Genomic DNA, 55111 nt, shown 5'->3' on the forward strand with positions numbered 1-55111 from the left:
TTACCCTTTTGGGGCGAGTTTCTCTGAGCCTGCATCAGCTACCACCCTGTGTCCCCCACTGTGTACAGAGGGCCCTGAGCAGTACAAACTGTGGCAGCTAGGAGAGAAAAGACTAGCTGGGTGAGGGTCATGGGGCTTGGAACCTCGAAGTGATCATTCTCTCATCCCTCCTTTTCCTTTCTTTCTCCTTAGGACTCTTGGAGACCCAGTGAGCAGGCCAGGCAGGGCGGGCACGGAGCCTCCCAGGCCAGGGCAGTGGGCATGGGCGGGGGCTGTGGCTGAAGAAGTCCCCCGCCCACAGCAGACCCCAGGGGACTCAGCCTCCCACTCTGCAGCGGCCATGGCCACCAATAAGGAGCGACTCTTTGTGCCTGGTGCCCTGGGGCCTGGCTCTGGCTACCCAGGGGCTGGCTTCCCCTTCGCCTTCCCAGGGGCACTCAGAGGGTCTCCACCTTTCGAGATGCTGAGCCCTAGCTTCCGGGGCTTGGGCCAGCCTGACCTCCCCAAGGAGATGGCCTCTCTGTGTGAGTCTCAGGGATCATGGGGGATGAGGGCAAGTGGAAACAAGAGGGCATTGGTGGGTGGATGAGAGAGAGCTGGTGTCCCCGTTAGGAAGGCAGGCAGGCTTAGGGCTTTGATCTAAAGGAGTAGCCATGAGGGGGTTTGGATATGGAGCAAATGAACATCTTTGCGAATGAGAGTCCTTCTGTACACCTAGGATGGGAAAGTGGCATGCCTAAAATTTGGGACTCTGAAATTGCCTCCTGAGCGAGTCAACTAGCAGGGAGAACCTCTTTGTATGGGCAGCCAAGGGTGGGTCTGGGGAAATCTGAGGCTGCTGCCTGCCTGCAGTAGCGGGGTGTGGGGAGCCAGGCTGTGAAGTGGAGGAGCCTGGGAGGACAATCTGCTGACTCTTGGATCAAGAGGTGAAATTGTCCTGAATTAGTGGGAGGCTGCAAAAAAGAGGAACAGAATCTAGTGCCAGGTACCCAGGGATGTCTGGGGTCAGGCAACTTCCCTCTTGCTTCTGGTTAAGTGAAAGTCGCTCAGTGTCCGTGTCCAACTCTTTGTGACCCCATGGAATTCTCCAGGCCAGAATACTGGAGTGGGTAGCCATTCCCTTCTCCTGGGGATCTTCCCAACGCAGGGATTGAACCCGGGTCTCCCACATTGCAGGCGGATTTTCTTTACCAGCAGAGCCACCTGGGAAGCCCCTTGCTTCTGGGAAGGGTGGAAATAGCCACAAGGAAGGTAGCTCTTGTCTCATAAGTAATCCGGGGAAATGGAGGGGCGTCCCAGCAGCATCCTCTCCACCAGCCATGTGGGCTGTGGACTCCTCTCTCTCTCTCTCTCTCTCTCTCTGGTCTGGCCCGGTGCCCACATGCTGTGCAGATCCCTGCTTGTCCCTCAGGCCTGCCCTCTTTGGGTGAAGCTGACAGCAGCAAGCTGAGGCCTCTCTTCTTCCCTTTGGGTCCCCTATCCTTCCTCTTGGGAGTGGATCCTCCTCACCAGGGTCATTTCAGGCATGGATGCCCAGGAGCTGGAGGGCTAGGATGCTGGCCTCCGTTGGATAGAGGGTCAGCGTGGGAGCTGGTGCAGAGAAGGTCCTACCTGGAAAGGAGGAGAGGTGATAGACAGAGGGGCAGCTCCAGAGAGAGAAACAGAGAGGGAGAAGAAAAGACCAAAAGATAAAGATACATCCCTTATAGCTCCACAAGCTCAGAGAGAGAGAGTTGGAGAGAAGGGGCCTGTGTTCAGGAGCTGGCACTTGGAGGGGTGTGTGTGTGTGTGTGTGTGTGTGTGAAGGGGTGATTAGACAGGACTGGGGCTGGCAGCTCTGCTGGAAAGAGCAAGCTCACCTAGAGAAGGCATGTGTGTGTGTGTATGTGTGTGTGTGTAAGGCCATATGCAGTTGTATGCACAGTGTGGCCCTGAGATGCTGCTCACACACAGAATTCCAGGGTTGCAACAAAGAGTCAGTGTGAGGAATGAGGTGGTATTTCATGGGCTGCTGACGGTGTGTCTGGGGTTTGGTGAGGCCTGCTGGTGGCCTGTCTGTAGTCCAGCAGGGGTTATTTGGGTGGCATGCAGGTGAAGGAGGGAGCACAAAGCCCCCCTTTTTGTAAACCTCAGCTGGGCTTCCCCTACCTCATTTGCACCCCATGAATCTGTCCCAGGGTCTTGGAGGTGGGAGGGAACCACCCTCCCACATGAATGCCCTTCTTGCAAAGAGCAGTACAACTCAGTCCCTTGGGACTTGATTTTCCCAGGTTTCCCGAGGCAACTAAGAGAATAGGGGTAGAAGGCTGAGAAGAGAGAATGGTGTCATGGAGAGTGCGGAGAGCCAGGAGCCAGCCCCCAGGAAGTTCTCCATGTGTCCCTGTGCCCTGGACACGTGGAGAGCAAGGTCAGGGTTCAAAGTGAGGTCAAGGCAGGGGAAAGGGTCAGACTAAGCTCTATCCCCAAAAGCTGCCCTGAAGGAGGGGGGCTGAAAGAAGAAATCCAAGGGAGGAGCCAGAACCTGGGCTGGTAGCTCTGGAGGGTGCGGCTGGCAGCGGGGGACAGGCCTGGGCAGAGAGGTGGTGGTGGGGAGGGGAGGAGGGAAAGGCCTGGGTCCAGACAGCTACCTGGGAGTGGGGCTCGCAGCACCTAGTGGTGGAGGAAAGCGAGGCAGCTGGGAGAGTCTGAGAGACCTCCCACGGCGGGGCAGCAGTGGCTGAAGGGGGAAAGTGTAATCTCCCTTCCCTTCCCTTTGTGACTGGGCCATCTAATGGAAGGGGACTGGAGGCCTAAGTCAAAGCCATGCTCACTTGGTGGCTGGCTCTCTTTCCTCAGCCTCTGCTGCTGGTCTGCGGGAGGGAAGGTGGTCTGTGAAGGATTCTGGAACTTCGCCCCGGGGCTGGCTCCTGGATCCCACCACTGGGTCCCCAGCACCTTGGAGACACTAATGTTGAGAAGGGCAGTCTTGTTTCATCTCCTGGGGTGCCGCGGGGGCCTGAGTGGGTAAGGCGTCTCAGAACCGCCTGTTGGAGGAGGGCAGGAGAAGGGAACACGTGCTGCCAAGGCGAGCACAGGCCTGCAAGTGTGGAAAACTGGAAGGGGGTGTGTGTGTACACATGCGCGAAGGTTTGGGTGTGCTTGCTCACTCATACACATGAAACCCTGGTGTCTGTGTCCCTGTGCATCTCAGTGTTATGACCACTGGTGTGGTCTATGTTTGTTTTATCAAGACTGCAGGGAACAGAGTGTGATGGAAGGGAAGGGAAGGCCTGCCCTGCCCGCCTCCCCCTCTTTAGAAGATAGCTGGTGTCCTGACGACCTAGTGTCCTCTGAACTTGGTGACAGTGTCTCTGGGTCACGGAGCCCAGGCTGCACCATACCAAGTGACATGGAGAAACTGAAGACAGGCTGGCACAGGAAGAAAATGAGTTCTACTTAAAAGAAACTGAAAAAGAGAGACTCAGAGACGTAAACAAGATGAGAGGGAAATATACAGGCTGGAAGGCGCAGACACAGAGAGAACCCAGACTCCGGGAGAGGCCAGGGGCCTTGTTAAGCGGGCGGGCCTGGTGGTGAGCAGGCGGCAGCGAGGCCTCCTCCAGGAAAAAACCCCAGCCACTGCCTCCTTCCCCTCCCCTCCTGGTCTCTCCTGCTCAGGCTCGAGCTCCAGCTCCAGGCTGACACAAACGGGGCTTTGATTGCAACAGGAAACCTCTCTGGCGGGGGGAGCTGGGCGAGCCGCCGCTGGGGCCCAGGCTGCACCCCCCTCTCCTGGCCCCCTACCCGGTCCCAGCCCCCATCCTGCCCAGCGCTCCTCACCGCCCTGCTTTGGGCCCCGGTCCTATTCACACCTCCCTATCCCTCAGCTCCACTGCTGCCCCCACCTCCGGAGGAGACCCCTCCCATTCACTACCCTTCAGGTGGGAGTCCTAAGTTAGGACTTATCCTTAGGGTGGGGCCTTCTCTGCTTTGAAATGCCCCCTCTTCAGTTTTTTGGGGGAAGGTTTTGGAAGAAAAGGAGAATTTAGCATGAGGAATTCAGAGCCAGTTATCCTCAAGCCCCTTCCAGAAGGTGGCAGGAGGGGAGCAAAGGAGAGATGCAGAGAAGGAACTAGCTCTCCCTGCCCCCCCACAGCCCCTTGATGGCCAAATGCATCCTTTCCAGGGTGGTCGAGGCTCTGAGGGGTGACCATGCCAGGCTCAGTGTGAATGGCTTCATTAGTGGGGGATGGGGTACACTCTTCCTTGCCTCTGGGATCATGCTTTGTGGGGCTCCAGCTGGGAGGGGTGCGCTTTGGTGGCGGGGATCATAGGGAAGGGGGTGAGTCAGGCAGCAGCCCCCCCTTATACTCCCACCAGGCTGGTGGAGAACATCTGGTTCCCATGAAATGCTAGAAGGCTAATGGGTCTAATTGCTGCAATAAGGGCTGGGGGGACTTTGGGGAAAAGAGGGGGCACTAGATTCCCCCATCCTTTTACCTTCTCCTCAAGGCTGAGGCTGTCTAGAATGGGGGGTTGGGGTTGGGGGTTAGGGTGGGCCTGACACCGCATTGCCTAGTCCCTTCTAAGGACCCCTCTCCCTGCAATGCTTGGGAAATACACACAGATGGGGTGATGAGGAGTGGGGTGCATCTGGTGAATAGAAAGGGGGGCTATTGAGGACTCATGACTTCTCCGAGCCCTCCCCCCACACCTCCTGTGCCCCACTCCCAACCCCCCTCCCTGTGGCCTGGCCACTTCTGGTTCTAATTACCAACCAGGCAGGCCTGACTTAATTGGGACCTTTCAGATTTCTGAGGGGGAAGGGTGGGGTGGGGTGGGGGAGACTGGCAGCCTGGAGTTGACTAATCAGGGCTTTCCCCCCCTTATTTGGGGGGTACTCCTTATTTTGCACTTAATTGATGTTTTTGCCACTGGCCAGGTTCTGAATCAGAAATCTGTCACCCCTTTTTTCTCTTCTTGGGGAATGGCTGCATCCAGAGATGGCGTATTTGGGGTTGAGGGCAAGAACTGGGAGCTCAGGCAGGCTGAACTGGAAAAGACCAATACATTCCCTCTTCGTCCCTGCTTCCAGCCCCCCAGTCGGCCCTGCCATCCCAGACTCCCCCATCCACCAACCAGGCCCTCCTTCCCAGCCCAGCCCCCTTCAGTCCCCGGCAGCCACCCCGGCCCCTCCTCCGCGCCTGTCTTCCCTTCCCTCGCCTACTCTGGCACCCCTTGCTGCTCTTTATTCTTCCAAACTGGCGCCCCACTCCAGCGGCACCCCAGTGTGCCCCCCACCCGGTACAACAGATTCTTAGAAAAGCGCGCCCCGCCCTGGCCCAGCCACCGCCACCGGGCGGGGGAATGGGCCGGGCCGGGCGCCGCTCCTGTTCCCCCGGCGCTCCCCGTGTGAGCGGCGCTGACAGAGCCGGCTGGGCCGGCCCGCCGGGCGGCCGGGCGGCGGGCGGGGCGCGGAGGAGGGGGCGGTTTCCGGGAGTCGCCGCCGCTGGCGCTGTCCCGGGGCCAGGGTCCCCGAGTCGGCCCGGCCCGGCGAGGGCAAACTCTTGACGTGGCCAAACCCCCGCCCCCTCACCCTCTTCTCCGCCGGGCGAGGGCGCTCAGTGCCCGGAAGGGGCCCGCGAGGAAGGAGTGGGGCGGCCCTCGGAGATCCGAAGGGCACTACATGTGGCACCAAAGGGAAGAAGGGGCAGTTTGCCATTGGTGGGGGTATCGAATGGCTTTGAGAACAGCTACCGACCAGACCCACAGTTATTGCTGAGAGGGGCACTGGGCACTTGGGGGCATTGGCACTCTGGGGGAGGGGAGTTGGCACTCAGGAGGGCAGTGTGGTCTGAACGCAGTCGGCACGGTGGGAGCAGCCTTGCGCCCTACAAGTGATGTCAGTTTCGAGGAAGGGCCGCTGGGAGAGGCAGTGGAGGCGCTCCGGGAACGTCAGCCCCGGGACGGGCCTTGGGGGACTCGGAGGGAGGCGACCCGGGCCGCGGCGGAGGGAGGACCGCTCGGGCTAGGAGGGGTAGACTCCGGCTGCGCAGGAGGGCGGGGGGACTCCGCGGCGGCGCTGGCTGAGGCCTGGGCGGGGTGGGGCGGGGCCGGGTCAGGGGGAGGTGAGCGCGCCCGGCCACCCGCCCCGAGGGGGGTTCCCGGAGAGTTCACGGCGGGAGCGCGCTCCGGCCCTCGGACCGGGGCGGGGGGAGGACGGGAAGGAAGGAGCAGGCCGCGCGCGCCCAGCCGTAGGAATGTACCGTTCGGCCCTGCGGCGCGCGCGCGGAGGGAGAGGGAGGAGCCAGGCCTGGGAATGAGGGGGTGGAGGTAGTGCAGGTCCCTGGGCTCTGGAGAACTGCCGCGCTCAGGGGACCTCCTTGTTCCCCTCTGCCCAGCCCTCCGTGAAACCCCTGCCTGTACAGACTTGTGTAAAAAAAAGGACTGTTGGGGGGAGGGGGCAACTCGAAAGGAAATGCGTGTGCTTGGTTCCTCCACTCCTTCCCCCATCCCCGGTCGGGGCACGCGCCTGAGTGCAAAAGCTTGCAAAGCCTCCCGGCTGTAGAGAGAGAATCCTTGCAAGCATTCTCCCGAGCCAGGTGTGTCTGCAAAAACGTGTGTGTACACCTCTGATTTTATGCGCGTGCAGACATGCATGTGCACTATTGCATATTTGCAAATGCGTGGTACCTGCCAAGATAAATGCATGCACGGATGTGTGTCTTAAGCAAGCAAGCGCGCGGCGGTGCGAGTGTGTGTGTGTGTGTGTGTGTGTGTGTGTGTGTATGTGTGTGTGCGCTCCACTCCCAGCTCTGCTCATCTTGATGCCCGGCCCCCTTAGCTCTCTAAGCCCCACCCCCCACCCCTCTGGGCTTCGCTTTTACAAAAGGTCTCCCCAGTGCTAGCTGCCGAGGCGCCCAGAGTGAGCTAGACCGCGGCTGGAGCGGCAGCCCCGGCTCTGCGCCCCGCCCAGTCCCTTTCCCCTGCTGGGGATCCCCCTCTTCCCCGCCCACCCCTTACCCCCCATGCAGCCCGGCGCCCTACGCTAGCCCTCCCCCTCCCCCCCTCCAGGAGCGGGGCGCCGCCGGGGGAGGAGGGGGAATCGGCCGCGGGTTCTCGGTGTTCCCAGCACCCAGCTTCCCTCCAAGCCGGGTCGCGATGTACGACTGCATGGAAACATTTGCCCCGGGTCCGCGACGGCTGTACGGGGCAGGCGGACCCGGGGCTGGCTTGCTGCGCAGAGCCGCCGGCAGCTCCTGTTTCGCCGGACTCGAGTCTTTTGCCTGGCCGCAACCCGCCAGTCTGCAGTGTAGGTACCCGAGCCTGGGGGTGGGGTGTGGGGTGCAGGACAGGCAGCGGCTCTCGCTCTACATGTGTAAAAGGTGGACCTGGGGTGCAGGCGGGCATTCCGACCGTTTCCATGTGAGGGTCGGGTGTGTAGGAAAGAGAAGTACTGGCCCTTTAAAAGTGGGGGCCTCAGCGACTCCTTTGGGTGTGGGCAGTAGTGTTTGGAGTGTGTGTGTGGTTTCGATGGTGGGTATATAGCTAGGACCTGTGGTTGATGCCCCTCCAGGGTTCCCGGAGATAGGGAGAGGCCGAGGTGCGTTGGTAGTTTGGGTCGGCAGGTTCGTGGACCCGGAGGGCAATGGCACCCAGGACCGTGGGTGGCGTTTGTAAAGTCCATGTGGGAAGTCGCGAGTGTAAAAATATATATATTGTTTGCGAAGCGTGGGCATTCCTGGAGTGTGCAGCGCCTAGCTTAGGCAGTGCGAGTGTGGGTGCAGGGGTCTCTCCACGCAGCATCACCTTCCGCCTGCGTTGGCAGGTCCGAATGGCCCGGTGTGGAATTGTTTGTGGCGTGAGGCCGGGAGGGCGTGTGCCCTGCGTGGCTGCGGGGGCGGTTTTGGAAAGGGCTGTGTTGGAGCGTGCATCCTCTGGGTGTGCTGTGTGCGGGGTGGAAGGGGCCAGATTGGGTTCTGGCGCCCCCCTCCCCCACTGAGACAAGAAATCTTAGGAAATGTGTATAGGGTTGTGTGCTCTTTTTCCTATGGCTCCAGCCCACAACTTCAGTAGGAAGGGAAAAGTTTCAAGCAAAGTTTGTGTATGGTGAGGAGGGGCCTGGAGGTAGCAGCGGCCGGGGAAGCAGGACTCCTGGGTCCCCAAATACACATCTTTCCCTCTCTGTGAAATGGGAGATGCCAGGCCTGGGGCCCTGGAACCCCTTTCCAGAGCGGTAATAAAAAGCCGGGGACTGAGAGGCAGTAAAAATGAAGTCCAGATGAGAGGCGGCTTTGAAGCCCGGGCCGAAGTGCCTGGCGGGGGTGGGGGGGGGAGTGGGGAGGAGCTGGGAGGGGAGCCTGGAACACCCCCGAAGTTCCCCGGGGCTAGGACGGCGCTCCAGCCCGGGGATGCGGGACTGGGGGGCACTCTGGGAAGGGGCGGGCGGCGGGCGCTCGGGGAGTGTGCGCGCGGGGTCACTGAGCCCCCGCCAACGCGCCTCGCTCCTTGGCACACGGCAGCGCTGTTTACGAGATCGCTTTTTTTTTTTTTTTGGGTCTGTTGGTTGCAGGGCAGAGCTGCTCAGATTTAACAACTGGGAGACTGGAAGAGGGAGGTGGCAAATAGGAGACCGAACTGTGGGGTGGGGCAAGAAAGAAGAAAAGTGTAGCATTTAAAGGGCGGAGAAAACATGAACTAGTGCCTTGCACCAAACCAAACCCTTGTGAAGTCTTAGCTTTCTGCTCCTGGTCGGATAGGATGGGGATTTGGAGTATGTTGGGCAATATACTGAGATGGAAAGAATCTCCCAGGAAGGGTTTTTGCAGGGACCCGGCAAGGACCTGGTTTTTTTCAGGCCCAGAGAATCCCATGGGACTTGACTGGCAAGTCAGTTTGGACCAACAGTTGTGGCTTTCTAGGGCCTTGGGTGGGGGAGTCCGGGCCTACTCCACACACTTTCAGGGAAAGTAGTTTAGACCTGTGTGTCTAGACCAGGGAAGGAAAGAAGTCCTTTGGTGAGTCTGCGAGTGCTTGGCAGCTCTACTATTCTGGTGCTGCGTTGGCAGGCCACGGGTGTCTGTCTGGTGGCAGAGCTTCTTGCTTGCAGCTGGGAAGCGGATGCTGGGTGTTGTGCATCCCCCTCTGCAGTGTGGCTGGAGTGCATGTGCCTATGTGCCTACCTGGGTGTTCTGTGCCAAGGTCCCCTCTGGGCTATAGGAGCTGGTTGAGAATGTGCCTGCCTTTATGCCCTGTGTGGTGTTGATGTGTGAGAGTGTCTCCAAGGAGGTGTGTGTCGTCAGATTGTGAGTCTGGGCTTCTCAGCCCTGGGCCTCGCAGCTGGGAGTGTTTACAGCCGGTTATAAAGAGTTTGTTTGAAGCTCCGCTCAGCCTGGCCAGGAATTTCCTCAATTTCAGCAATTTGGGCTTTAAAAGGAGAAAAACCCAGAGCCCACCCCCCTCCTCCGCAGCAGGGGCCCCTGCTTAGCCCGGCCAGGCATCGTCATGGTGGGGTCTCTGCCCAGGGCTGAGAAAGGAATCCGAACAGAGCTGACCCACTTAGCCTTCCTGTGCCCTTCGCTCCAGATTGACCAGAGCCACTGGGCTGCACTTTAGGGTCCAAGGGTGAGGGTGTGTCAGAGGGGTACCGAGAAGGGACCACAGTATCCTGAGTACGAGAAAAGCTGCCCCTGGCCTGTCTCCCTGCCACCCCCACTCTCATGATTGGCTGGCACGGGCCCATGCCAGTCTGACCGCACCCAGGCCCTTTCGCAAGAGAGGAAATGAGGCAGCGCTCTGCGGGCAGGGAGGGCGTCAGTGCGGGTAAGCACCACCCCACGCACTGGCCTGTGGGCAGCACATGTGCCCTCAGACACCGGGGCCATCCTGAAAGAAAGGCATCCCAGCCCACCCCCCATCTCCCAGCACCAGCCTCCGCCTCCATCTCCCGCCTGGTCCTGAATAGGCTTCAGGCACCCTCCTTTCCTCTGCTCCTCGCTCTCCTTTTTCATTGGGGAATCTCACTCTAGCCGGATTCTTATGCTAATTGAGTGTCTGTGTGTGTTGGGGGGTGGGGAGGGCTTCCCTCCTGTGGGGAGGGTGGAGCTAATCCGGAACCCCAGCATCCTGGCATCCCAGTCCTTTCTGTCCTTCTGGCAGCCTGGATGGACTTCTGACCAGATGGGCTACAGCAGGTTAGAAGGAAGAAGGTGTTTATGAGGTGGGTGCAAGCAAGGGACACTCGTTAGGTTTTAGGGTTTTCTTGCATTAACTTAGGCCTTCCAGGTTTGGGCAACTGGTCCTACAGATTGAATAATTTATAGATTTTTTTTTTTTCCACCCTCTGAAGACCGACCACACTCAAAAGAGGTTTACTCAGCAGCCTCCTAAAAAGAGGGTGTCCTCCCCACAAACTCCTTGCGTGGCATGGGCTGAGATCTTTTTTGAGCAGTGTGTGGCTTTTGCAGGGGAGGTTTAGGAGTGAAGACATAGCTCAGAGAGGGACCAGAGGTACTCCCCTCCCCTATCAACCCTGGTTACAACCCACTGTCACCTGACTTCTGGTTTGCTACACCCCCAACAACTTCTAGACCTGAGAATCTGAGCAAATACCTGTCTCCCTTTCCTAACTTCTCTCACTCCTGGCCTGGCCAGTTAGATCTAGACCTGAGATCTTCCGCTCCCCGCTGCTGCTTACTCCCCGCACGCCCTCCCCACCCCCATAACTGGCAGTGTGGCACTGGGCCGGCCCCATCCCTCCATAGGCCTCCATTTCTTCAGGTGTAAAATATGGCTTTTGCATGTGCCCTAACCTACTTTCCCAGTCCCTGCGTCCCATTTGCTTCACTGTCTCAGTGGTTTCTAGGGAAAAGGACATTGGTGGTTATTTGGGGGATGGTTTGAGGGGGGACTGGAGAAGGAAATGAAAACCCCATTCAGTATTCTTGCCTGGAAAATTCCATGGACAGAGGAGCCTGGCGTGCTACAGTCCATGGGGGCGCAGAGACTGCACACGCACACGCACATTGAGGGTGGGGGGAAGATCCAGGAATGTCTACCCTGTACTGCTTGAGAGAGGATGAGGTTCTCTTCTACCTTCTGAGTCTCCTAGCAGGTGATTTAGCCAGATGATAGCCACAGGTGACCTGGAATTGCCTCTTCACCCCCAGATGTGTGGCCTCTTGAGCAGGAGAAGGGTAGGAGGGCGTCTACTGACAGGGACCCAATGTGAGAAGGAGTGACTAGAGAGTTCAGAACCACAGGCCAATACCCCTTTACACACCCACTTTGTAGCTGGGCAAACTGAGGCCCAGAGAATTTAACTTCCAGGATGGCTTGGACCCAGAATTCGGAGAATTGAGCAGTTGTATAGGACATTATTATAGGGGGAGATGGCCAGGTTGGGAGGTAATAGTAGTCATTTGAGGGTTTCTGAAAGTGTTTACTCTGGGGCAGTATATGGGTTGTTGGGACTTTAAATCAATGTGGTGGCAATGGTGTCATCGCTGAGCCAGAGGAAGAAGTGGGAATGTGGGGTGTGTATCTGATGAGGATGCCTAGAGATCTGAGGTGGGGCTTCTCCCCTGACCCTCATATCACTGCTTCTCCCCAGCGGTGGAGACGCAGAGCACTAGCTCAGAGGAGATGGTGCCAAGCTCGCCCTCACCCCCTCCACCTCCCCGGGTCTACAAGCCGTGCTTCGTGTGCAATGACAAGTCCTCTGGCTACCACTATGGGGTCAGCTCTTGTGAAGGCTGCAAGGTGTGTATGGGGTGGATGTGGGTGCGTTGGGCATCCAGAGTTGACTGGGTGAGATCAGAGACTGTGTGGGTGGGTATCCCTCTGGGGTGGGAGGGATGCTGCTTTGCACAGACGGGGGTTGAGCCTGGGACCTCCTGCAAGGCCTGAGAGAGGCTGATACTCCCAGCATCCTGCTTCACTGACCCTCCCCCCTAACCCCCAACCCCAGGGCTTCTTCCGTCGCAGCATCCAGAAGAACATGGTGTACACATGTCACCGTGACAAAAACTGTATCATCAACAAGGTGACCCGGAATCGTTGCCAGTACTGCCGGCTACAGAAATGCTTTGAAGTTGGCATGTCCAAGGAAGGTAGGCCCTTAGGCCTGCCTGGGCAGGAGCACTCCTATCCTAGCCTGTGGCTGCCACCCTCTTCCCACTGGCCGCCCCCACTTTCCTGACCTCTGCGATCAGCCTCCAGCCGCCCTGGAGTGCTGCCTCCTCCGGGCCAGTCCTATTTGATTAGTTCCATTCACCCAGGAGACCCCACCCCTTCCCACTCCCTCTTCTCAGAGCTTAACCCTTCCTCTGAATGAGGGAATGGGGGTTACCATTGCACATTCCTTATTTCATGGGCAAGTTGGGGGGCTTGCCAGTCCCCTCCCCTGCTCCCAGCACTGAGCCTGAGGTGGATCTGGGGTGCCCCCCCCTCCCCTGCACCATTGTGCTGCCAAGGCTATAAGTGGATATCCTGCCGCCTGCATATCCTGCCCCCCCTCCCCAGCTCCTGCAGGGTGACAGGAAGGGCAGGATGGAGCCGAATGGCCTGGGGAGGGAGTAGGGGCTGCAGGCCCTGGGTGGGGCTGGGGAGAGCCAGCCTGGGAATGGGAGCTAGTGTAGGAGACAGAACCCGAGGCCCTGCCCTAGGGTCCCAGGGAATGGATGATCTCCAGTGTATTGAGTTAGTGTGAGAGGGGATACGGGAGGGAGATTCTGAGGGTCCTGACCCTCTCCAATCTGCCTCTGCCCCCAAGCCGTTCGGAATGATCGCAACAAGAAGAAGAAAGAGGTAAAGGAAGAAGGGTCGCTTGACAGCTATGAGCTGAGCCCCCAGTTAGAAGAGCTCATCACCAAGGTCAGCAAGGCCCATCAGGAGACCTTCCCCTCGCTCTGCCAGCTGGGCAAGTACACCACGGTGAGGAGTGGGCAGGGCCATGGTGCGGGCAGGGACCGCTGACTTTGGTGACTGGGTGGGGGTGGTGTTGGAGGCCGTGGTCTGGTGCTGACAACGCAGGCATCTGGATGCAGAGGGAGAGCCAGGGGTCTTGGCAAAAGGAAGACAGCCCCCCGGACGAGCCTTCGTTTGCTTTCTAACCTGCTGTTGCTGCAGAACTCCAGTGCAGACCACCGGGTGCAGCTGGATCTGGGGCTGTGGGACAAGTTCAGTGAGCTGGCCACCAAGTGCATCATCAAGATCGTGGAGTTTGCCAAGCGGTTACCTGGCTTCACCGGTCTCAGCATTGCTGACCAGATCACTCTGCTCAAGGCCGCCTGCCTGGACATCCTGGTGAGTTAAACCCTGGGCCCTGTCTTCCATCAGAGCCTGACCCTCAGATGAGACCATGGAGTTGGTCCACACAAAGATTTCGTTAGCTCTGTTCCCCGCTCCAATCTGGGACTCCACCAGATATCCTCGAAACCTAAGCTCTTTCTTGTCTTAATCTCTGCCCCTGAGATCTGATCCTAGACTTCTGCATGCCCTACCTTCTGACTTCTCTTCTCTTCCCCCGATTTCGGACCCTCCGTCTGCCTTCCTTCTCCTGCCTGCTTTAGGTGGCCCTCCTCTAGTACCTAACTGCCTCGCTTTGTACCTGCACCTCATGCTCTTTTCCCTCCCACCTGTGCGCTCCTTCCCAGAGACAGCACTAACCCTCCCCCCACCTCCAGATGCTGCGGATCTGCACAAGGTACACCCCAGAGCAGGACACTATGACCTTCTCCGATGGGCTGACCCTGAACCGGACTCAGATGCACAACGCCGGCTTCGGGCCCCTCACAGACCTCGTCTTTGCCTTCGCTGGGCAGCTCCTGCCGCTGGAGATGGACGACACGGAGACAGGCCTGCTCAGCGCCATCTGCCTCATCTGCGGAGGTGCGGGGGCGCCCCCTGGCGCTGAGTCAGATTACTGTCCCACCGCACCCCACACCTGATCTCCAGCCTGGCTGGAGACCTTGGTCCCACGCCGGACTCCTCAGCTCCGGTTACAGACTGCCCAGCAGCCTGGAACAAGAAAAGAGAAGACAGGGAGAGCCGGGACAGGGGGCAGGGAGCTGAGGAGACCCCTGGTACTAGTGCTGACATAGAGGTCTGTGCTTAGTCACTCAGTCGTGTCCGACTCTTTGCGACCCGATGGACTGTAGCCCATCAGGCTCCTCTGTCCATAGGGATTCTCCAGGCAAGAATACTGGAGTGGGTTGCCATGCCCTCCTCCAAGGGATCTTCCCAAGTCTCCCGCCAGGTCTCCTGCATTGCGGGCAGATTCTTTTATCGACTGAGCCACCAGGGAAGCCCTGGGCAGGAGTGATTTACCAGAGAAAGCCTCTTGCCAGAGAGGGATGGTATAGGGATTGGAGCAGGGGAGATGGTCTGAATGGGGCTCATGGTCAGGTTTGGGGCCTGGAGGGCCATAGGACAGGACTCCTTGGGATCAGCCACTCATCACTGTCTTCCACATCTCTCTCACTCACCTGTGCGTATCCCCAAAGACCGCATGGACCTGGAGGAGCCTGAGAAAGTGGACAAGCTGCAGGAACCGCTGCTCGAAGCCCTGAGGCTCTATGCCCGGCGCCGGCGGCCCAGTCAGCCCTACATGTTCCCCAGGATGCTCATGAAGATCACTGACCTCCGGGGCATCAGCACCAAGGGTTAGTCGGGAGCAAGCCTCCCCTCTGTCTTCTCGGAGCTGCCAGTCTCCCAGGTCAGGCAGAGACAAGAGCAGAGTGGGTTAGAATCAGGCAGCCTGCACTGGAATCCTCGCTCCGCTACATGCTAGTGGGAACACTTGGTGCAAAATACCTTTCCTTTTTGAACCTTGTTTTTCTGTTTGTGAGGATGAAACAAGTTAACACACAACAGGCTTACAGCTGCGCTGAGTTATAAAGTTCAGTGCCTCCTGCCCTGGATGGAGGAGATGTTTCCATCATCATAGGAAGGTTGATTGTATGCCTGGCAGACAGTGTTTAATGAGGCTTAGTCCTAGTGATAAATGTTATTGAGAACAGCCCTAAGAGCAGCTGGCAAGCCATGGGCTTACGGAGGGGGTCCAGGGTGTGTGGCTGGAAGGTGGGCACTGTGTGATTTTGGAGGAGACAGCCTGAAAGGAAGGATGGGCAGTGGGCTTGGCAGAGAAGACAGGCAGAGTCTCCAGGCAGAGGAGTGGTCCCCAGAAGCTCTACAGCAGAAAGAGGGTGAGAAAGAGGCAGACAGAGGTAACAGGCCTGTGCTGGGAGCCCCCAGAGGGCAGTCAAGCAGAGTTAGGGAGGCCGCTGTAGGGGCTGTACCTCAGCCCCCCTGAACCTCCTTGTTCCTCCACTGCAGGAGCAGAAAGGGCCATTACCCTGAAGATGGAGATTCCAGGCCCGATGCCTCCCCTGATCCGAGAAATGCTGGAGAACCCCGAAATGTTTGAGGACGACTCCTCGCAGCCTGGCCCTCACCCCAAGGCCTCCAGCGAGGATGAGGTTCCCGGGGGCCAGGGCAGAGGGGGCCGCAGCCCCCATCCTGACCAGGGTCTCTGACTTCCCCTGCCTTGGGGGTTGGGGCTCCAGGCAGCAGACTGACCATCTCCCAGACACCGCCAGTGGCTGGGGGAGGACCTGCTCTGCCCTCTCCCCACCCCTTCCAATGAGCTCCTTGTTTTTGCCAAAGTTTCCAGGGGTGCCTCTGTGTTCATCCCCATCTTGCTCTAACCGGCTCCCTCTCCAGTCCTGGGGGCCTGCCCTGTTCCCTCCAGGAGAGAGGGCAGAGGGGTGAGCCTGGGTTTGGACTCTGAAATCTTAGCACTGCCCCTCAGACACCAGGGTCCAGGCTCCCCAGGGCAGGAGGAAGACCCTTCATTCCACAGCCCCTTCCTCTGCTGGGTGCTTAGGCCTCTGGGAGCAAACAGGAACACTAGAGACCAAAAGGGGGCCGTAGGGGGAGGGCTGAGCCCACCCTCTTGCCCCTGTCCTTGGTGCCTAATGCTGCGTGAGGCACCTGCCAGGTGCATCCTGCCCGCTGTGCCCCATCCTCATGCCAGGTCAGAGTGGGGCAGCCCGGGCCCTGCATTTCTGTTGGGGGGGCAGGGGGTGAAAGGGACAGATGTGGATCGCTCCGCACCTCTTCACTGGGGCCTCCGTTACAAGCCCCTCCCCCAGCCCTGTCACGTGCCTTGGGCCCCCCCTGCCCCTCATCTCAGCCTTGGGGCAGGGACCCTCCTACACTACAGAGGGGCCAGGGGATCCCTCTCCCCCTAGTGCCTTCCCCCTTGACCCCCCAGAGCAGCTTGGCCCAGGGAGAGGTGGGGTGGGCACTGCTTAGCTGATCCCGCCCTGACCCAGAGGAAGCCTCTATTTATTTATTAGCTTTTGTTTACACCCTGGAATTGACCCCTTCCTCCAGGGGACTTGGGAGGGGGAGCCCAGGGCCCCTGTGACCCCTCTCTTCCTCCAATCCCCAGTTTGTATTTAGCTGCCAAATAAGATTCCCACTGGCTCCCCTTTTTCTCTGGGGGGTCCGGGTGCTGTCCCCTCCCCTCTGTTTACATTTCTCCTCCACCCCCCACCCCCGCCCCGCTGTATCGCATATTGCTGAGTTTTCTATTTTTGCAAAATAAAGTGATGGAAACTCATGTAATGTGGCTCCCTGGGGTGAGGGGGAAGCAACTAGGTAACCTGGAGAGGGACTGGATGAGGAGGGTGGATTATGCAGGCTTCTTAGGGCAACTGGGAAATAGGATGAGATGCACTGGGTGGGTGTGGTGGGAGGGGGACCCAAAGGGAGTCCCCAAGGGCCCATTCTGAGTGTCTGGGCCTCCATGTTCGCCAGGCGAGGGCCCTTAGATTGGACTTTGTGAACCTCCAGGAAGGTGCTGGGCCTCAGAGGTCTTAAAGCTGTCCCCACCCCCAGTTCTGTAGACGTGCACATCTGCCCTTCTCTGCGGAGGGGGTCGTTGCCATTTCATTTGGTTCTCAGGAGGGTCCCTGGCCCCAGAAGAAAAGCACGGTGCACATCTCAGTTATAGTGTGTCTGTTTTACGCCAACCCCTCACCCCATGAGCCGCGCCACCCCCTCTACCCCCGTGATCCCAGGATCACCTTCTGAGTCAATCCGTCTATACTTTCTGAGCCCACCCTTCTCTCCATGACCCTGCTTGCCCTCCACGACCCCACTGTTACCTTCTGTCCTAATTCCTCTCCTTGCCCCTGCATGCCATAGCCCCTGCAGCACCCCAACCTCAGCCCCACTGCCTTTGACCTCTGCCACTGCGCCCGTGGACTCTCCCTGGACCCCTATGACTCCCCATCAACACCCACCCCTCCCTTCTTCCCTGGGATAGCGCCTTGCGTACCTGTGCTTGGCTGTCTCCTGAGGACCTGTGCACATAGGGGAGAGAGGTTGAGGATGTGGGAGTAGGGGACGAGGGGGGCGGGGGAAAGCAGAAGAAGAAAGTGAAAGAAGCTCTAGAGGAAACCACAGGGCCTGTAGGGAAGGAGGGGTCATTGCTGTGGCAACGCCGGTTGTGGGGGAAGGGCAAGAGGTCTGAGAGCCAGAGGGTGGCTGAAGCCCACCCAGAGGAGGACCCCCTTCTCCCCAGTTGCTCCTCTGGCAGCTACACCCCTCCCACCCACTTGATGCTCACTGAACACCCTGCCAGGAGATGGGCTCTGTGGTCCCTGCACAGTAGAGGAGACAGACCTGTGAATGGACATCACGTGCAGTTCCTTCTTAAAACTCCCTGTGGTCAGCTGCGGGCCTCGACCTCTTTTCCTGGCAGCCTCGTCCTTGCCCGACTCCAGCTGCCATGCGGGTGCTCATTTTCGCCCAGTTCACTTCTGCCACCCCCATCCCAGGCTCCACCGTTTGACTCCTTGGACTCCCAACCTCATCCTTTGAGCCTGGCCCTGTGCCAATGTCTCCCAACTTTCCAGCATCTGGATCTTGAATTTTACATTCTTCCATTGCTATTACTTCTCACCCATCAATTCTCACTCTTATCCAGCCCCTGGTAAGTGCCACATTCTCCACTAAACAATTGCTACAAATAATCTCATTTCATTCTCACAACAATCATATGAGTTTCACTTGACAGATGAAGCAGCCACGGGAAGGGTAAGTAAGTAACTGGGGGGCCCATTACTGGTAAATGACAGAGCCAGGGATTTGAACTTGGGCAGTTTGGCTCCAGAGTCAATGTAGTTAAGCACCCACTCTAAGACAGTGGGCGCCAGGTTTTCAGAAAGAACAATAGTCATTAACTTCCCCCTCCTACAGTACTTACTGCCTCCATATTTCTTCCTTTCCGTCATGTTCCGATATGAGGAAGTAGAGAGATCAGTTTGGGAGGCAGGCGGACCTGGATTTAAATCCAGACCAGCTAGTTTGCTAACTGTGATCTTGGGCAAAATTCTTTACCTTGTACTTCTAAGCCTCTACGTCTATAAAATTAGGGGACTGGGAGAAGTTTCACACCTATGTCATGAGGTTCTTGTGAGAATGAATTACAACGTTATGATGATATATCCAGCGCACAATAGGTATCCAGTAGATGAGCTTCCTTCTTCCAGATCCCTGTGTCACCAACTCCCTTGATCCGTTTTCACCCTTATCTGCTCTGTCGTCTCCTAGATCAGTCACCCCCACCACCCCCAAGTCTCCCCCACCCCGGGGTGTGTCACTTCCTCCTCTGCAGCCTCCCAGATCAGTACACAAAGGCTGCTGCTACTGCCGGAGGAAGGGCTGCTCCGCACGCAAGCACGCACCTGTGAGTACCAGGGCACCAGCCCTTCTGCCTCCTCTCGCTACCCGCCCAGGCCCCACCTGGTCGCACGCAGCCTCCTGGGAAGAGGGCCTTGGCCTGAAGACACCCAGGGTTCAGCTGAGTCTTGAGAAGGGCTCTGAAATACCTGCATTCCCAAGATCTCCTCTCCTTTCCCCTCACAAACCCTCCCTCCCCCCACCCATCTCTCGGGTTGGTTTCCCAAGAGTGGGACTGGAGACAGGAAAAGGAGGGCGGGGATATATGAGCCCATCATTTGCTTTACAGCTATGTGTCAAGGACTAATACAAGGTAAGGTTCTCCCTATATTACTCCCCAGCCGCTACGCCTGCTGCCTAATGCTTTGTGCTCCCCTCAGGCTTCCTCCCCTTGGGCAGTTCCCACACTCCTTGGAGACAGTGGCTCAGTAGCTCAGTTCTGTCTCCTCCTGGTGACGCTGAGTGGGCAGCAGAGTTTCCTCCTGACTTGGGAGTCCTGGATGGGTGGGGAGGATGCTCTCTTTCTCAGCTGCTGCAGGGGCAATAGGGTATTGGAGTCAGAATTAAGTCCGGGAAAATGGACAACCCAGAGGGAGCGAAGGGAAGATCAAAGAAGACCCCAAGGAAAGAGAAAGGGGATTAGGTAGAGCCCATGGGGACTGGTGCGGAGAAGGTGAAACTTTCCATGAAGATGGGGCCTGGGTTGGAGGGGGCAAAGCAGCATGCAAAGTGAGAGCCCTGGTCGGCTTCAGTCCCTGCCTCTCCTCAAGTTCGCTGGGGACCCTGGGCAAGTCACTCACCACTTCTGGGATTCAGGTTTCCATCTGTGGAAAAACGGGGTGGAAATATATTTCTCCATTCTATGTTTAGGATCAGAGGGGGAATGGAAGTAAAATGAAGAACTGTAAAGAAGTGGAGAAGAGAAAAGCAGACTAGAGGTGTAATCAGATTTCTGAATAGAAAGGGGAGAGAAAGGGAAACACAGATTAAGATACAATTGGTGGCAAGTCCTGCATCCCAAGGAGGGGGGAAGGGGGTTGGGCGGACATATCCAGGGCCCCATCTAGGGGAGATGAGCAACTCCTGGGGAACCAGTGTGGCCCAGAGCCCCACCTGTGAGAGATGAGTCAAAACGCTGTTCATGCAGTAGCATCCCCAGCCTGGGCAACCACAGGCGAGCCGAGCCAGCAAGCCTGAGGTTAAGTGGAGGATGAGCCCTGGGCTGGTCTCTCTCGCAGAGGGTGGAGGCTCTGTTAAATATATATATACTACGCCTGAGGTCACAGGTGGTGGGGAGCAGGACGGGGGCGGTCAGCGGCTTGACACCCCACCCCTTCCCCACACCCCATGTCGAGTGTCTGGTACTGAGTCTCAGCCCAGGCTGAGAAGGATGTTGATGCTTCCTGAAAGAGTGAGCTGACATTTCAAATGCACCGCTGATGGTTGTGGAAACTGTTGCAGCCCTTCAGGAGGTCTAGGGGTTAGGCCCGCACTGCTTACCAGCATTACAAATGATTCCTATTTATTAGCCCTACAAATCCTCTTCCAGGGTTTATCCTATTAATACAACATGCACACCTGTGAAATGATAAATCCAGGAATTTTCACTGCAGTATTGTTTATAATAGTGAACAATTAGAAACAACATAAATTCTCATCACAAAGACTGAATACAACATGACATATCCGTGCAATGGAAATCTATACAGAACAAGGGAATTCTTTATTTCTTGGGTAGTGGAAACTCCAAGAAAAGTAGTGAAACTGAGGAAGATGTAAAACTGGGTGCAAAGTATTCTAGCATTTGCGGAATTCCATCATTTGATTCTATCACTTGAAGACTATATATATGTTCATGTTAGTTTGTATATACACTAAAAATCCCTTGAAAGATGACAAGAAACAAAAAATGCTAATAAATGATGGTTATTTGCTTGGTGTAAGTGTGGAAACTGGGGTGGGTTGGGAATAGGAGAGGACATTTCTCATGATCTTAACTTTGATTTTTAACGTGGTGCTAAAATACACATCAAATCGATCATTTAAACCATTTTAAGTGTATAATTCAGTGGCATTAGGTACATTCACAATGCTGTGTAACCATCACTGTTATTTAGTTCCAGAACTTTCTCTTCACTCCACAAGGAAACTGCCCATTAAGCAGTCACTTCTCATCCTCCCCTCCTCCCCAACTGTCAGCAATCACTAAGGCACTTTCTGTCTCTATGGAATTGTCTAGTTGGGCTGCTTCTGCTGCTGCTAAGTCACTTCAGTCGTGTCTGACTTTGTGTGAGCCCATAGACAGCAGCCCACCAGGCTCCGCCGTCCTTGGGATTCTCCAGGCAAGAACACTGGAGTGGGTTGCCATTGCCTTCTCCAATGCATGAAAGTGAAAAGTGAAAGGGAAGTCGCTCAGTCGTGTCTGATTCTTAGCGACCCCATGGACTGCAGCCTACCAGGCTCCTCCGTCCATGGGATTCTCCAGGCAAGAGTGCTGGACTGGGGTGCCATTGCCTTCTCCCTAGTTGGGCTAATTCATATAAATGGAGGTGTGTAATGTGTGCCTGTCTGTGACTAGTTTTTTTCACTGAACATCGTGTCTTCAAGGTTCATCCATGTTGTAGCATGTATCAATACTTCATTCTTTTTTATGGCCAAATAATATTTCATTGTATGGATATGCCATATTTTACCCATTCATCAGGTAGGCATTTCTGGTGGGCATTCATCAGGTCGGTTGTTTCTGCCTTTCAGCTACTGTAAATGGTACTGCAATGAAGAGTCCTGCACAAGTCTGTGTTTGCTTAAACATCTGTTTTCAGTTCTTTTAGGGATATCCTTAGGGGTAGAATTGTCAAGTGCCAGGGTGATTCTGTGCTTTAACTTCATAAAGAATCACCAAACTGTTTTCCACAGTTGCCGTACCATTTCACATTCCCACCAGCAATATATGAAGGTTCCATCTTCTCTGGATTCTCATTTACACTTGTTTTCTTTTTTTTTTAAGTCTAGCCATCTTAGTGGGTGTGAAGTGGTATCTCACTGTGGTTTTCATTTGCATTTCCCTGAAGGCTAATCATGTTGAGCAATTTTTAATCTGTTGTTCGTCACTTATCAATCCTCTTTAAAGAAACATCTAAGTCCCTTGCTTATTTTAAAAGTAGGTTGTTTTTCTCTTTCTTGTTGAGGTGTAAGAGTTCTTTATATATTCTGGATACTTGACAGATACGTGATTTGCAAATACTTTTTCCCATCCTGTGGTCTGTCTCTTCACTTTCTTGATAATGTCCTTTAAAGCACAAAAGTGTAAAATTTTGAAGTTCAGTTTATCTAGCTCCTTTTGTTGCTTGTGCTTTTGATGTCATAGCTAAGAATCCATTGTCAAGTCCAAAATTATGAAGATCTACCCCTATATTTTTTTCTAGGAGTTTATAGTTTATCAACTTATACTTAGGTCTTTGGTCCATTTTCAGTTAATTTTTGTGTATGTTGTGAGGTAGAAGTCCAACTTTATTCTTTTAAATGTGGATATCCAGTCATTCTAGCACCTTTTGCTGAAGACTTCTTTCTGTATTGAATGGTTTGGCATCTTTGTTGAAAATCAATTGGCCATAAGGGGATGGACGTGTATATTTCTTTCTTTTCTTTATTTAATGCTTTTGGCTGTGCTGGGTCTTCCTTGCTTTGCAAGGGCTCTCTCTAGCTGCTTTGAGCAGAGGCTACTCTCTTGCAGTGCGTGGCCTTCTTATTGGGGTGGCTTCTCTTGTTGCAGGCACAGGCTTCAGGAGTTGCAGCACACTGGCTTGGTGGTTGCAGCTTGTGGGCTCTAGAGCTCAAGCACACGGGCTTAGTTGTCCCATGGCACGTGGAATCGTCCTAGATCAGGGATCGAACTTGTGTCCCCAGCCAGATTCTTAACCAGCGAATCAATAGGCAAGTCTAGATTTGTATATTTCTGAACTCTCAATTTGATTCCATTGATCTCATTGCCTGTCCTTATGCTGATACTGTGGGCTTCTCAGGTGGTTCAGTGGGTAAAGAATATGCCTGCAGTGCAGGAGATACAGGAGATGTGGGTTTGATCCTGTGTTGGAAGATCCCCTGGAGAAGGGCATGACAACATACTTAAGTATTCTTGCCTAGAGAATCCCATGGACAGAGGAGCCTGGTGGGCTATAGTCCATAGGGTCACAAAGAGTTGGACACGACTAAAGCTACTGAGCATGCATGCACGCATGCCAATACCACACTGTCTTGAATACAGCAGCTTTGTAGTAAGTTTTGAAAGTGAGACGTGTGAGTCTTCCAATTTTGTTCTTTTTCAAGATTGTTTTGGCTATTCGTGCAATGCTGTATGAATGTTAGGATCAGCTTTTGCATTTCCATAAAAATGGTCATTGGGATTAACTCTTTTGATTTTTGAAGTGTGATACTGAATTGCCTATTCAAATTTTAGTAAGTTTCTGTTTTGTTTCGCAGCAATGCTAGGTTTTCATTGCAATGCGCAGGCTCTTCTTTGTTGCGGCAAGTAGATGTTTCTCTACTTGCGATGCACAGGGGCCTCTCTAGTTGCAGCATGTGGGTCTAGTGACCTTGTGGCATGTGGGATCTTAGGGGTCTCTAGTTGCAGCGTGTGGGCTTAGTGGCCCTGTGGCGTGTGGGGTCTTAGTTCTCCAATCAGGGATCAAACTTGCATCCCCTGCATTGGAAGGCAGATTCTTAACCACTGGACTACCCCGGAAGTCCCAATTAATAAATTTTTAAAATTCTCAAATTTGCCTGGTCTTCCATACAGGTCATTCCAGGAATTACCCTGACTTCAAGCTCTTTCTCCAAAACTCTAGATCCCCTTTGTGCAATGTACAATAAAGAGAAAAATTTACCAACTCTGGCCTTCCTTTCCTCATTATCTCAGACTTTTAGACAGCTCTTCTTAAGGTCTAATTATGATTCCTCTTGCTGTCCTGTTGGTTAATTACAGCTGATTTCCCTGCCTTTTTCACATACTCCCTCATCTGCTCCAGCATTCTGTCCTCTCATTCCTAATCCCTGAATTCCCACCCTCCCTTATTTACAGCCCCTGGCCCTCTTCCTTTAGAATCCATGGTTATGAAAGCTACAAGGAATGTCAGATTATTTTTTTTTCAGCTCACTTACTTTAAGTTATGGAAACTAAGGCTCAGAGAGAAAGTTTGACTTGACACCAGCCAGTGAGTGACTGAGACTGGACCAGACCTGGTCCATTTCCTCTCTGTTTTGTTCTCTTTCCACTATAGCTTGGAACTGGTGAAGAGCCCTGTGTGCAGACCTTCCTGCACCCATGTCCCCTCTCCAGACTCTTGCTTAGACCATTTTTCCCACTCTGGCCTCATAAAGTCTGCACACAGGAGGGACAGGTCTTTTCCAAGGCTCCTACCCCAGCCTGGGACGTGCCCTTTCCTGCCATTTTGAAGAAACTGCTGAATCCACAGGGGGAAGTGAAACTATCGGGGGAGATAAAGAGTTGGGGTAGAGTTTTGAGAGGGACAACCACAGGCTAAGTTTAGAGGACCAAGAGTTTGGGGGCCCTTCCTGAGGACCCACGTGACCCCCTTTATATCCTATTACAGACCATGGTGGCTTTGTCAATGGTCCTTGTTTTCCTGCTGGCCCTGAGCAGAGGTGAAAGTGAGTTGGACGCCAAGAGCTCATCCCCACAGGAGGCCACAGAGTGGAGGGATCCCAATCTGTCCCGGCCAGGGTCCTGCCAGCCAGCTCCCTCCTGCCAAAAGTGCATCCTCTCACACCCGAGCTGTGCCTGGTGCAAGCAACTGGTAAAGATCGGCCTGTGACCTCTGAACTGTGTGTGCGTATGCAACCTGGATATACAAGTATGATTGTGTGGGTACACGTGTGGCTTTCTGGGTATGCTCTAGTCCTGTATATGACTGAGTTTGTGCACATATGACTTCTGTCTATGATCGTATATGTGTGGGCACACACATGCATGCAAGAGTCCTCTGCATACATGTCTGTCTGCATCCGTGTATCTGTGTATATATGGAGAAGACTTGTGACCTTAAACTTGGAGGAAGCATGTTCTCACCGAACTCTTGCTTGTGTATAGCGAGACGGATCTTTTGTGGGTATATCCATGAGAAAGTGTATTTGTCAGCTTGGGGCTGTCAAAATACCATAGACTGGGGGGGCTTAAGTGACAGGAATTTATTTCACAAACAAATTGATTGAGGATGTGAAATCCCAGATCAAGGTGGTAGCTGATTCAGTTCCTAGTGAGAGCTCTCTTCCTGGCTTGCCGATGGGCTGCAGACAAGCTCTTTGGTGTTTCTTCTTATAGGGATCTAATCAATAGATCATGAGGGCTCTACTCGCATGACCTCATCTAACCTTAATTTATTCTCTAAGGCCCTAACTCCACATACTATCATGTTGGGGGTCAGTCCACTGCAAAAAGTGTGTGATTGGGTTTCTGGATCTGCGTTGGGGGTGGAGGTGTGTTCCTGGGTATGAAGGAGCTGGAAGCCTATGGGGTTTGGGGCAAAGGCTTGAACTATGTAAGTGGCAAGAAGGATGTGGGGGGTGGGGGAGAGGGTGTCTCCCTGGCTGGTCAAACAAAGCTGTTCTTTGTTCATGCCTTAAAGAGACAGGGCTCTAGTGTAGCAGAGCACAAGGGGTGCCTGAGCTGGGGGGACGGGGCAGAACTGTCTCACAGGAAATGGGGAGTTAGATGAGATAAGAAATGCGGGCACACTCATGGGAAGACAGAGCTCCAGAGCTGAGTGGGTCCAGGAGAAAGGCACGTAGTGAATCTGGGAGGCCTGGAAGGGGAAGACAGAGTCAGCGGGAGGCAGAGAGGAGAGGTGCCAGGCCAGAGGAGCCAGGCAGGGACACTTGGGCCAGCTGGGTACGTGTCAGTCTCCTCCAGTCCCCAGACCAGACCCTGGCTGGCACCTGGGCCAGCTGAGAAGCTGCTCTAACCATTTCCTTCCCCTGTGGCTCCCCAGCCAGTCCCAGGGTACCAGACACACTGAGGGGAAGCGGGTATTCTCTTCTGTCGCTATCGTTTCCCTTCCCAGGGACTGTCTTAATCTGACCCCCTTCCCATTTTGGCCTGAGTTTGCCGGGGGATGGGGGGGACTCCGGTGGGGGGGGGGCGGTGGGGGGGTGGGGGGCGGTGGGGGAAGACAGGTTCTCCCTTTTTTAATGGTAGTGAGGTCCCTAAGATCTCTGTCCTGCTGGGGGAGGTGAGAGGTAGGTATCTGGCGGAAAGGGGGTCTCGAGATAAGGGTAGGAAAAGGGGGACGCTGTAGGAAGTGGGCTCTGGACAAGGAAGTAAGTACGAGGTTCGAGGGTAGCTGTGGAAGGAAGGGAGGGGAGGGAATTGGGGGTGGGTGCAGGGCTCAGGGAGTTGCCTGACAGGGGAGGGCTTGGAAGTGGCCAGGATGGCAGGGTGGTTCTGGGAGCCGGGCTGAGGGTTTCGGGGGATCAGGGTTCCACACGCGCCTCCCCTTACCGCGCAGAACTTCACGGCGTCCGGGGAGGCGGAGGCACGGCGCTGTGCTCGTCGAGAAGAGCTGCTGGCCCGGGGCTGCCTCCCGGGGGAGCTGGAGGAGCCCCGCGGCCGGCAGGAGATGCTGCAGGACGACCCGCTCAGCCAGGGCACCCGCGGCGAGGGGGCCACCCAGCTGGCGCCGCAGCGGGTCCGGGTCACGCTGCGGCCGGGTGAGTTAGGGGGCGGGGGGCGGTCAGGCCGGGGGCTGGGATTCCACCGCGCCCGGCTGACCTCCCCACCACCTCCACCCGCAGGAGAGCCCCAGCAGCTCCGGGTCCGCTTCCTTCGAGCGGAGGGATACCCCGTGGACCTGTACTACCTTATGGACCTGAGCTACTCCATGAAGGACGACCTGGAGCGCGTGCGACAGCTCGGGCACGCGCTGCTGGTGCGGTTGCAGGAGGTCACTGACTCCGTGCGCATCGGTAAGCCCCGCGGAGCCCTGCCCGCTCCCGCCTGCCCTCTGCCTCTAACCAGCCGCACCCCAACCTCTGCCAATGCCTAGGAAACACAAGGGCCTCACCTGCCCTCTCCTGCCCACCCCCTCACACTCCAAGAAAGTAATCGAGAAGAGTCCCTGGAGATGGGATAGGCTACCCACTCCAGTAGTCCTGGGTTTCCGTATGGCTCAGACAAAAAGAATCCACCTGCAATGAGGAAGACCTGGGTTCGATTCCTGGATTGGGAAGATTCCCTGGAGGAGGGCATGGCGACCCACTTGTTATTCTTGCCTGGAGAATCCCATGGACAGAGGAGCCTGGCAGGCTCCAGTCTATAGGGTCGCAAAGAGTCGGACACCACTGAGTGACTAAACATAGGACAAGAAAGTAAAGCGAGAAAAAAAAAAAAGAAAGAAAGAAAGTAAAGCGAGGGTTTATTTACGTGAAAGCGTGAAAGCGTGCTCTCAAGGGGAGAGAGAGCAGGCAGACTCAGGTGAGAGGCTGCCCTGAGTTGCTTTTTTCCTGCAAGCCGGTTCCCCGGGGCATAGAAATGAAGCCTCGGAACACTCGTGGCCTCTCCTGGTTGCTAACAGACCTGGCCAGGCCACAGGTTCCTGATATCTATCCCCAGAGACATCTTCTAGGTCAGAGCTAGGGGAGCTTTAAGAGTCGGTCCTGTAGGACTTCTCATTTTACTGGAAGGGTAACTGAAGCCCCAAATCTGGAGAGACTGTGTTCAGACAGCTCCCAGCATCAGATGTACCACCTGGACACTCCTGATGCCTCGTCTCCTGGCCAAGGTCTAAATGCACCATCCCTGCTACACCTACTGCTCGCATCCCTCTGTTCACCATCCCCTGGGTCGTCTTCTGCTGCTGCTGCCGTTACTACACTGCACACTCGAGCCTTCTTTAGCTTCCACCAAACCCCTGCCACCATCATGTCCTCCTCCTCATATCCATTCCCCGCTTCCCTGAGCCTGTGCACTCGCCCCTTTGCCCCTGCTGGGTCCTGGGTCCCTGGCCCTTTAGGAGCACCCTCTCCCATGAGCTCCTCTGTGACTGCCCCCTCCCCAGTTCTTGGGGACTCCCTTCCTGAGTCCTCAGCAGCGGCCCCCATCCAGTGATGTCTGCCACTGCCTTCATGACTCTCCCAGGCTTTGGCTCCTTCGTGGACAAAACGGTGCTGCCCTTCGTGAGCACAGTGCCCTCCAAGCTTCGCCACCCCTGCCCCTCCCGGCTGGAGAGCTGCCAGTCACCCTTCAGTTTTCACCATGTGCTGTCCCTCACTGGGGATGCAAAGGCCTTCGAGCGGGAGGTGGGACGCCAGAACGTGTCCGGCAACCTGGACTCGCCCGAAGGTGGCTTTGATGCCATTCTGCAGGCTGCCCTCTGCCAGGTGAGGGGGTGGGGAGGGTCTTTGAGTCGGATGAGCTGGTTGGAGCCAAGATGGGCACCTGTGGTTAGTCAGTGCACAGTTCTAGGGGGTGCCCTTTGTACTATAGTCCCTATAGTTTGCATATTTGACAAATTCCTGGTGGATTGGAGTGAAATGTCTAGAGGAAGAGGCATACTTTTCTAATTTACAAGGCCTCCACTAGCAGCAACCCTATTTGGGGAGAAGCAAGGAGCTGGAGACAGGAGGATGGACAAACTGAGTCAGAATGAGGCCGGCCAAATCCTTGGCTAGTAGAGCTGGTGGGTGTAGCTCAAGGGCCCTCCATGGCTCAGGTGCACAGCCTACCACCCACCCCACTCCAGAAGCAGATTGGCTGGAGAAATGTGTCCCGTCTGCTGGTGTTCACGTCAGATGACACATTCCACACAGCTGGGGATGGCAAGCTGGGCGGCATCTTCATGCCCAGCGACGGGCACTGCCACTTGGACAGCAATGGCCTCTACAGCCGCAGCCCAGAGTTTGTGAGTCACTACCCTTCCCCGCCCTCCCTGTGGGACCCACACCTCTGCTCCTCCCAGGACCTCTCCCTGTAGCCTCACTGTCCTTACGATGGCCACCCCACCATCCTCCCCAGCAGCTCCTCCTCTCCACGTCCCTCCACTCCCCAGCCCCTCCCCTCCTTCTAGCTGGTGGAACCCTGGAGTTTCAGGGCACCCCCTGCATTCTGTGAGGGGGCCTGGGGTACTCACCTTGTCCCTACTCCTTGCTCCAGGACTACCCCTCCGTGGGTCAAGTAGCCCAGGCCCTCTCTGCGGCAAACATTCAGCCCATCTTTGCTGTCACCAGCGCCACACTGCCTGTCTACCGGGTAAGAGCTGTGTGAATGCCAAACCCTCCCATGCCCAGCCTTTCTCAGCTCCCTCAAAGGCCCATTTTCCTCTCCCGATATGCCCTTCTTTCAGAGTCCCCCCTCCATCCGCAAGCTTATTTCCTGAGAGTTGTGACCCACCATTTACTTCAACTCCCCCCATCACAGGAGCTGAGTAAGCTGATTCCCAAGTCTGCAGTAGGGGAGCTGAGTGAGGACTCCAGCAATGTGGTGCAGCTCATCATGGATGCTTATAATGTGAGGGGCTGGGTGGGTGGGGGGCACTGGGGAAAATGGAAAGGGACCCCCAGGTAGGATGGCAGAACCAAGAGGACAATCACCTGTTGGTATCACACCCCACAGCTCCTGCCTATAGTCTGTGTGTGTGGCCGTCATTAACAGCTCAGTCACTCAGTCTTGCACTCATTCATAAATCTTAAGTGCCTGATTTGTACAGAGCATGAAGCACTGCTCTGGGCAAGAAAGGGAATTAATATTGATTGAGTTTTTATTTCATGCCAAGCACCATCCCAAGTATACACTGTTTGATGTCTCTTTTACTCCACTAAAACCCCTTCCTGCTTGGAAACTATTTTTCTAGTTTTATCCATGGGGATACAGATGCAGGGAGGAGGCTAAGTGACTTGCCCAAGATCACAAAGATAACAGACACAAGGGCTGGCACTTGTCTATACATAAAGAATGTCATATCTGGAGATTGCCTTCACTATAAGCTTATCAATAATTCAGAGATATTCTTCACAGGAACCATAGAATTTTACAGGTAGACAGAACCATAAAAATTCATGTTTCTTGGGGTTAGGTCTTATCTCTGCAACTCAACTGTAGGCTTCTTGATAACAGAGACTGTGTTCTAAACCCATGGTGAAAAAATGTGAGACAATATCAAATTTCCCAGGACAAACTCAATTGAAAGAATCTGCTCTTTAGACCTTGTATGCTCACAGATTACATGTCCAGACATGAGGTCTGAAAAAGCTAGCTACTACGTTTACAGTGCTGGCTAGCCCGAGCCCCACCAGGTCTTTGCCGCAGCGGCACTGAGATGCCGTGTTGGAAACTTCTGGACCCTGTGTTCTCGCTCAAGGTCATCCCAGGTCCTTCCTGCAGAAACTCCTCCTGACTGCGCAGAGCAGAAGGAGCCCCCAGGTGGGCTGAGGGCGGGGTTCCGGCAGGATGCTGAACAGCTGGAGAGGGCCTGAGCTGTAACCGGCCTTCACATGGTCACTCTCTCTCACTCAACAGAGCCTGTCATCCACTGTGACCCTCGAACACGACTCTCTTCTCCCTCCGGGGGTCCGCATCTCTTATGAATCTCAGTGTGGGGATTCTGAGAAGAGACAGGGTGAAGCTGCTGACTGGGGCCAGTGCAACCACGTCCGAATCAACCAGACGGTGAGAAGGAAGGGTGTGGGGTGGGGGTGGGGGTGTGAAATTGAGCAGGCAGGAGGGGATGGGGGGACAGGCCTGGGAAACAATGTAAAAAGCCTGGGGTATCCTCCACCCGTCCTTTCTGAGACACTTTAATGAGCAGCTTCCTCAAATGGTTCTAGGAGATGGGTATTAGCATGACCCTGTCCCTTCATTCGCTAAGCAAGGTTCTGGATGACCAATGGGTTTGCGGTGTGTGTACATGCACAGGAGTGTGTATGCACACAGGATCTTAGTATGAATCCCCCCTGCCTTGTCCTCAGGTGAATTTTTGGGTTACTTTCCAAGCTACCCGCTGCCTCCCAGAGCCTCATCTGCTGAGGTTCCGAGCCCGTGGCTTCTCTGAGGAGCTGACTGTGGAGCTGCACACACTGTGTGACTGTAACTGCAGTGACGCCCAGCTCCAGGCTCCTCACTGCAGTGATGGCCAGGGGCACCTCCAGTGTGGGGTGTGCAGGTGAGAGCCCACTTCCCTCACCCATATGGCTCCCCCGTACTCCTCCCACCTCATCCTCCATCCCTCCACCCGCGGCTGTCTCTAGGTATCTTTTTCGTAGACCTTCCAAGACTCCACCCTGACTTTCACCTCCTGAAGCTTCTTCCCTCCACTCCAGCTCCCCCTGCTCTTCTGCTCCTCAGAACTCCGTTATAGTCCATGCTCCTCTCAGCCTCTGCTCTCTCTCCAGCTATCTTGAGATCTTAGGTTTAGAGAGTTTGGGGAAAGGCAGGTCAAGACACGGTCAGATTCTCTGATCCCTCCTTTCCCTCTCTTCCCTTCCCCTCCCAGCTGTGTCCCCGGCCGCCTGGGTCGACTCTGTGAGTGTTCGGAGGCTGAGCTATCCTCCCCAGATCTGGAGTCTGGGTGCCGGGCCCCCAATGGCACAGGACCCCTGTGCAGCGGGAGGGGACAGTGCCAGTGTGGACGCTGCACCTGCAGCGGGCAGAGCTCTGGACGTCTGTGCGAGTGTGACGATGCCAGCTGTGAGCGACACGAGGGCATCCTCTGCGGAGGTACCTGCAGACTTGGGGAGAGGGCTGGGGTCAGAGGGGCCCCCCAAGGGCATTGAGGCTCTGGGAACTTCTAAAGGGCAGCAATCAGGCTGTGATGTAGGGAGGTGGTCTGACACACTCGAGGGAAATGGATGCACAGGGGCAGATCAGCTCTAGGCAGCCCGTGATGGCATGTGGTGCCCAGTGGCTGTGGGGAGGATGGTTGTCACCCTCCGTGTGGCCCTACCTCAGGCTTTGGCCGTTGCCAATGTGGAGTGTGCCACTGTCACGCCAACCGCACGGGCAGAGCATGTGAATGCAGCGGCGACATGGACAAGTGTGTCAGTCCTGACGGAGGGCTCTGCAGTGGGCACGGACACTGCAATTGCAACCGCTGCCAGTGCAACGACGGCTACTATGGTGCCCTCTGTGATCAGTGCTCAGGCTGCAAGACACCATGCGAGACACACAGGTGAGCCCTCAGGCCTTGACCTTGGGAACTGGGCTCACTGAGCCCCTCCCGCCCACCTGCTCTTTCTGTGGGTCATCTGGTGACAGCTGTCCAGCTGGTAACTTACTGGCACCCACTGGACAGGGACTGTGCAGAGTGCAAAGCCTTTGGGACTGGTCCCCTGGCCATGAACTGCAGCACAGCGTGTGCCCACGCCAACATGACTCTGGTATTGACCCCTACCCTGGATGACAGCTGGTGTAAAGAGAGGACCCAGGACAACCAGCTCTTCTTCTTTCTGGCAGAGGATGTAGCTGGAGGCAGAGTTGTGCTCACAGTGAGACCTCCAGAGGGTAAGTGGGGAGGGATACTGTGGACATGCCACATGAAGCCCTGCAAGTTTAATGGGTAGGGGGCCAGAACTCTGGAGGTGAAGACGCCAGGCAATCAGGCTGGGGACTGAAGCAGAGCTGTGAAGCAAGCAGAGTACAGATGCTGGATCAAGTGGACCTGGCTGAGGCCCTGAGTGCTGGGATAACCCTGATCCTGTGGAAGTTCCCTTTGTTTTCAATGACAGGCAGGACGAGGGAGGCTGATGGGGCTGGACACATTGTGGGTGACTGGTGATCAATTCCTAGGCCCTGGCCCCCAGAAGTCCATTGTTTCTTCCCCATAGACGGAGCAGACCACACCCAAATCATTGTGCTGGGCTGCGTGGGGGGCATCGTGGCGGTGGGACTGGGACTGGTGCTCGCTTACCGGCTCTCGGTGGAGATCTACGACCGCCGAGAATTCCACCGTTTTGAAAAGGAGCGGCAGCATCTCAACTGGAAGCAGGTGAGGAGGCTGCCTCCTCCCCGACTGGGTGGGGTCTTCCATGCTTCCCCTGGTTACAGGGGTTTTGCTTTCTGCTTCACCATCCCCAACTCCGCCCCATTCCTTCTACACACCCCACCCCCCAGGCCTGTGCCGCCTCTGCAGGCTTACCCTGGTTCCTCTGCTCATTTCCATCAGTTCCTGGGGTTCCTGCTGAAGTTTCTAGGCTGGCCTCTTAGACCTAGATAAAAGAGGAGTCCTGGGAGTTTTCCTCATCACTGGCAACTTCTTTCCGCAGGACCACAATCCTCTCTACCAAAGCGCCATCACGACCACTGTCAACCCCCGCTTTCAAGAGGCAGACAGCCCCCTTCTCTGAAGTGGGGAGAGAAAATCACTGCAGGGCTCTTCTCTGGGACAGAAGGAGTTGAGGCGTGGGGTGGATCAGGCTACAGCTTGGCAGGGGCATTGAAAGGGCTGCCTCCTGCTGCAACCCTGCTTCCCTAGCTACCTCACAAGGAGTGGGGGCTATCCCACCCAGGTCTACAATAAAGTCTTGACTGAGAGCACACCTGTCAGCTTGTTTTACCTCAGGCCAGGACATGTTGTGGAGCCTGGGCCTCAGGCAAGCTCACATGCATTCCTCCCCCTACCACCTGAGGGCAGGGTGAGGGAGAGTTTATCAAGCGTAACAGTGCAAGGATGACATGGGCTGCATGGGGAGCAGCAGCACCGGGCTGGGTGGGCGAGTGAACCCTCAGCTAAGCTGACCAAGGAGCGCAACAGACCACACTTGGAGAAACGCTGCCTCGGCTGGTGTCTATCCTCATTCTGTCCGGCTACATTTCTTTCCTTATTCAGAACTGATAGCCTGTTTTTACTGCTGCTTGTTGTGCCTCTGCAAAGGGGAGCTCGTAGGGTGCTGTGAGTTGTGGGGTGGTTGGTTACATTTGGTGGGAAAAAATAAAACTATTTTGGCCCCAGTGAAAAAACTTCTCCCAAGGATGTTCCTCCCAAAGAGGAGATAGTATGTACAAAAGCCCCGTTTTTTTTTATTTAAATATCCTAAATATATCACGAAGGAACATACACTGCACTTTAATGGTAAAAAGATACAAGTTTATAACATCTTATAAAAACTACCATTTAAAAGTGATCTTGTTCATTTGATATTCCCCTCCCCTAATAGCAAAATAAGTATATTAAAAAAAAAAAAAAAAAGGTGGAGAGGAAGGGTCGGGTGGGAGGGATTAAGATAAAAGCCCCAGGGCCACATAGAGGCAGAGAACATCTGGGGAGAGGGTTAAAAGTTGTGGTGGGACCCCACACCTCATTTAACCCTCCAACGTCAAGCCATGGGGCACAATCAGTAGCTAAGTGATGACAAGAGGTTGTTGGAGGCAGGGTGGACGGAAAAGACTTGAGGTGCTGGGAAGGGCAGGGCTGGTGGGGTCCGGTCCAGCAGCCCACCCAGGAACTGGCGCTACTCTTTCCCAGGTCCCCGAATCCCATGTCCTGGTCTCTTAAGAGCTGGCCCCACCGCCGTTCCCTTCACTCTAGACACACCTGAGGCATCTTTCCAGTGCTAGACCCCACCCAGCAGAGGGGTGGAATGTTGGGCCCAGGAGCCTTTGCAGCGGTCTGTGATCTCCCTGGGGTGTAAGTGGGACTCTTGGGCGCCAAGTCACTCCTTCTGCCTCTCCGTTCCCCTCTCCTCACAAATCCATGGCCTCATGAACATCAGCACCTGGACAACTGAGCTAACCACCTGCTCCTGAGTTTCCACTCACCCAGTCCTCGGCAGGGGTGGTTCTGGTATGGCTCTCTGCACATATGCTTAGAAGTTCCCTCTCCCCCACACATCCAAGCAGGAAGCCGATGCCTGTAGGGGGCTAGGGCACATTCGGACCTAAACACACATTCGCACATGCAGGGGCACACCTCACTAATGTGATTCTCTCCACACACACCCCCAATCCTAAGCTGACTAGCTACAGGCGGCAGGGAGCAAAGTCTTCCACTTTTTAAAAGCATCGTCTGGAAGGAGTTTTCTAAGTGTGTCCGAGACAAACACTAGCCCCCAGCAGAGCTCTCTAACAGAGAGGGCCTGGCTCACATGCAGAAAGAGGCCCTACTTGCAGGGACCAAGAAGGGCTGGTTTCAGGACTCACCGTCTAGTTTCTGGACCATGTCAAACATGCCAACACAAAACCAGGCAAGAGCAGGCTGCAGGCATGTTCCCCAGCGTTTCCCCATAGGATCTCAGATACTGTCAGGGAAGAGCTAAAGGGTGCCACGCTTCTTTTGCCCAAATCCTCACACCTCAGAGGAATGGAGAGCCCCCCATCTCCTTCAGAACAGGCAACAGGAGTGTGCTGCTGCCTACCTTTTCTGCGAAAGGAAATCACTTCCTGCAGACTGCCATCTCAGACCCCCCCGACAGCCCAGTCAGGTTCACCAAATTTCCATGATTCTTCTGTAATTACTCACCACACCCTCATACATCAGGACAACCCACAACCTGGGAGTCAACCAAACCCCCAGAACCTCCCATAAGGATCCTTTCCTTAGCAGGAAGAAAGAGGGTTTTTATTTCACTTTAGAAAATTCATATTCACAAGCCCTGGCTTGGGTTAGCAACATCCTAACCAGCAGTCTGTTGAATCAATCTTAAAAAAAAAAAAACCTCCAAAACGAAGCCCTCCAGTCCCCTCAAGCTGAGTTCTTCAGCTCCTCTTGAACCTCAAGGTTCAGGCCTTCAGGTTTCAGGGGAGGGGCAGTCAGGAGAAGCTGTTTCATGCTCATCCTCCCGAGCTGGGGCTAGAGAAGGGTTTGGCTCAATATGCCATCTCCAAGCATACAAACACGAACACTCACATATCACACACACACTCACTCATACACCCCTGATCACTTCTGGGGAGGGTGTAGATAAGGTGGTGGTGTTGGAGCAGAGAAGAGCAAAGAATATAGTTAACAGTAAAACCTACATGAGGTTCCTCCTTCGGGTTTTCTCTGCAGACCCCCCCACCCCCCCACAGTTCTTTGTTGTGTAGGGACGGCCATCAAGAAGGAAGCCAAGATCTTTTCCTTTGGGACCAAAAGCTAGACCCCTATCTCCTCTACCTGAATACAGTGATAGGACGTGAGCGAGAAGATCAGCTCAATGCTGCTCAACAGTCACGTCAGGGGACACCAAATTTCTCTGTTTCTTGAACAGCTGTCACCGAACTTGGGGTTAGTCTTGGGTGGTTCCTAAGAGGGCACAAGGAGAAAGAACCCACTGTGACATCCACGACTCCTTGCTCAACACCTCTGTCTGGCTTAGGAGTCAGTCAGTATCAGCGAGGTAGCCAAAATCTATCTCCAAAATCAACTACCCAGAGAGAGAAAGGGAAGGGGCTTCAAGGGCCACGCTCACCCAAGTTTCCTCCAAAAGGCACTTGAGCTGACCCCATTAGGTACCAGTGTGGCACCGGCCACTGCGATAGCCCGGGTCACAACTCCTGCTCTTCCCTGAAGGAAATGAGAGGTACCTGCCCAGTCTTCCTGGATCCAGCCCTTGTCTGGTCCCCTCACTGCTCTTCCTTTTGTCCCTACAGTGGATAAGGAGGCCAAAGTAAGCACAGCTGCCATCCCTGATCCTATTCTCCTTCAAAAAGGAGGTGAGGTACAGGGCTGTGGAACATCAAGGATCAACTGCAACTAAAAACTCAAATTTGGGGGAGGGCTGGACCAGCCATAGTCCCTGCTTTGACCAGGACTCTATACCTCCATATTACCTATTTCCACAGTGTGCCTGTTGAAACTGCTTTTGGATAAACAAGAATAAGAACAGAACCAACCAACCCCTCTCCCCAGTCTCCTCCGTTTCAGCTGCCAGCAGGAGTCCAGGGCTGTGGGAGCCACACTTCAGTCTTGGTCCTGCACCTTGAGTCCCCACCTGTGACCTCAGCCGAGGGTCTGGGGACTAGCTTCCCTACCCAGGAATGCTGAAGGAACTTTCCCAAGATACTCAGAGTCTCAGATTATTTACAGAGCTGAAGCTCTGGGGCCTGCCGTCCCCTGATGCACTCTTCCGGTCTCCTGGGTCCACTCCTCCAGGAGGGAGACAGATACAGACGGGGCGGCGGTGGGACCATCCGACCAGAGGGGGTGCACTCTTCGGTGGATTCTTCTGATCACTCCCACCACCCGGGGCCCCTGCGCCTAGAGAGAAAACTGCCCGTCGGAAGTCTTGGACTGGCACCCTTGGCACATCCGTTTGTGTCTGAGTAATCGATCTGTCCGAGAAAAACACTGAGAAGAAACGGAGGGTTAAGCGCCTGAGAGAAGAAACGTGGTTACCTATTGGCTAGAGCTGTCCTTCCCCAATGAGAGAGGCGCAGGTCCCATTCTACGTTCCCTTGGCATGTACAGACAGCATGAGTGCACAGTGGTTAGGAACACAACGCTGAAGTCTCAATCCTGGCCTAGCGCGCAGGAGCCATGCAACCTTGGGCAATCTATCTCAGCTCTGAATGTGTCCACGCATCTGTAAAATGGGACTAAAGGTACCTACTCACAGAGCGGCTGCTTCATTTATCATGTATTTATTCAGTATCTCAAGGCAGGTACAGTTCCTGGGGCTGAGGACAGAGGGGAGAACCAGAGGGACAAAGTCTCTGCCCCACAGAGCTTTCATTCTAGTGTTCTGCAGATACAACCTGAGAGTGTGGAGCAAAGCTTGAGACCCAGCAAAGCATCCAGTGTTCACTGTTATCACTTCTCCTCTCTTGTTCTTGTCTCGTTTTGGTCCTGGATTTTACAGTCACAATACATCAGATATTGACCGCTCCCCCAGGGCAGGAATTTTTCTCTCTTCCTCCTAAGTGCACCTGTCCTGAAGTTCCATTCAATGCGTCTCTATCCCTGATCTGCTGTGTCCTTGGGAAACCCAACCTCTCTAAACCTCAATTTTCCCATGGGCAAAATGAAGGCAACAAAGCTACCTCACAGAGTTAATGTGAAGTTAACGTCATACATGGTCTCACTGTGCCTGGTGCACAGTAAGCACTCAAGAAACGCTATTATTAACAATTATTCTAATGGTTCCTCCCCAAGGGACCAGAAAGGTATATCTATATAAGGCCAGAAAGATATACCTCACCCCGACGTACTAACACCATCATGGCCAGGAATGCGAGATGGCCCCTTGTCAAGCAGGGAGTGGGGGTGAGCCCTGGCTATTGGGGAAGAAAGTTTGTGTGTGGGTGTGAATGCATGACACGTGAGCTTACCTGGTGACACCGTTCACACTGGTAGGGCTTTTCCCCACTGTGTACACGCTTGTGACGCTCCAGGTGGTACTTCTGGATGAAACGCATATCACATATGTCACACTCAAATGGCTTCTCACCTGGCCCAATCAGAGAGAAGGGAGCATCAGGAGGTATACATGGCAGGGACCTCACTCCAGTTATTTTCCCAGAAATCTTTACCTTTTAGTAATGTGTAAACAGCTAATGGGGAAAGGTCCCCAAAACTGCTGGTCTCAGCAACACCAGATACATACAATCTCTTCCGCTTCATTCACTTATCTTCCTCCCCTATTTCTAATACTTACGCCTTAAAATAAACCCAACAGAAGCTACACACAAACATAATAGAAACTACAGACTATGCTCCCCCCCTGAACGTGCGCAAGACACTTACCAGTATGAATAAGGATGTGCCTCTTGAGGTGATAACTGCTCCTAAAGGCTCCAAAGCAGTGTTCACAAACAAAATTTTTGGGAATCTTTACTTGAAAAGAACCATTTTGTTCCACTACCACCACCTGGGGGCAAGAGTCAGGCACATCATGAGGCTATCCTATCCCTCTGCCCCCTTCTTGCCTCCATTCTGCCCTGGCCCTATTTTCAACTGCTGGACAAAGTAACTTCTGATGCTGTCATCTCCCATATCCCTAAGAGTTAAGAGACCCTTGGAGGAAGAAGGTAGGGTGAGCAAGCTGTCTGCCTGGTCAAACCTCGCACTCTAAACTGACCTTAGAGGGAGACTGCCTGGCCCTCTGCCACAGGACCTCATGCTCCCCCGACCCTCCCCTTACCAAGGATGTTTCACAGAGGGCAGAGATCAATTGCCAAAGTGGTCTCTGGATGGGGTCAGGGTGGCTCACTCACCAGCCCTCAGGGCTGAGCCAGAGACACGCTCAGTCGTGTCCGACTCTTTGCGACCCCGTGGACTATAACCTACTAGGCTTCTCCGTCCATGGGATTCTCCAGGCAAGAATACTGGAGTGGATTGCCATTTCCTTCTCCAGGGGATCTTCCTGACCCAAGGACCGAACCCGGGTCTCCCGCATTGGAGGCAGACGCTTTAACCTCTGAGCCACCAGGGGAGTGTGTAAGAAAGAAGAGGGCTGCCTTATTCCCAAACTGAATCAGTTTGGGGGTTTCCCCATTACCTGCCTTCTTCTTCTTTTTTTGGCCACTCTGCGTGACTTGTGGGATCTCAGTTCCCTGGCCAGGGAATGAACCCGAGCATTCGACAATGAGAGCGTGGAGTCCTAATCATTGGACTGCCAAGGAATTCCCCATTACCTGCCTTTTTAACAGTCTTTTTTGAATGAGAGGCCTCAGCCAAGCTGTCATCGTCTTTGCGGCTCCGGGATTTATCACTGTCTTTTCGGTGGCCCTTTAAATACAAATCAAATCTAAATGCACAGTCAATCTCAGAACACAAGACAGGAGGCAAAAAAGGTGCTTTGAGACAACTTGTGAATCACCTGCCCCAGAGGTTTAGAGAAAGTACACATCCATCTCCTCTCCAAGTACCTTGGTTTTAACGAGCTGTTGTACAGGAAAGACCTTCCTTTCCTGTACCCTCTAAAATACCCATACTCATGGCCCAGCTGTATCCCGTTTCCCACTTCCCTAAACAGAAGCACTGAGAACTCAAAGCTGGGCATCTCCTGGCAGAGAGCTTGGGCCACCCGACCCCCAGGTGCCGCAATGGACTCAAGTGCTGTACCTGACTCGAGCACCTCAGCACATCAGGGCTACCTGCCCGCTCTCCATTCTCGGCCTGCTTGCTGGCAATCTGGCTCAGCATCATCTTCTTGCTGGCTGCAGTGGGAACCAAACTCACACCTGCTAGGCCTTCACAAGCCAGGAGACTTGCCTAAGTTGAAAGGAGATGAGGTGTCAGGTCACCTGGCAGGGCAGGGCAAAAACAGACTGCCAATTTCCAAAGAACTACCTTAAACACCCAGCTACTAATGTGCGGCTTCTCTCCAAGGAGCGTCCCTCCTCACCACAAAACCCTGCTTCCTTCGAGAGTCCTCCCTAACTCATCTCACCAGGACTAGTTATTCATTTTGTCAGCTGTCAGCATTCAGACACGGACCAAGAGAACAATCAGATGCTACTGACACTTTTATCATTAGCACTGTGCTGGGTAAAGTGTGTATCTATATACTACTTTGAAGCTACACGAGGCTTAGAAATACCAAGAGTCTGTCCTGCTGACCCACTGACAGGGGAGATTTCTAGGGGAACTTCCTTCTTTCTTTCTTGACGACACTTAGCTACACAGAACCCGCTTCTGACTGGCAGATCTCACTGGTGCCAAATGTACAGTCTCAAGCTCTACAAACGCATATCAGTAAAATCAGGTCATTTCTCCCCTTAGATTTAAAATTCTCTAAGTGTTGTCAAATATAAAAATTTTATATTTTATAACAAAGATAAAAATTAAACCACTTGGGAAGACTTTGGAATTGCATATACAATTTCTCCTCCTCCTCCATGTCCTCACCATTCACGTATGCATATTCATATTTCTCACAGTCCTTGCTATACATAGTTTAAAAACTACTTAAGTAAGGGATAGTTAGGAAAATTGCTACATTCTTCAAACTGACTTTATTTAGCCAGCACTAGACAATATCCTTTTCTTACTGAAGAAACACTTTTAAGAAACAGCTGGTCAGCAAACTTCCGCAAGAAATTGAAAAAGAAATTCCTTTCAGGTGATCAGCACATCCCAGGAACCCCCTCTCTCATCTTCAAGGACTTCGGAGGGAAAGGTTTGGAGGCAAGACTTAACTCTGCTGTTTGCACCGTACAATCTCAGGCAGATTACTCCACCTCTTTAAGCCTCAGTTTCCTTAAATGCAAAATGTTTACCATGGTATCTACCCTCACAGGGTTGATGAGTTAACATACAAAAGCAGCACCCCAGTACAAAGTCAGCAGTTAGGGAAAAGCAGTCTTCTCAGAGCTAGTGAACAGGATGCTGTGAAGTGGGTTGCAAACAAAGGACGAAAAAACTGCACGGCTCCTCCTCTGCATGGAAAAGAAGGAAGCTATGCATGCAGCTGGAAGAAAGCCAGTGATTTCTTCCTGGTGAGGCTGGTAGGAGAGGGTCCCTGGAAGGAAGCTGGCAAAAGCTGCAGGGATGCTACAGACAGCTTTTCTCCCCAGATAACTACAATAACCTGTTGAGCCATCCTGTCTCTCCAATCCATCTTGTGTCCCCACAAAGGGGATTTGGAAGGACAAGTACCTTCCAAATACACTGATCTGACATCACTCTCCTGCTTACCACTCTTCAGAGTCCCCATTCCTTATGGAATAAAGTTTAATTCCTCAGCAAGGGATAAAAAGCCCTTCAGTCACACTCAGCTTACTTCTCCAGGAAACAACTCCCTCACCCTAACGTGGCTGTCTATCACTATCTCCTGTCTTTAACCATCCACCCCCCGACCCCAATCCTTTCCTTCGTAACTAGCAAACTACCCACGGTACTCCCCACCTCACCACATCCTCCCAGGACTATAAGTCTCTGCCCAGGCAATTGTCCTTGTCTGAATGCCCTGTTCTACTTGTTTATCTAGCAAAATCCTATCCATCCTTCCAGCTTCAACTTCTTTTTTCAACCAGGCAGAAGGCTCATTCCCTCCTCTATGGTGTACATACCTCTATTATTGCATATTTCTTCAATCAACACTCATTGAGTCTGTACTACTAGCCAGCCACCAGGCAGTGTTGTGTATATAAAGATAAATAACAGATTGTCTCTTCATCTCCCCCAACCCCAACCCAACTAGCCTGGAAGCCTGCTGGGGTCAGGGTCAATTTTATTCATCTTTGTATCCCCAGCACAATGCCTTGCATGTAACAGGAGCTCAATAAATTCCTGTTGAAAAAAACCAAATGAACCATTCACCAGACTGTTTACTCCCTCATGCCCCTCAAAAGTTGCTGTACCAAGTGTAAACTGAGTACATGTTGCTTTGTAAATGTCCCATCAAGGCCTGTGATGCAGTATAGCCTACCTCCTTCATTTGACTGGAAGCTCCCTGAAGGCAGGGGCTGTGGCCTGTCTCCTTTCCTTCCTCTAGATCTCCCCCTGGTGTTTAATACAGAGCTTGGCTCACTGGGTTGGTCAGTATGTTGACTAAGGCAGCATTCAAGAGTGAAACTGCAAACATGCTTCCCAGTGATCTTGAAGGAGGAGGACTCTAGAGCTTTTTACCTGAGCCATGCTGATTTCTCACTTAATGCAACTCAAAAGTTCGAGTTTCTTGCTCCACCTTTCCTTAAGACACTGTTGTTTGAAGAACTGTCACCAAATCACTGTAACAACTCTTTCGTGTCCCTTCAGTCCTGCTGCCATACTGAAATGCCTTTGTCTTCAAACAGAATTTAGTGTCCTCCAAAGTAAAGATAGATGTTCCAAGAATCCCTGGTCTCTGCTTGGCTCCTGCCTATTGTCTGAAGAAAAAGTCTGCCAGTCTTGGTTTTCCGGCTGAATTCTCTGAATGAAATTCACGATTTGTTTCAGAAACCTGAAACCAGAAAGGGAAATGGAGCTGTTAGGTGCAGCATTCTCAGGCCATACAACCTTCAGTGGGCTGAACTATTCTGCCAGGCGCTCTCTGTGCGACTCTCAACGAAGACATCAGAGTTCTCTTTCTAGGTCATGAGAAGAAACTGGTCTCCAGGCCATCGACAGGAGCAAAAGTAACTTCGGCCTCTAGTGGAAGCACTGCAGCAGGCCAACTGCTAGGATTTGCCAACTTAGGACTGGAAGAAGGGGGCGGAGGCCCTCTAGGGCTTTTGTGTCCAGTGGGCCGGCCCGCGAAGCTCGCACTCTATCAAGGCGACCCGAAGTGGAGTGGAGAAAAGCTCAGGGGTTAACGCTGGGCGCTTGAGCAGCAGGCAGAAACTGGACCAGCAGTACAAGCCCAGGCCGGCCCACACGTGTGCATTCTCCGAGACCGCCCCAAGGTACGTAAACTCGCTGCGGAGGTGGAAGACAAGGAGGCGAAGCCCAACGCTGCGCGTTCCCTCCCATCTTTCCTCCCTCCCTCCCTCCCTCCCGCCAGCCAGCCAGCCAGCCATCCAGCCGCTGCGCCCGCCGCACGAACCCGGAGAGCCCAGGAGCGCGCAAGGTGCGTGCTCGCGCCCGCGTCCCTTCCGAGCAAGCCCCCTCAGTCCGGCCGGTGACGCGACCGCACGGCGGTGTGCGCGCAGCCCCTACCTCTCCTCGGGAGCGCCCTCCCTTCGCCCCGGGCCCCTCCTTCCCTCCCCTCCCCCTTCCCGCGCGGTGCCCCACGGCCTGCGAGCTGCTGGATCGCTGCCGCCTGCCTCCACAACGCTGCGCTCCCTGGGGCGTGCTCTTACCTGCCAGGCGCGGCCTCCCGCTGTCTCCCCCGCTGCGCGGCGCCTCCTCCAGGCCGCAGCACTCCGTGCCAACCCCGTGGCCGCCGCTGCCCCCGCCGGGACCGAGGCAAGTTTACAAACACCAACCCGGGGCCCGTTTCCCCGGAAGCACTTCCCCTCCCCCTCCGTCCTCTCCTCTCTACAGCACTATCCACTTCCGGGCGGGGCAGACAGAAAGGGGGTGAGGCTGAGGGCGCACCGAGGGAGTGCAGCTGGTGAGTGGGCAGTGCCGACGGCGCGCAGATGGACGGGAAGAGGGCGGACCGGCGGTACGGCGCGTGCGCCGTGTTGCGGGCGCGCCCTCGCGGCCATCTTGATTCAGGGCAGGAAAGAGGGCCCCGAAATGTTGGGGTGCCGAGTGTTTGTTGAGGGTTTTGCTAGGTGAGTTGCTTAGGACTCCTTGAAGAAGCGTCATCACTCTCCCTTCCTCGCAGATGTTCTCCCTTCGCTTATGAGTCTGGAGCCCCAAATATTGCCAGAATAGTTCGTACCAGGCCTTTCACGTAGCTCTGTCGAGATTATCTTTACCCGAGCTTTCCATCAGGAGCAGATCTGCAGATTCCGAGGGCCGCCCGTCAGCTGGGAGGGAAGTTTTTTGCACACTCTTGCTGAGTACACTCGGCTCTAGTCTGAGAAAGGATTCCCTGGCATGTTCAGCGCACTCCGAAGCCTTTGATTTCCTCATACCACTTCCGCCTTTATTTCTAGACGGTCCAGTATGTCATAATGGCTTCCTCACCTCCGAAAATGCATAGGACTCTCCTGTTGTTGTTCGGTCGCTCCGTCTTTGGGACCCCCTGGACTTAAGCACGCCAGGCTTCCTGTCCTTCACCATCTCGCAGAGCTTGCTCAGACTCATGTCTGTTGAGTCCGTGATACCGTCCAACCATCTCATCTGTCGTCCCTTTCTGCCTTCAGTCTTTCCCAGCATCAGGGTCTTTTCTAGAGTCGGCTCTTCACCTCAGGTGGCCAAAGTACTGGAGCTTCAGCTTCAGCATTCAGTCCCTGCAATGAATATTCAGGATTGATATCCTTTAGAGTTGACTGGTTGGATCCCCTTGCAGTCCAAGGGACTCTCAAGAGTCTTCTCCAACACTACAGTTCAAAAGCATCAATTCTTCAGCGCTCAGCCTTCTTTATGGTTCAACTCTTACATCCGTACATGACTACTGGAAAAACCATAGCTTTGACTAGACGGATCTATGTTGGCAAAGTAATGTCTCTGCTTTTTAATACCAGATTGGTCATAACTTTTCTTCCAGGGAGCCAACATCTTTTATTTCATGGCTGCAGTCACCATCTGCAGTGATTTTGGAGCCCAAGAAAATAAAGTCTGTCACTATTTCCATTGTTTCCCCATCTGTTGGCCATGAAGTAATCGGACCGATGCCATGATCTTAGTTTTTTGAATGTTAAGTTTTTGATTTCCTCATAGCGCTTCCGCCTTTATTTCTAGACCATCCAGCATCTAACTTTGGCTTCCTCCCTGAAAAGGCATAAGCTCTCCTCAGTAGGAAACTGTGGTCTCATTGGAGATTTGGCAATGCAGGGTGGCCCGTTGGCCCGGCTACATTAGGAAAACTCCTGAGCCTTTCTTTAAATTCTGTTCCCAACTTTCCTGCTAAAGATGGGCTTCCCCAGAGACTCAAAGGGTAAAAAAAGTTCCGCCTGCAACGCAGAAGACCTGGGTTCCATCCCTGGCTTGGGAAGATCGACTGAAGAAGGAAATGGCAACCCACTCCAGTATTCTTACCTGGATAATTCCATGGATGGAGGAGCCTGGCGGGCCACAGTCCATGGGGTTGCAGAGAGTTGGGTGCGACTGAGGGACTAACACTTTCAGTTTCTGCTAGAGATGGACTATGCATTAATGCACTTGATGGAAGGAAATGTTCATTTTATTTAGGTGCTGTCAGGTTGTGAGTGTAGGGGAATTAATGGAGATGCCTAAATAAAAAAAAACTTTGTTTATGAATGAAGACAATTTCCAGCCACTTTATGTACATAGATTTCATTTCTGTGAGCACTCCATTTTTTTTTTTTACCAATTGACAGCAAATCTTTGTGGTCTTAAGATCATCATAGAACAGATAAAATTGAGTGAGATTATCAGAAGTAAATCTTTAATTAAGAAAAAAAAAATAGCTCAGGGACTTCCCTGGTGGTCTGGTGATTAAGAATGGCCTGTAATGGGAAGGAGTAGGATGTGAGTTCCATACCTGGTGGAGGAACTAAGATCCCGCATGCCATTGGGCAGTTAAGCCGTGTGCTGCACTTCCTTAGCGGGCTGCTGAGCTAACACCTGATTCAGCCAATAAACACTTTAAAAAATAGCTCATGCTTATTTTAATAAATCCACACAGCACAAAAAGTTAAAAGGCAAAAAAACATATTGCAATCTGTATGCTACTCCATGCTCCTGAAGGTAGTGACTTTTATCAGTTTGTTGTATATACCACCAGGCTTTTTTCTGTGTTCATAAAAACTTTTTTATTTCATCCAGAATTTGTTTTTGAGCACCACAGTGGACCAGACAAAAGTGTTTTACACATCTTCTAAGTAGTTTCACATTTTAAAAATTGTTTCAGTATTCCAGCAATTTGTATTTTAGTTTGTCTAGGCCCATCCTCAATGAACATTCAGGTTAGTTCCAGTTTTTTTGTTTTTTATAAACCATGCTGTATGAACATCCTTATAGTGATCCTTTTGTTTTTATAGATAGATTTATAGGTAGGAAATGGGCATTTAAAATTTAATAGGTCCTGTGAAATTGAATTTCAGGGGTTTGTAACAGTTTACACATTCAGAGCCATGTGTATAAGTCCCCAGTTCCTGCAAACTGGATGCTATGAATTTTTTATACAGTTGCCAACTTGATAGGTAAAAAATAGTAATTTCATTATTTTAATTTGCATATCATTAATAGTGAAGTTGAGCATCTCTTGTTGCTTTTTGACCATTTTAATTGTTTTTGTAAACTCCCTGTTCACATCTCTTGCCTGTTAAGGAAAAAGTAGATCGTTTGTCTATTTTGTATTGATTGGTAGAAATCTTCTCCATGTTACACTAACTTTTCATTTGTCATATGCTTTTAACATTTTTTCTCTTATTTTTCATTTATCTTTGAACTTTTTTTAAGAGTGGAAGTTGTGTTTTGTGGGAAAATATTTGAAACATTTCTATGACAATAGTTATAAGAAAAGAATGTTTACAATCAAAACTAATATTCTATTAGAGCTGCTGGCCACCCAGAGTCATTATTATTATTTATTTATTTTTGGCTATGCTGGGTCTTCGTTTCTGCAGGTGGGCTTTCTTTAGTTGCAGTGCATGGGTTTCTCATTGCGATGGCTTCTTATTTCAGGGTGTGGACTCTAGGGCGTGTGGGCTTCAGTAGTTGCAGTGTACAGGCTTAATTGCTCCACAGTGTGTGGAATCTTCCTGGACCAGGGATAGGACTCCTGCCCCCTGCATTGGCAGGTGATTCTTAACCACTGGACCACCAGGAAATGCCAATTTTCATATTTTTATATTCAGTATTTTCACATGATATATCCATTCACAAAGAAAATCAAATTGACAAAATACTAAAGCCAGTGAGTTCAGCTGCATTGCCAGATGTATAATTCACAAACAACTTATATAAATAAAATGAGAACAATAATCAACCATAAAAGTATCGTAGAAAGATATCATTCACAATAAAAAAGTTTACATTTATAGACGTAAATTTAAGGAAATTGCAAGTTATGTATTAAAATCAGGTTATTTTAGTGGAAGACAAAAAGGGCTTGATTATTATGATTTTTGACTGTGCTGCATGGCTTGTGAGATCTTAGTTACCGGACCAGGGATTGAACCTGGACCAGGGCAGTGAAAGCACCATGTCCTAAGCACTCACTGGTCTACCAGGAACTTCCCCAAATGCTTGATTAGGTGGAGTTTTATCATGTCTGTGAATAGGAAGACTTAATATTGTAGAGACAAAGTTTTTGCTTTAGATTAAGTTAAATTCTTATTAAAACAGGACTTTGCATGGAATTTAAAGTGACTTTTACATTTGCAAGGAAAGGAATAATTGCAAGAGAGCAAAGACCATTTTGGAAAACAGTGAGTAGGGGCAGGGGAAGTAAAGCCATGAATCATCTTTAACCACTTTAATGCATCTTTCTTTAAACAGAATTTTTCAAGTTTTATGTAGTCAAATCTGCCTGTGGTTTTGGGTTTTTGTGAAATGCTGCCTCAGTGTTATAAAAATATTTCCCTGTATTTCCTTCTGGTGTTCTTAGAGTTGTATATTTTCAGTTTTATGCCTTTACCTCAGCTGCAGTTGATTTTTGTGTGGTGAGAAGTAGTGAGAAATGCCAGACTTAAAAGGGACCAGAGATGTAGTCTTAGCCTAGATGTCACCTTTGTAATCTTGGACGAATTAATTTCGATCTGTCTGGTACAAGAGTCCTTGACTTGAAGATGAGAGTCAGGCTAATTTCTAGCACTACTGTGAAGCCCAAGTGAGATCATAGGTGAAAAGTTTTTAAGAAGGAAGAAAAAACCCTTTGCATATCTTCTAAAGTATCATTAACACTGATTTTTGGTTTATACACATCATATGTAAGTGAAGTGAAACATCATTTTTCAGAACCTGGAAACAGTTCATTCAAGTTTGTGCAAAAGACATCTGTGCTGCTGTCTACCTATTCCCTCACCGGCTCAACACCCACATTAGTAATGGCTCCAGTTCTTATGTGTAGTGTTTTCTCCCCTTCTAGATTGTAAATTCCTGGGTGAGGGAGAGCGGTCTAAGTCTTATCCTTAAGTAAAGCACCAAATAGAAAATAGGCATTCAGAAAAAGTATTAATTTTCATCTTTTCCACTACTACTACTACTTGGTGGAAGGAAGAGAAGAGTGGGAAAGATGAAGACGAATATTTTCCTGAATGCTTATGTTGTATTTGGTGCTTTATTTAAAGGGCATCCCAGGTGGCACAGTGGTAAAGAATTTGCCTGGGTTGGGAAGAGCCCCTGGAGAAGGAAATGGCAACCCCCTCCAATAGCCTTGCCTGGAGAACTCTGTGGACAGAGGAGCCTGGTGGGCTACAGTCCTTGGGGTTGCAAAGAGTTGGACACGACTAAACTTGCATGCACGCATGGTTTACTTAAAGAAGCATAAGACATAGACCTCTCCCTGTCCAGGAATTTACAGTCTTTCAGAAGGGCAGAAGACACTACACACAGGAACTGGAACCACTATTAACGTGGGGGTTGAGTCTGGAGTAATAGGTAGACAGCGCAGAGGTCAGTGTTTTCACTTTCTAACAGTAAATAAACCTGACTGAAAGTGCTTTAAGAAGCACGTGCCCTAATCCCTTTGCCCTCATGCAGGCTTCCTCCTGGGCAGCCTTCCTCAGCTTCCTTGGTACACCCTCCCTTCAGGCCCACCCCATCACTTTTTCAAGTTGTGTTTTAATGATTACCGATTAGATTGGTCTTTTCAAATTAGTCTTTTCCTCCACCAGCTCTCTATCACCTTAAGGAGGGTCAGAGTGTTTTCTCTTTGAAGGCTGCCCTGGGCCAATTGAGTGGAGTTAACCAGCCTTCCCTTTCTCCAGGGAGCGAGCATGCCTTAATTTTCGGCACTGGCCTCCTTCGTGACTTGTTAGCTGAAGTGAGTAAAGCAGACACACAGCACCTGGGGCAGTGCCAGGCAACAGATACTCAGTCACTGTTGAACTAGCTGAACCCGTTCCTCTCTCAGAGCCAGTTGGGCTGCATAGTAGAAATGAGCGGTATTGGCTACCTTGGTCACCTGGTAGACCTTTTAGATGGGAGTGAATTTTAGGAGTTAGGAAACCACACGATGTAATGGGGTCATTCCTTGAACCTGGTATACCGTTTGGAATTTTTGTTGCCCCTTCATTCCTTTTATGTTGCTTAAAAATAATCTTTATTTTAATTACATAAGTCAATGGAATTATCACAGAAAATTATAAAAATATAGAAGTACATAAATAAGAAAACGAAAATCGTCTATAATCCCAATACCTTGAAATAACCACAGTTAATATTTTGAAGACTTTTCCAGTTTTTTAAAAAAATGCATGGGGAGTGACTGTTAATAGATATGGGGTTTCTTTTGGGGATGATGACAGTGTTCTTGATAGTGTGATCCATGTGCAACTTTGTAACTATACTAACAAGTACTGAATTGTACATTTGAAAAGGGTGAACTTTGTGGTATGTGAATCATATCTCAATAAAGCTCTTATATTAAAAAAAAAAACCTCGTAGGTGTGTACACATAGTATTGTTTTCTAAACTGAGAGAAAGTGCATATACTATGCTCCTTTGCTGCTAAATGTTTCAGCATATGTTTCCAAAGAATAAGAACATTCTCTTCCATAACTGCAATGCAGTGATCAGGCCATTCACAGATTCCACCAGTTCTTCCAGTGACTTTCTTTACAGCAGTTTTTTTTCTTCCTTATCCAGGAACCCATTTAAGATCACGTGGTCCTTTTGGTTGTTATGTCTCCAGTTTCCTTCAATCTGGAGCAGCTCCTTAGTTTTCCTTTGATTTTCATGATACTGACATTTTTGAAGATTACAGGCTACGTTGTTTTGTAGAATGATCCTCAATTTAGATACGTTTCCTCATAGTTAAATTCAGGTGGTACATTTTTGGCAGCAGTGAGGCTGAGAGCTTTTCCATCCCTCGCATCAGGAGACCCACAATGACTGTCTGCCCCACCATTGGTGATGTAATTCCTCAATTACTTGGATAAGGTGGTCTCAATCAGGTTTCTCTGCTGTAAAGTTACCACTGCTTTTTTAAAGTGCTTTTAAGGAAAAGAATTTTACAACATCACCCAGAAGAAAAAGCTTTATCCAGGTTTTAGTGTTGTGTTGATGTTTTGAATGAGAAAGAAAGACAAAGTAACCTTTGAAGATTTTTAAATAAAAAGGAAAAAAAAAAGTCAAGCAATGGGGAGGGAGGTGGGAGGGGGGTTCATGTTTGGGAACGCATGTACACCCGTGGTGGATTCATGTCAATGTATGGCAAAACCAATACAGTATTGTAAAGTAAAATAAAGTAAAAGTAAAAATTTAAAAAAAAAAAAAAGGAGGAGGAGGGAGGCACTCAGTTAGCGTTTAGGGTTCAGAAGATGGTACCATTCATGTAACCAGGGAACTCGACAAGAGATTTGAGAAGTGATAATGAGCCCACTTTTGGACCATTTGAGTGTGAAGTCCTATGAGACTTCCAAATTAGGCAGGTGGCATCATGGATCTGGGCTGGTGAGAGAGTTCTGGGATGGAGGAGTCACCAGCCTTTAGCCCTGGGAGCGGATGCGTGTCCAGGGAGAGGTGCAGAACACAAATGAAAGAGGCCCTGGAATAGAACCCTGAGCAGCTCTTGAGGGAGGGCCAGAGAAAGGTGAAGAGGCAAAGAGAATTAAGGAAGTGGTCAGGGGTAGTCATATGGAAGCCAGTGAAAGAAAATATTTCAAGATGGAATGCAAACTGTATCTAATGGCCCCAGAGGGGTCAAGTAGGATAAAGATGATATGTATCTGTTAGATTTGGATGCAGGGACATTCTCGTTGGCCTTGAAGGTGGAAGCTGCGTGGTAGTGGGCTCAGGAAAGTACGAGAGGAAAGAAATGGAGTGGAGCTAACTGTTTTAAGGTTGGTTGAGAAGAGGAGGTAGCTGGAGGTGGGAACATGTGAAAGGTTTAGGCAATGTAAAATGCTATGATAAAGGGGTAGTGGGAAAGAGAGTTGAAGAAATGGGAGGGGTAATCAAGAGGGTATCCATGAAGGAAGAGGAGAGAAAGTCTTTAGATCAGTGGTTCCAACTCAGCCGTCTACAGGGCCAGGTTGGTAAAGCAGATGAGTGAGGTGGGCTATGTGGGCTAAGGGGAAACAATGCAAAATCCTAAGGGCCTGTGGCCAGTTGTGAGGATTGTCATCCAGTTGTCAACCATCGCCTCGCGCTTTGCAGTGCCTACTTCTAGGAGGATTATACATCCTTACCCCACTCACCCCAGGGCTTGTTTTGGTCAACTGGATTTGACCAGATGTGCCACGTGCTAGGTCTGAGCTGAAGTTTTAGGATTGGTGCATGGTGTTCTCTGCCTTTTGCTTTTTTTCCTCTCTGGAGTGAGAACGTTGTGTCCCCAGTAGGGGCTGTTCCTTCAGCCTGGATGTTGGAATAAAGGTACATGAATCAGAGCTATAGCTAATCCAGTGTAAGCCATGAAAAAGAAATAAATCTCTGTTGTAAAGCAATGTTTGTTCTTTTTGCTCTGCCATGAGGCCTGGGGGATTTTAGTTCCCCAACTAGGGCACCCCTGCGGTGGAAGCACCAAGTCTTAACCCCTGGACTGCCAAGGAAGTCTCAAGGCAGTGGAGTTTTGAATCCATTATTTATCACAGCAAAACTAATACAGGAGTTCCACTAAAACTATATTAAGGTAATTTTTACTCCTACAGTTTAAAAAATTCAGAAGTTTGACAGCACACTCTTACTGAGGCTGAGAACACAGGCTCTTTCATACATTTGGTATCACTTCTATGGATGTTGGCAGTGCTTACTGAGCTTACAAATGCAGGTAGCTGTAATTGAAAAGACAGACAATAACAAGTCTGGCAAGGATGCGGAGAAATGCAAACTCTCATGGCAATGTAAAACAGTGTAGCCACTTTAGAAAACATTTCAGCAGTTCCTCAAAAAGTTAAATGTAAAGTTACTGTGTGTGTGTGTGTGTGTTCAGTCGCTCAGTCACGTCTGACTCTGTGTGACTCTATGGACTGTAGCCCGCCAGGCTCCTCTGTCCATGGGATTTTCCCAGGCAAGCATACTGCAGTGAGTTGCCATTTCCTTCTCCAGGGGATCTTCCCGACCCAGGGATCAAACCCACATCTCCTGCGGCTCCTGCATCGGCAGGGAGATTCTTTACTGCTGAGCCACCAGGGAAGCCTGGAATGTATATACCAGACACTGAATAAGGGAGGGCTCCAGAGTGCAGGTGACAGAAAGAGTGAGTTTGGATGGCTTTTTATTTGCTATGAGAAATTTGAAGTGAGAGGGAAACAGGGACAAGATTGATGGGTCAGTCGTTTGAGAGGTGTGGAAAATTTTGAAATCATAGCTCCAGAGACTTGGAGGTAGAGGCTGTCAATAGCAGAATAGTGATTTTGCCAGGCAGTGTTGTGTGTTCAGTCAAGGAGAGTCACTGCTGCTTTTTGCCTCTGAAGATGCTTACTGCCCTCATCATAGTCCTGGGGATTCCCTTCGCCTCTCTCCTGCATTGGGCAAAGTTGCTGTGGTCTGATTCTCTGTCCTTTGCCCACGACCTGCTTTGCTGTGTTTGTTTAGTCTTGTCTCTGGAAGTCTTTGGATCCTCCATTGTTCTGAAACAGTATTATAATCTGTCTTTCTGTTGGTCATTCAGTGGATCCTTTTGGTCTATCCTTCGGTTCTATAAAGTTTTTCTTTTTAAAAATTTTTAGTATTTTCCTCCTCCCCCGCCCCGCCCCTTCTCTTCCTATAACTTCTGTTAGTTGACTCTTGAGACTTTTGGATTGATCTTCTAAAGTTCTTTTCTCTTTTACTGTCCATCTCTTTATATTTTATCTTCTGTGTGATTTTCTTGACTTTGTCATTTCAGTTGTCATAGTTTTATTTTATTTTTATTTTTATTTTTTTAGTAGGAGTATCACTATTTATTCTCATTCAGGCAATTTTTCTGTAACTTCAACATTTTCCTCTCAAAACATAAGAACAAAAGAATCCCAAAGCTTAGAACTGGATCACTTGGCCCTTTCTCTTCTTATCTCCTCCGAGTTCAGAATGCTTGCACCTCTTAATGGCCAGCATCCTCTTGGATCTGCAGTTGGGCTCAACGCATTCAAGTCTCAGCACGATCTTCTTTGTGGTTTTAGCCTTCTTCCGGAAAATCGGCTTGGTTTGCCCACCGTAGCCACTCTGCTTCCGATCATAGCGCCTCTTTCCCTGGGCATACAGGGAATCTTTGCCCTTCTTATACTGGGTCACTTTGTGAGGCTGATGCTTTCCACACTTCTTACAGAAAGTCCTTCGGGTTTTAGGTACATTGACCATCTTGGCAGCAGAAGTGTCTTCGCGGTGCAAACGAGAGACCCGATGTCCACGTTCCTGTCTCGCGCGTCTCACGCCTCACAGGAAAAGCAGTTGTCATAGTGTTAAAACCCTAGAGCTTCTGCTTCTCTGAGTACATATGACAGCAAGCTGTTTGTTCTTAATGGATTCAATATCTTCTGTTTTCTTCTGCTTCCTGGGTTTCTCCTCTTCTACCAAACGCCTTTTTTTTCCATTTGTCTGTTTTTGCCTCTGTGGTTCACATTAGGGGCTTTGCTCAAATGTCCTGTAGCCCTGGACTGTGTCTGCTCTCATTTAAGAGTAGGCACTAAGGCATATTGGAAGGCCCAAGTGCATAGAGGATATATTTATTGACGTGTGGGCGTCATTGACTAGGTGATTGGTCGACTGAAAGAAGAGTCTCACTGAGGTCAGTGTCTCCAGAGAGGGAACACTGTAGTCTCCTGGAAGCTTTACCTCTGGCCTCTGACTCTGAACATTGGTTGGGAGAAAGGAGTTGACGCCATAGGTTACTTCCTCCTAATCTTCCCCGTATTCATTACAGCTTCATCCTCACCTCCTGCTGTGCTTGACATCCTTAAGTCCCAGACTTTCAGTTTCTCTACTTCCTGCTTCTTTGGAATCAGGTGGAGGAGTGGGGAGTCACTTGGCTGAATGGGCAGGGGAGGAGAGTGGGTGTCTAAATATTCCTTTTAGAAATTTTCATCTAATTTTCATATTTTCAGTTGTGCTTCTCCGTCCTGTCTTCTAGGATACCTAGCGTTGTAAATTCCTGAGCCTTTCTGGGCCTTTGCCCTAATAATCAGTTTATATCCCTCTGGCATAGCCCCCTACAGACAGACTGACTTTGACTTTCTGCGATTTGCTGAACCAGTTACCACTTCTCATCTGCGTTCTCTCCTCTACAGTTATTGACATCTCTCATCTCCTGTCTCTCATTTGTTTTATTCTTCAGGATTTAAAATTCCACTGATGTAATTTTAGTGGGGTTTCAGGAAGGAGTAGTGGTAAACGTATGTGTTTAATCTGCCACGTTTAATTGGAATGAGCACGGAGACCATGAATTTATAGCAAAACCAATTTGAATGTTTAGGTGGTTTTTCACTAGCAGAATCCACAGTCCAGGTGGATTTGGTAAGAGAAGGACCGGCCAGCTGGAGTGGGATCCTGCCAGGTGAGTTTGGTGGAAGGACATTAGGGCTAGGGAGTTGAGGATTTTGGACAAAGGGTGATTGAAGCAGCAGACTGTGCACCCGGGCTGTGTAAATAAAGGAAAGAAAGATACAAAGGAGTCGGTGGTTGGAGGAATTTATGAACTGGAGATCCCGTGAAGTCAGAAAAACTTGTCAGTTTTCAAATGAACCCTGCTCGGCCCTTGCAGCATCTTCTCAGCCAGGGGTGAAAGCGCCCTCCCTAAGTTTATTCTTGTTTCTTGGCTTTGTTATTCTATTTTAGGGGTTAATGTCCCTCTTGCTTCGCCACTCCTCCCCACCGTTGCTTTTTAAAAAGAAGACTGCGTGTGTGCAAGGGCTGTTCCCTTCCTCGGGTCCCCAAGACAG

General features: G+C 51.9%; 4 protein-coding genes across 13 annotated transcripts; 2 read left to right on the forward strand and 2 right to left on the reverse strand.

The window, feature by feature from the left end:
- The first annotated feature begins 329 nt into the window (after window positions 1-329).
- Window positions 330-16546, forward strand: RARG (retinoic acid receptor gamma). Of its 4 annotated transcripts, none has more exons than XM_052639654.1 (9): window positions 7570-7582; window positions 10138-10198; window positions 11591-11739; window positions 11948-12089; window positions 12752-12912; window positions 13108-13284; window positions 13665-13869; window positions 14484-14642; window positions 15316-16546. In XM_052639654.1, exons 3-9 carry the CDS (start codon window positions 11623-11625, stop codon window positions 15513-15515), a joined length of 1161 nt encoding a protein of 386 aa, XP_052495614.1. In that variant the 5' UTR covers window positions 7570-7582; window positions 10138-10198; window positions 11591-11622; the 3' UTR covers window positions 15516-16546. The 4 variants fall into 4 exon arrangements, with proteins under 4 accessions (XP_052495613.1, XP_052495616.1, XP_052495614.1 ...); XM_052639655.1 differs by lacking the exon at window positions 7570-7582 and adding an exon at window positions 9722-9801; XM_052639653.1 differs by lacking the exons at window positions 7570-7582; window positions 10138-10198 and adding an exon at window positions 330-524.
- A 1925-nt stretch (window positions 16547-18471) lies between these two features.
- Window positions 18472-33168, forward strand: ITGB7 (integrin subunit beta 7). The gene is given in 16 exon segments (XM_052640684.1): window positions 18472-18555; window positions 18557-18739; window positions 24342-24545; window positions 26253-26454; window positions 26539-26709; window positions 27881-28122; window positions 28485-28643; window positions 28895-28990; window positions 29159-29248; window positions 30257-30406; window positions 30706-30899; window positions 31230-31453; window positions 31685-31904; window positions 32028-32236; window positions 32560-32720; window positions 32998-33168. Coding segments are annotated over 16 exon segments (2670 nt in total). The 3' UTR covers window positions 33079-33168.
- A 772-nt stretch (window positions 33169-33940) lies between these two features.
- On the reverse strand, window positions 33941-43500 carry ZNF740 (zinc finger protein 740). 7 transcript variants are annotated; one of them, XM_052639957.1, is made up of 7 exons: window positions 43373-43500; window positions 42222-42534; window positions 39714-39863; window positions 39288-39377; window positions 38394-38517; window positions 37979-38097; window positions 33941-36908 (listed from the first exon to the last, which is right to left on the reverse strand). In XM_052639957.1, the coding sequence occupies exons 2-7, from the start codon at window positions 42228-42230 to the stop codon at window positions 36732-36734; spliced, it is 669 nt and encodes a 222-aa protein (XP_052495917.1). In that variant the 5' UTR covers window positions 42231-42534; window positions 43373-43500; the 3' UTR covers window positions 33941-36731. The 7 variants fall into 7 exon arrangements, with proteins under 7 accessions (XP_052495917.1, XP_052495919.1, XP_052495918.1 ...); XM_052639959.1 differs by having other exon boundaries at window positions 33941-36998; XM_052639961.1 differs by lacking the exon at window positions 33941-36908 and adding an exon at window positions 37119-37496.
- A 9616-nt stretch (window positions 43501-53116) lies between these two features.
- LOC128048370 (60S ribosomal protein L36a-like) lies at window positions 53117-53583 on the reverse strand. The gene has a single exon (XM_052640748.1). The coding sequence runs from the start codon at window positions 53532-53534 to the stop codon at window positions 53214-53216; it is 321 nt and encodes a 106-aa protein (XP_052496708.1). The 5' UTR covers window positions 53535-53583; the 3' UTR covers window positions 53117-53213.
- Between the last annotated feature and the right edge of the window lie 1528 nt (window positions 53584-55111).

The sequence above is a fragment of the Budorcas taxicolor genome, chromosome 5 (genome assembly GCF_023091745.1).
Source record: "Budorcas taxicolor isolate Tak-1 chromosome 5, Takin1.1, whole genome shotgun sequence".
In the NCBI taxonomy this organism is placed as follows: Eukaryota; Metazoa; Chordata; class Mammalia; order Artiodactyla; family Bovidae; genus Budorcas; species Budorcas taxicolor.

Bases quoted from the DNA above. Each gene is read 5' to 3' on its own strand.
- LOC128048370 (XM_052640748.1), bottom strand. From the start codon at position 53,534: ATGGTCAATGTACCTAAAACCCGAAGGACTTTCTGTAAGAAGTGTGGA.
- ZNF740 (XM_052639957.1), bottom strand. The intron at 38,518-39,287 runs GCAGGTAATGGG...TCTTGCCCCCAG, and splicing joins CAAAAAAGACTGTTAAAAAG to GTGGTGGTAGTGGAACAAAA. The intron at 38,098-38,393 runs GTAAGTGTCTTG...TGATTGGGCCAG, and splicing joins GCACATCCTTATTCATACTG to GTGAGAAGCCATTTGAGTGT.
- RARG (XM_052639653.1), top strand. From the start codon at position 341: ATGGCCACCAATAAGGAGCGACTCTTTGTGCCTGGTGCCCTGGGGCCT. The intron at 525-11,590 runs GTGAGTCTCAGG...GCTTCTCCCCAG, and splicing joins CAAGGAGATGGCCTCTCTGT to CGGTGGAGACGCAGAGCACT. The intron at 11,740-11,947 runs GTGTGTATGGGG...CCCCAACCCCAG, and splicing joins GCTCTTGTGAAGGCTGCAAG to GGCTTCTTCCGTCGCAGCAT.